The sequence below is a fragment of the Ptychodera flava genome, chromosome 7 (assembly GCF_041260155.1).
Source record: "Ptychodera flava strain L36383 chromosome 7, AS_Pfla_20210202, whole genome shotgun sequence".
In the NCBI taxonomy this organism is placed as follows: domain Eukaryota; kingdom Metazoa; phylum Hemichordata; class Enteropneusta; family Ptychoderidae; genus Ptychodera; species Ptychodera flava.
In genome coordinates this window covers 44480971-44553059 of record NC_091934.1, presented here as the reverse complement: position 1 = coordinate 44553059, position 72089 = coordinate 44480971, and the positions used below count along the sequence as shown (strand labels likewise).

The window sequence follows — 72089 nt, the reverse complement described above, 5'->3', positions numbered from 1 at the left end:
GGTACAAAATATCGCTACTATCACGTCTAAAAAGTATAAACAAGAGAACACTGTCATGCATATGAACGAGGACATACGCAAAGAATGTTGGGATTGTATTTAAGAAAGCGCCCTCTGTATCAATAACTAGATGCAAAAATTGCTGCATGCCATATTTCAGACGGAAGGCTAAAATTTCAGTTTGCAAACGGAAGTTGGTCAGTGCAGTGACAATTGCAACATAATGATGGCACAATTAGTCTTTTTTTAAACACAATAAGTAGTTATCATGGTAAAAATTGCCAATTTTTGTCCAACATTTTTACACATAACAGAAATTTTATACCTGCAGGGTCTGACATCGTGTTCGTGAACTGTTTTCATCAGTGGATAAACTTGGCACAGTTAACGTTGTCGTTCAAACGTATATAGCAAGTAACAATTAATTCTATTTTATGCTTTAGTGTTACTGATCATTAATCAATACAAATAACATTTCTACTCTTAACCCCTTGTGTGATACCAAGGGCTGAGCCGTCGGTTCTTGGTAAGGATAGACGGCAATCTCTTCTCCAGAGAGAGCTAAAAATAAACCATAGTTGGAATGCCAATCGTCGAGAAGCTTAGTCGATTTGCGACCACTTTCTTTTTAGGGTGTGTCGGGCCAGCCATCGAACATAGATCGAACATCGAACGACATGGTAAATGACTGCGGACTTAACTAGAGCTACACTCTCCACGTTACCAAAAGTTACAGAAGTCTAGAAATCCATGTCAACTGGTGAGCAACGGCGGACACATTTTGGTCGATCTAAGCCTTTAGAAAACTACCGTTTATTTGTTCGGCGCCTCTTCATGCCAATGTAGGGGAAATACGGCTAGTTTTAACGTCATCAGATAGACCTGTTCACCTCTGCAGATAATTAGTATCAGCTTTCGCATGCGTTTTTCATTGTTATTGAGGCCACTGTTTTTGAGCCAAGAATAAATCCACGTTCATTCTGACAAGTTAATGTTATAAATAACTTGTCTTTTGTTATTTCGATGACGTCATTTAAGGCATGACGTTACATGGTGTCAGGAGTGGTGACCGTTGCTGAAATGGAAGCATTTTTAGTGGTCCTGTACATGACAATCGAGCTCAAAAGTTGATCTATCGAAGAACTGGAAGAAATGGAAACAGATTTGGGACATGTATGAGACTGTGACGACATTGGATGAGAAAGACCACAAGAGTAGAGTAGCTGCATTTATCACCTGTAATGAAGTCGATGCCTTTGACACACATAACAGTCACGTTATCAAAATGAAGGTGAAAAGGGAAAATATCTACAAAATTCTAGAAATTTGGACAAACTACTGTGTTGGGAAAACCAACGTTATTTATGAGAGATATGTGTGTATTAATCGATCACAAGAGCCAGAAGAATCCATAGAGGAGTGTGCGTCAGTTCTGCGTGGCCTAGCGACAACGTGTAACTACGGCACACTAAACGATGAGCTGATACGTTATACGATTGTCTGTGGTCTACGAGAAAATAGTACAAGAAGAATATTGCTTCAGGAAGCAGATCTGACACTCACTAAATGCTTAGCTATATGCAAAGCTCCTGAAAGCACAACCTTACAAATAAAGGCAATTTCTACTGAACCTACTGAGCAAGCACAAGTAAATGCAGTAAACAGAAAGAAGAACAGAGAAAGTCAGCCCAATAATGAGCAAAATGTGGTAATGGAGTGTAAATTCTGTGGCCGTCGCAATGCCAGAAAAAAGGAAAGTGTCCAGCATATGGTAAAACCTGTGCTGCGTGTGGCAAACTGTGGTGCTACGTGCAATGTGAAATGTGCTACCAATACAACATGTACCGAAGGGGACAGTTATCAAGAATCAAGTGTTAACTTAAAGATGTACAGCATGTCAAGAATGTCGATACATGAGATTACGAATCTATCAGTGTGTAACCCCAAGGCCAGTAAGAGATACAAAGTGGATTTTGTTGTGGTTCAAGGAAAGTACACACCACTATTGGGTTCAGTCACAGCTCAAGTGATGAAATTGATAACTGTAGAATGAAACAATATGCAAATGAACAATATGTACATTCAACGTCCACTGTCAGATGTAGAGTCAGGTGAGAAACTAACCAAAGAGAAAATACTCTCAACATATGGTGATTTATTCAAAGGATTAGGTTAGATGGAAAGCAAGCTGCACTTGGAGGTAGATGAGTCAGTTGTCCCAGCCATAATGCCACCGCATTGAGTACCAATTGCATTGAAACAAAAACTCAGAGATGAGTTGGATCGACTAGAGAAACATGGTAATATAACAAAGGTGGATGAGCCTACCGAATGGGTATCAAGCCTTGTGCTTGTGAAGAAATGTACGGGAGCCATTCGTGTGTGTAGTGACCCAGAACATTTGAATAGAGAATTGAAGAGAAGTCATTATCCCCTTCCATTAATTTTACCAGAGCTCACTAAAGCTAAGGTTTCAGTAAAACAGACCTGAAGAGGGTTTCCTACAGAGAGAGTCAACCTTACTGGCGACATTTCAAAACCCAATGGGGCCAATATCGATGGTTGAGAATGCCATTTGGTATCTCATCTGCACCTGAATATTCGTGCAGAAACTTGACCAGAACTTAAAAGGCCTGCCAGGTGTATATAAGATTGCAGTTGATATTCTAATACTAGGTCAGGGTGATACCATAGAGGAAGCCCTTAGAGATCAGGACAGAAATATGATATGCCTGTTTGAGAGATCCAGACAGGGAAATATCAGACTAAATAAAGATAAGCGAGAGTTGAGACTCACTGAGATGCCATTCTACGGACATATGTTAACCGATGAAGGCCTGAAGCCAAATCCGAAGAAAGTGGAAGCAGTGCAAAAAATGGAGAAGCCAATGGATACAGCTGGAGTGCAGCGAGTGGTTGGAATGGTGAAATACCTGTCAAAGCTCCTGTGCGGTTTGTCAGTTATGTGTGAGCCACTGCAAAGATTCACTAATAAAGGTGTTGAATGGAAATGGTCTCAGGAACAAGATGAAGCGTATGAGAAAATCAAACGAGCAGTGACTGCTGCCCCAGTATTGAGATACTTCGACCCTGGACTACTGACAAAAGGGCAGGGTGATGCATCCTCCAAAGGCCTCGGATTTGTACTCATGCAGCGAGGACAGCCAGTCATTTATGCCTGTAGAGCACTTACAACTGCTGATCAGAAATACTCCCAGATAGAGAAGGAGCTTCTTGCTCAAGTTTTTGGTATGGCACTCAACCACCAGTATGTTTATGCCCGCAGAGTATGGGTTTTAGTTTAAGTTTCCATACATAAGAAGCCGTTAACCTCAGCATCACGCCGTCTACAGAGACTTCTAATGAGGTTGAACAACTACAATGTGGAGATTCGCTGTAAATATGGTAAGGAAATGTACCTGGGAGACACTCTATCAAGAGCTTCACTAGATAATGGCGACAGATCTGAAGTACAGAAAGAAGTAGAGAGTATTCACATGGTTGACTACCTGCCTATTTCAGAACCACAAATTCGTGAAATACAGGTGGAAACAGCTATCGACCCAACACCGCAGTCTCTGAAGCATACTATCCCGAAAGGATGGCCAGATCAGAAGACTGACCTACTACCAGAAGTACATGTATACTTCAACAGCAGAGATGAACTTGCAGTACAAGATGGATTCATATTCAAGGGCCTGAGATGTTTTGTACCTTTACAGTTGAGACTAGAAATACGAGAAAAGCTACATGGTGCACACCTTGGTATACAAAGTTGTTTTAGGAGAGCTAGAGAAGTCGTTTATCGGCCAGGAATGAATGCAGAGCTAGCTGACATACTTCATCTCCAAATGCGATGTCTGCAACACGTACCAAAGAAATCAGCAGAAAGAGCCACTGATATGCCATGATATTTCAAAGAGTGCCTGGGAAAAGATTGGTTCGGACATCTTCACATTTAACGCTACAGACTACCTTTGTACAGTGGATTACTACTCAAACTACTTCGAAGTTGACCTATTGTATGAGAAAACTGCAACAGAAATTATCAAGAAGACCAAGAGACATTTTTCAGTCCATGGTATTCCTGATCAGGTACACAGTTACAACAATCTCTATAGCTCAAGGGTATTCCAGGATTTTGCCAGAGCCTACGAGTTTGAACATATCACAAGCTCACCGGCGTGTCCTTAGAGTAATGGTACAGTGAAGAATGCTGTAAAAACAGCAAATATTGATGAAAAAGCTAAAGAGGCCGGAACAGACTTTTATCTAGCATTGCTTGACTGGAGAAATACTCCAAGCGAGGGTATCACAGCCTCTCCAGCACAATGATTGTTTGATTGACGCATCAAGACCCTACTACCATCGCCAGGAAGTTACTCAAACCAAAAGTGATGGATGGCATAGATGACCAATTGTACAAAAGCAAACTTGTACAAACCCAACACTACAACAGTCAGCGTGCAAAGGAAATGTCAAGTTTGATGAAAGGTGACATAGTACGCATCAAACAACTTACCCATGAAAGGGCAGGAAAAATGGATTAAAGCACAAGTACTAGCACAGGTAGATGTGAGATCATACAGTGTGAGAACCGAAGACGGACGAGTGTTAAGGAGAAATCGTAAATTTCTAAGGAAATCCGGCGAGTCATTCATACCAGACTCTCTGCAATTACTGCCACGTCCACGAGTACAATACAATACAATACAATACAATAGCTCTTTATTATCCCAAAACATGGGCAATTCTTTGTGCGACAGCGGACAAGTCAAAAGTTACACAGATAAGACATGTTTAAAATATTTAAAAAGGTCAGTGACGTTAAAACACATATATAAAAGCAGAGATGACTAGTCGTTTCTGTTTTGATTCAGTACAGAAATTGCAGTGGGAATGAACGAATGTTTTGATCTATTTGTTCTAGTTATTGGAACCCTATAACGCCGGCGAGATGGTAAAATATTGAATTCCTTGTAAAGTGGGTGGTGATTATTCCTGACTATAGAATTGGCTTTGTGTAAAACTTGTTTTTTATACAATGTACTGAGATTAGTTTGTTGCACTCCAATTATTTTACTACAGATGTTTACTATTCTACCAAGTTTGGTCTTTCACTGTACAGTGAGGTTTCCGAACACGCAAATGAGTGAAAAACTTAAGACACTTTCAATACATGATCTGTAAAAAAGCACAAGCATTCTTCTGTCAACTTTGAAGAAATTCAATTTCCTCAAGAAGAACAGACGCTGCTGGCATTTACATAAAATCATATTAATGTTATCCTCCCATCGCAGCTTATTATCCAAAATAGAACCCAGATAGTTGTATTTCTCAACAATTTCCACTTCTTTACCATTAATAATTGTTACATCAGCTAATGGTGCGTCTTTCCTGAAATCTATACACAAATCTTTGGTCTTATCAATGTTAAGTTCGAGAAAAGAACTTTTACACCACTCTACAAAGTCATCAACCACTGGCCCATGATTTCTTTCATTATTTTGGAGTAGACTGATTATGGCAGAGTCATCTGCGAACTTAATTATAAATCTATCATCATGGTGACTTCTGCAATCATCGGTATATAGAATATACAGAAGTGGTGACAGTACGCAACCTTGCGGTGAGCCAGTAGATGAGATACATCAGAAAAAGTGCCGTTCACTCGAACATGTTGTGATCTCCCAGTTAAGAAATCCAAAACCCAACCGACAATCTTAGGATGAATGTTAAAATGAGACAATAATTTACCAGTTAAGATGTGCGGCTGAATAGTATTAAATGCAGATGAAAAATCAACAAATAAAACCCGGCATGTGTTTTATTTCCTTCAATGTGATTATAAATTAAATTAAGGAGGGTCAAAGAGGCATCCTCCACTCCTCTACCTGCTCTGTAAGCAAACTGCAAAGGATCTAACATATTCTGGGTTTTATCTAAAATATACCGTTTGATGATTTTTTCAAAGGACTTCATTACTAGTGATGTAAGGGCCACGGGTCTAAAATCATTTAGAACCTTAGGCGATGCTTTCTTTGCAATAGGTACTACAGTAGCTTGTTTCCACAAGTTAGGTATTTTCTGGAGATCAAGGGACCGTTGGAAAATAAAATGAAAAATGTCACATAACTGATTGGCACATGATTTAAGGATATAACCGCTAATGTTGTCTGGGCCAGGGCTTTTCTAGTTTTTGTATTTTTCAGTGACTTGTGCACATCATCTAATGTAATTAAAACCTGCTCATTTGTAACAACTGTCTCCCTAATTCTTCTCTGTTCCCGATCAAAATCATGGACATCAAATCTTAAGTAAAACTTATTTAGTGCATCTGCAAACTCTTTATCAGATTTATTTTCCCACTTAATATTATCTCTGTTCCCCTTAGATTTTAGACCTGCCATAGTTTTTATCCCATCCCAGGCTGATTTCAAAGACCTAAGCTTAATTTTTTCTCAATTTTGTCTTTATAATTACCCTTGGCTTTCCTGATTTCTATTTTCAAATCTCTCTGAACATCCCTATACTCACTTAGATTACCCTCTTTAAACAATTTTTTCTTCTTATTTAATAACATTTAAGAGATTTAGTGACCAATGGTTTATTATTTGGGTAAATTTTACAAACTTTCTGTGGTACTACGTTACTCTCACAAAGGAGATGTAACTACTAACAACATCAGTAAGTTCATTTATGTTGTGGCAAGTATCCTTAAACATGTCCCAGTCTGTGCATTCAAAACAGCTCTGTAGAGATTGTATGCTGTCCTCAGACCATACGCGAACTTGTCGTGTCTGCAACTTCTCCCTCTTGAGCACAGATTTGTAGACTGGTACTAAGTACACTGTATTGTGGTCAGCAGAACCGAGAGGTGGCTTTCTATAAGATTTGTAAGCTCCTGGGATCGATCCGTAGCACAGATCTAGATCTTATTGTGGCGTGTTGAACAGGTAACATACTGATGAAAAGTATGTAAGGTCTTTTTGAGAGAGCATTGGTTGAAGTCGCCAAGGATGAAATTTGGCGCATCAGGTGATATTGTCTATAGTTTCTAGGTAACGTTATATATTGTATCAGCAGCCTTGTTTACATTGGCTTTTGGGTGGATATAAACTACAGTAACAAACAGTTGTTGAAATTCACGAGGTAAGTAGAAAGGACGGAGGGAGACTGTCAAGAGCTCGATGTCACAGGTACATACTTTTTCCCTGATAACAACAGTCTTGCACCAGCGCTGGTTCACATATAAACACACTCCTCCTCCTAGGACTTTACCTGTTGTTTCTTTGTTACGGTCAAGGCGGACTGGATAGTCAAACCCGTCAAGAAATAGCTCTGAATCAGGAATAGTGTCGTCCAGCCACGTTTCTGTAAAGGCAAGTATACCAGCATTTCTGTACTCATGCTGGAAACGGACGTTCGCTTGGAGTTCGTCGACCTTTCCTTTCAGAGATCGTACGTTCGAGAGAACAATGGTCGGCAGCGGCATGCGCTTTATTCCCTGTTTCTTCAACGCAGACGTACTCCTCCTCTCTTACCTCGTTTCTTTGGTTTGAAATTACTGTTTCTACCCTGAGATGCACGACTTTGGAAGAGTTGTGAGACCACATTGTCGGGGGACAAAGTCACTTGGGTCTGAACAGAGTTAGTTTGAAGACTGAAGAGAAACTCACGGCTATACCGTAGACGGCCATCTTGTTGATACTGTTGTCCACTGTGATGGTGCAGGCCAGCTGCAAAATAGCTGAAACTCTCTAATGCCAGTAAAAACAGAAGCAGGAAACGACCAGCGACATCTGCATACATTGCTATAGACGATTACAAACAGTACACACATCAAAACAGGAAAAACAACGATAAAAAACTAGGGATTTATCAGACACGAAACGCTGTCGTAGGTCGCTATATGAACAGCGCCCTAATGACAACTCTCAGTACAACTCACAAAAAACTAGTACTTCAGAGGTACTAACCCTTAACCGCTACAAGTTCTCTCATCTTCATGGAAACAGCCAGTTTGAAGCCAGATGAAGTGTTAATCCAGAGATGTACCAGTGTCTAGTTCAACAGTAAAACCAAAGTCGGTAGTGAGAGTTTAGAGCAGCATGACTAGAACACGTAGTGATCGTGTGTCCACACCATCAACATGTCTCAGAGACTATGTTGCCTAAGAACTGAGTCACCTTTGTAATATTCGCAGATAATTATTTGGAGCAATTCATGATTTGAGAAATTCAATGATTTCATTGTTCTCTATTCAGCGTGTTCTAAGATGCGCACATGCTTTTGCAAAGAAGGAAAGGTGTAACGTTATCGACAAATACTGAACTTCATCAGATAGACCTGTTCACCCCTACAGATAAGAAGTATCAGTTAGCATCATTGTTGTTGAGGCACATGTTTTTGAGCCAGGAATAAATCCACGTCCTCTCTGACAAGTTGTTGTTTTAAATAACTTGTTTTTCGTTATTTCTTTGACGTCATTTGAGGCATGACGTTACAATGTATATGGTTAGAGCAATGACAGACTAGTGGGCAGTTTGCCCAAGAATCTGTGAATTCAACCAAATTCAATCCTTAGAATAGGTAGAGATGGATTCAGGGACCAGTGAGGCACGTTTGGCATAACCTGATCAAAGAGTGGCTAGCTGTATTAAATAGAAAGACAAATTGTTCCCATCAAGACATCAAAAACAGTTGTCGCTCTGGATATCTCACCTGGAACCTCACATGGATACATGACCGATTAGTAAAGTATTTGATGTTCGAATGGGAGAAAATGGACATGTGAATGTGGTTAAGTACTCGATGGATCAAACACACTTACAAAAGCAATGACAAAAGTTTTTCCATTGAATTAGATTAATAATTGAATTAATGGAATTAATAAATACATTATGAACAATAAAAATTATCATCAAGAGAGTTGTTTTAATTTTTTAAATAGTCATTTTGATATATTTTGTGTTTTTGATATAGTGATTTCATTGGACTTTTTATTAACTTTGACACATGCATAAACATATGGAGGAGGAGAAAGGATATTAAAGAGACTCTATAAATTTCTTTTAACATCACACTTGTCCTAAGTTCAACCCCTTAGTTTGAAAAAAAATGCAACAGCGAATGTGCGGAAAATCTTTTAGTCCAGCAGATTCTCTTCGTTAAACAAGTAATTTCGTTATTTTTAAAGCCTGAAGTTGTCAAGTAGATAACGTTCCGGGTTAGTTGAATCCAATGATAACTATGTGGCCCACCACATCATCAACAAGTTGCCATTGAATCTCACGGACTGCGTAGTGTTCGATACACGAGGCAGGAAATAATCATAACATTTGCCTGACAAACCTAATGCTAAGTTATTATAGGGAGGTGCGTGTCGGTACACTCATTGAAACCGTAGCTGCGTGGAAACACGATGTTCTAACTGAATTTGATCTATCACTCTAACGATAGCAGGGGCTTAAAAGGTAAGTATCACTTGTGCAGCAGCTTCTATGTAGTCTTCAAAATTGTAACCATTACAAAATTTTTCAAGGAAAATAAATATCATTGTTCATGTACTTTTCATCTGATTCTATTAAAAACTAAAAACATTCTTAATTCGAATATTTTAGATTGCCAAAATCAAGAATTTGCTGTTTCTCTTATCTTGTATTTCAAGGTTTGTCAATTCTGGTAGCTGACGATACATATCGTGAGAACTGGTTTCAAAAGTTTTGCGGGGATACGGTGTTTTATGATCGTGAAAGTTCTCGTGAACCAACTTCAACCATTGACCATGATGCGGATTTGGGTGTCTCGGCGTTACATTGTTATTGTAGCACTGAAATCAACTTTATAACAGACATGATTGTGATATACGTCGCGACAACTGGACCTGAGTTCGGATCTTTGCAGCCTTTTACATTATATGAAGTCGAAGTGTACACCCATGATAGTGAGTATTCCAATTGTGTAATAGCTCAAATGAGGAAAAGTCAAGCGTTCTGTACTATAAAGATAGTAAACGTTATCAAATAGCTCATAGCTACAGTGTTTTGAACTGTGGGTATTGATAACTCGTTTTCGAAATATCTACTTCTGTGAAGGGTTGCATCGAAATTAAGTCAAATTAAGGAAAATATACTATACCTTCTGAAGGATATTGTTGAGCAAATCTTCTCAATACCAATCTTTGTCTTGAAAGAATCCTTACTTTTGTTTCGTTTGGCAGAAAAATATTGCTAATAACAAGCGTCGCTTAACTGGAAATAAGTGAAAGTAGCAATAATTTCTCATAACCAGAATTCAAATTTGCAGAATGCTCATATGCCACACTGAGTGCTCAATGCGCATATAATAAAGTTTTTCTTATTGTTTCCTGAAAAGTCCATTATCGTATTTCTAGTTATTCCAGATGGCAACATTTGCAATGCAGTTGAGTGCCAAAATGGCGAACGTGCGTGCCATTTGATAACTCCTTTGCTTGTATTTGTCAACTTGGTTACAGTGGAATCAGATGTGAGGTTGGTGAGTATGAATTTTCAGATTTTCTTACCGACACTAGAGCGAGGAAATAAATGATGCTTTGTAAGAATATTATAGTCCATAATTGTTTTATTTTTATTTTTTACGCAAGTCAATGTAAAGTATAGCCCTGTGTATTGAATATATAACTGTCTTTAGGATGGGCACTGCGATTTCATTGCGATGGAACCTGCTACATAGTTTTCATTTACGTAAAATATGATCGTAAACGGCATAAGTCGTTTACATATGTGGCAGTTATGTTTGCTGTTATTTACCATTCAATTAGATGTAATTCAATTCATGTTGCTAATCATTTATATCCGCTAAACTTCGCTGTTACGAAACAAGAGGATCAAAGCGGGTCCAATAATCAGTATTATTAAAGATTCAAGGTAAATAAATAATTTACTAGGTCCAATGAATGCGTGTACGGGTTAGCTTTTATTAGTTCATCTGATTACATTATAGTCGCTTTCGTTTCTAATATATCAGAGGATGATAGGTCGACAAATGTTTAATCAATCAGTGGATGAAGGCGAGTGCCGAGTAAGTTGACATCCATGTGATATTTCGAGACATGGGGTACTCGTTATTTGGAACTATGCAAAGGCGATCCACAGCACAAAGCCAGGGCCCACCGAGGACCATTTTCAGGCTACAATTCAGGACTGCTTTCGACTCATCAGAAAATGGCAGATCGAGATTGTCAGGGTTTACGAAGAATCGATCTCTACTTATTTTATTTTTTAATACTTTGTGAAAAGCTAAAATAATTGTAGAGTTGCAGACACAAGGAAAAGGTCAGGAGTCGAGATTGTTATTGGACATCGGTAAGGCAACGGAATGTTTTTCACTCAGAGGAAAATGCGAAATATTACGGCCAGTAAGCATGTGACCATCGATCGACGCCTTTATGGAAGTAGACAGTTCGAGCAATACTTGCAATACAGTCTAAATATCCTGCATTGTATGGTCTTTTCTATGCTATTCGTTTCAGCATTGTCTTGCCAATGCAGTGAGTTCTGTAAATATGCCGTTTCAGACTTTCCGGCTTAATCATAACACTCCTCATTTGACCAATGGCCAAGAAACATGTTTCTGTCTTTACTTCTTATGCGCAGGCGAATAGGTAACTACCCCTATGTGAAGATATTCAACTCTCTAATACAGCCATTGAAAAACTGGTCCACTTGATTATGATTTGGCGCCTGATCATCTATTACTTTCATTTTTTAACGGTTAGAAATACCTGCAAATACAAAATGGTAGCTGCTAGTTTCAACACATAAATCTTAAGTTTACAGTTCTAAAGGTAATGTCATATCCATTATGTACATTGACAAGAAAATATTGTAGCTAAATTGCATATTATATGAATATCGTATTTGAACAATTTCCATTTCAGTTATTGCTTACATCGTGGAAGGGGACTATTTCCATTATGAAGCTAAGGACGTTTGCTCGTACACGGATGGCACATTATCGACCCTTGAAAATGCGCGGAATGCGTGGTATTTTGGACTCGAACATTGCGATTTTCTTTATAGGTCTGAAGAAGAACGAGTAATGATGTATTCTGATACCTACGCCAAATATTTCTTATGTCCTAAGATGCTTAAAACGGGATTTATATTTATATTGCGAGATGGAATTTCACCTCATACAAAATTACCAGTTTTATGCTCTCCAAAATACAATCACGGTAATGTAAATCATTGTATGTTACGCACAATCATACACAAATCTGTCCATCCTTTCATCGACCGATCCATCCAGCTATCAATCAATCAACCATCTATCAATCCATCCGACCATCCAGCCTACCTACTTACCTTCATACAGACCTACAGACAGACCGACCGTCCAACAGACAGACAGAAAAAGAGACAGATAGACAAATACACATACATACGTACATACATACATACACACATACATATATACTACATCCATCAATCCACCCACCCACCCACCCACCCATCCATCCATCCCATCCATCCATCCATCCATCCATACATGCATACATGCATCATACAGACATACACACTCATTACATACATACATACATACATACATACATACATACATACATACATACATACTACATACATACAATACATACATACATACATGCATGCATATCTATACGTTATTAATTATATTTAGCAGTCTTTTGAAGATACATAATATATGCAATAATCCATTAATTACTTGTCTAAATGTGTGTTTTCTACGTATGTCCCCAACATTGCCTTACACTTCATAAGCGCTCAAATTTCTTCTGAAATATGACATTTAACTGGCCAATATTCATTTTCATTCAAGGTTATACATTTCCAGGTCCATTGGCTGTTTGTGACTTACAAAGTTATGGATGACCATCCTGAACCACTTATAGGCAGTGGTGGTACCAGTTGTCCCGAATGGGTAAGCGTACACTGCTAGCATGGTACAACCATCATGATTTGTCCCAAAGTTGTCTAAATAGTAGTAATGGTACAGTATATGAATCATTGTAATAAATCAAAGTTGGGAATGCTGTCGTTAATCATTTTAATGACCGAGGAGGCTCTACAATATTTTAGAAGTTGATAAACGTATACTTCATAAGCAGTTATGGATGGATTACTACTTGACAAGTGGGGATAAATTATCATTTCATAATCAAAATCATCCCTTTTGTCATACTGCTTAGTGTGTTGTCCATTAATACCTACTTGTCGGAACAGATCGAAATATGAAGCTGAATTTTTAGCCTCAGTTCTCTTCATTTCTGATTTATAGGATAAGTACACTGATGGAAGCAATGGCAGCAGTCGACTGCTTAGACTCCCTAGCTTGGTTATAGTTATCTACGCCGCACAACGATCTCTGTACGAAGATTGAACCAGACATAGCCTTCGAGTAGTACAGACTTTTGGGTGTGCAAACGACACTTCTAAATGTTCCTGTAGTCATAATAATAATAATTCTTGATTTTTTCCCTTGATATTGTTGTTGTGTCGGAACTCTCAGATATATATATATATATATATATATATATATATATATATATTATATATATATATATATATATATATATATATATATATATATATATATATATCACCCAGAATGCTTTGCGTTTGAGCATATGATGTACTGTACTTTGTTGAGTGTTGAGTGTTTCATATTAAAGCTGTTCTCTTAGTACATGTTGTTGTGTTTCCTGTACTCATCCGATACCACATTTTGGCGACGAGGATGGTTGAAGTACACCTCCCATCTCCAGCTCCATTTTTCTCAAGTCCTGGCAACCCATCAATTCAATGGAAAACATGGCATGCAAGTTTCGAAGCAAACATGGAGGCCACATGAGTAGACGAGGAGGGAGTAGTGGACAGTAGGAAAACGCACTGTCTGACTCCACTGCTTAGGTGTCGAAGGGCAACTCTGTGGGAGAATGCCCGACGTACAAGGATGCTGTGGACAAATTGAGTTGCTACTCTGAAAGAGCTTGTAGCCCGATGTAATTTTGGCACCCTCGCCGATGACATGGTCAGAGAACAGTTAATCGGAAAAAAAAACAACTCAACTCAAGTCAGGGAACGTTTACTGATGGAGCTCGACACCCTAACCCTAGAAAAAAGCAGTAACACCGGCTGAGCATATTGAAAGTGCCCTCACTGATTCACATGTCATGGGGATTAATCCTACACAAAGTAGTAAGCCGGTAAAAGTAAAGCAAGAGCCAGAAAAGAAAAGTAAACGGCATCTATAAAGAACATATCAATAGGAGTAACAGTCGCCAGAAAACCCATGAAAAACGGACTGCAAATGGCAAGTCCAGCGATAGGGCCACACAAAGCAAAAATGTAGTTTTCGGTAACTGTTGAGTCGATAACCATGCCGCACGTCATCCAACCTATCATGCTAGCGGGGAAAAAATGCTATAAATGTCACAAGGTTGGTCACTTTGTAGAACCTCTGCAACTCGCAGAGTCAGGCAAGTCGATACATCAGATAAACTGACTCAAGAAACATATGTATACAATGCTTCAGATAGTACACCTGTTGACAGTAGATTTAAGTCCTGCACCACTAAAATAAATTGAGTCAGTCTTAATTTAATGATCAATGTTGGAGTTCAAGTTTCTATAATGAACGAGATGTACCACCAACATTTCAGACATGTCCTGCTCATAGCTACAAACCAAGTAATTACCAGCTACACAGGAGATACTATTCCATTTATCAGTTTTTAAAAGCCCACACAGCAGTACGAAGAATGGAGAATAGACAACTTCCCATTCTACATAACAAGTATTTGAAGAGAAGGCAGTAACCTAATGGTTATCAACTTGTTCAATGTACTTGGTATCCACATCAGCAGTGAACTAGTGAACTCGGTAGGCTCTGAAGTGAAGGACAAGTTTCCTCAATTGTTTACACTGCTTGGTAAAATCTCCAGCTTTATAAACAGACCACGTGTGGACATGAGCATCCCATCCATGTCGCAGAAACTACATTCTCTGCCATTAATAATCCGGGCCGATGTTTTGGAAGAACTTCGCAGGCTAGAAAAAGTTGACATCATTGAAAGTGTAGACTCATATCCCTAGATTTCAAACCCAGTGGTACTCGCCGGAGAAAAAGAGAGAGATCAACCTGTGTATTGATTTACGTGAGGTCAACAAAGCCATTATTCCAGACAAGTAGCCGTTTCCCTAACCTTAGTGAAATGAAAACTGAGTTTCATGGATCAACGGTATTTAGTAAACTTGACTTGCGTCGCAGCTACTTACAAGTTCCGCTGGCTGAAAGAAGCAGATACCTCACTGCATTCATAACATATGAAGGTGTCTTCCGGTACAAGAGGATGCTGTATGGACTGCCTTTTGCACCAGGAGCCTTGCAAAAGATAATCGCATCACTGCTAAGTACGTATTGAGACAATCTACACAGAATCGACGATGTTACAACACATTGTGCTAATCAAGACAGACATGATGAGAACCTCAACGCTGTACTGAACGAGTTGGCAAGGTATAACCACACCCTCTACGAGAAGAAGTGCAAAATCTCTCTCAAAAATGAAATAGACATTGTAGACTATAGAGTATCATGGCTTGAGTGTCGCCACTTTAGTCAAACGCACAGGCTATCATGGACTTACCAGAAGCAATATCCGTCAAGGAACTTAAGTCATTCCTGGGCACAACAAACTTCTAATTGAAGTTTGTACCCAACTAAATTGTTACAGCTGAACCACTTCATAAGCGTCTCCGGAAGGAGGAGCCATAGGCCTGGACCCAAACACAGCGTGTGGCATTCAGCAGCCTGAAGCAACAGATTGCATCACCTCCTGTGCTTGTACATATAAATCCAGATGCTAAAACTTTCGTGACTTCCGATTCCTCTGGTTATGCAGTCAGTGACATGTTATCGCAATGCATTAATGGAGATGAGAAGCTGGTAGCACTCACACCATTAACACTGTCTACAGCTGAGCGCAAAAGCACTCTGCCAGTGGACGAGAAACATTAGCTTGCGTTTATGCATCAGAACATTGGCATATATTATTGTATGGCCGTAAATATACATTGCATACCGACCACAAATCGCTCAAAACACTTAGGTACTGTAGCAATAAAAGGATCTGGTCACAAACCTTTGCTTATCTACAGATGGAAAGATCGTTAACTGCAGTTTAACTTTAAGGTAGAGCACAAAACCAAGCAACAAAACTTTGTTGCAGACATGTTTAGTTGCCTGTCAGCCAAAGATAAGATGGCGGAAGAAGAGTCTGATCAATTATATAATATCCTTGAAGTATATAACTTGTGATAGCCCAGCCACATCAGACGAACTGCGCACAAGTTCACAAACGGGTCCAGTCCTGCAGTCAGTCAGGAAGTAAATCATGAATGGTTGGTCTGACAGTGTCTCAACGGATTTAAAGGTATTTTCAAAACTCCGTAATGAGCTTACCACATGTGATGACTACATTATAGCACGAGGGTCTCGAGCAGTTATTCCCAGCTCTCTCCAGGCGTGTGTACTTGACATGGCCTATGATGCACATCCAGGAATGGTCAGAATGAAGCAACGATGTAGGCAGAATGTTTCGTGGCCAGGTTTGGTTTCACAGATTGAAGACTTCGTCCATAACTGTGAAGCATGCACTATCAGTGGCAAATTATCAAAGCAATCACCATCCACCACTGCAGCCTACTCCTTGGCAAACTAGGCCACGGCAATCTATATAGATAGACATTTTTGTTGAAGTAATTGCAGCTCCTCACAGCCAACGTTTCTTAGTAGTATTACATGATCACAACTCTGAAACCGAATCCATCACTACTGATAACGGTCCTCAGTTCACCTCACATGAATTCGAGAACTACTTGTCATCACGTGGGACCAAACACAACCTAAAGGCACTCTACAATCCACAATGCAATGGAGGAATCGAACGCCTGAATGAAGCATTGAAGAATGATCTGAAGGTAAACCTCGCAGAAAGAAAAACACTTCACAATGTGTTTTTGCACCATACTTCAGAACTATCAAGCAACACCACATGTTATCACTCAGAAATCTCCTCCAGAGCAAATGATCAATAGTCAGCTGCACTTAGTACTTGATCAGCTGAAGCCACCATTAGCGACAAAGATGCAAGAAATAGATGATCGGAAAGATCCCACAATGTCAGCAGAAGAGAAAAGCATATACTGATATGAAACATCATGCTAAATCATCACCACTTAAAGTTATGTTCTTACCTGAAACAGATATTGATTTGAACTTGTTCGGACATTGAAGTTCTGACAATTAGTTCATAAATTGTTGTTGATTTTTTGTGTTTCTTCGCGTTATCTGCATGCACACAAAAACATGTATTACTCTGGAAGAGGGGATATGTTGTGTCAGAACTCTCAGTTATATGTATTCTTTATTTTGCATGGCCTTATCTCCCAGAAGACTTCGTGATTGAACACATGTTGCTCTGTACTTTGGGGAGTGTTTGACCCCTGTAGCTGTTCTCTTAGTACATGCTGTTGTGTTTCCTTTGATTCCTTTGACTCATGCGATACCACAATTGATAAGCAATGCCGTGAAATATCATCGTAATATCAGAAAAAATATGTTATATCGTGATATTTGCACCTGTACGAGGAATGACTTGCTATTATTTATGACGTAAACAAAATAATGATGTCTCATTCGACTTTTTATCTTTTTATTTATAATTAGCTAAACTGACCCTAGTCGCTTAGCATATCTCGGCAACAGTCGCAAGCTTAATAAGCTAGCTAGGCTTGACCCATCGCGTTAAAAGCAATGATAAACGCAGCAACCTTCAGTCTCGCAAGAGTTAATTTTTATTCCTTCCATTTATTCTGTTTTGACATTTTCATGCCCACAGACTAGGAGAAAGTCTAGTCAGACACCGGCGTACTCACACGAATATTAGGAGCCACCCCAAGTTTAGTTCTTCTCTAATACTTTGATCGATTAACACGTTAACATTCAAAATGAAAGAGAAACTAGGAAAATGCAGAGCAATATTCTTGTATCAGTCATTTTACTAGCACACCAAGCAGAGGATCCGAAGAGGGACCTCAAATTGAAACAATACAGCCCACCAGAAAGCTAATTGAAAATTGTCAGTTTTCTGGTCGGGTCCTATACTTCATAGCAATAGTTGAATAGGTACTAAAGTAAGCGAATCCGCTTTAGAATACCTCGATTGCAGGATAAAATGTCTATCCCTGAAGTCTCGTTTGTGAAAAATTATAGTTTCCAGAATACTGGATAGACAGTATGACAATAATAAATGATTAATAAAAGTATCATGATTCCTTAACTAACCAAATAATTTTGTAGCCTTTCTGAATTACATTAAGGATTTTACTTTGGGATCAATACGACAAATGTTTCGTGCTAGCAAGGTACGCATACCCATTCTGGACACCTGGTACCTACACTTATCAGTGGTGAATAATAACCTGATTAGAAATCACAATTTTCTATTTCTTCTTTCAAAAGCAACGTTGATTTTGTTGAATAATATATATATATATATTCCCCTCCCCCCCACACACACATATATATTATATATATATATATATATATATATATATATATATATATATATATATATATATATATATATAATATATATATATATATATATATATATTATATAAATCCATTGTAGGTCCTGAGAAAATGATCGCTTCAATGTTCACCCCCTTGAAATAGCAGACAGCTACGTAGGTGCAAGATACGCTGCAAAGCCGGCTGAGGACTTGACGTTTTATGTAGGTCAGCATCGAATCACTCCTTGGACATTTTTCTCATATATGCCTCCAAACTGTGTACTCCTGGCCTATGGCAATGCATCTTGCGATGTGACATTTCCATTTTGGTTTTCAATGGGTTCTGAAGAGAAATCAATATATATAGTTCTACTTCCAAAGACCTACACAATAACCGCTATAGCACACAAACCGTTTTACAATACAATGGAACGTTTTCTCCACGGACTGGCGACATTTTGGTAGCCTTCAGAACAAGCGGTGAAGGACCTTTTCAGGCGATGAGAAATGGCAATGGAGCGCAGGTAAATTTAAACCTTGCTTTTTCTCATTCTAGCCATGTCTGACAATCGGTGACATTTCGCGGCCAAAAGATATATCTAGTAAAAAATCGGTATGTCGACATTTCGGTATTTCGGCAATGACCGGACGTCCTAGTTGATTTGCACACTTGCATTTTCGGCCAATCTCTGTTAATTACTTACCTATCGATGTCCCGTATGAAAATCGAGACATCGGACATCAAACAAAATCCATTAATTTGCAAACAAAGTCCATTAATATAACTTTTTGAATTTCTCCAGCATGTGCGGTAAACGTTGCGGCCATTCAATAGTTTGAACATGAAACCTAAAAATGTAATTTTGAAGTAAATCTTTGAAACGTGATTTTCCCGTTACATATTTAGGTGTGTTTGACTCTAGCTTTGCTATTGACCGAATGATCGCATTGTAATCAGAATGTCCTGTGACAGCAACGATTACTGCAGAACTATGAGTTTCCAAAACATGATTGCAGGCCATTATTTGAAGAAGATAAAAATTAATAATGGTATCATCATTTTCATCTCCAAAAAACTTTGTGGATGAATTGCACACATGTTAGCCACACCATATTCCGATGACGACAGACATAACGCCAAAAGTAAAGTATTGTCACTGATATTGGCTACTTCCACTGGTGCAAGTCTCGCTTCGCACCTCTCTTCGCATCTCTTATACCATGTCATCTGCCTTGGTAGACTCGATGCCTTTCCCTCTGAACCATGCTGCTTTCACGACCAAGGACGATTGCAAAATTGTCAATATACGCTTAGAGTTTGTTGTGGTGTTCGGATTATGTTGGCGTCTGACGTAATGCATCCACGGTATTACTTGGGCAAAAATAAAAAAATAGTAGTCCTCATTTTATGGCAGATAAAATTTAATCCTTGGAGAAAGCTAATTTACACCACAACTTCCACTGTCGTTGCCACATTTCCCTTTTTACATTAATTTTTATATGTCGACACTTGAAAACAGCTGCAAGTAAAACCATCCACAAAGAAACTGTAAATGACGACCAAACGAACGCATATGTCAACACCAGCGAGGCCCTGTAGTAATATAAGATTTCATTCTTTGGCATTCTTACTTCTTGTCACAACATAAAGAAATCACCTTGCAACGAATATAGTCAAAAACACCCTCGGCCAATACCTTCTAAATCGAATGGGACATTCTACAGTAGAGGAATCTATTAGGCTAAAAACCGAAATACCAAATACACATTATCACTTCATTAAATAACATGTCTGCACCAAATGATAAACGTATCCACCAAGTTGGAACGGAATGAATGAAATAATCGAATGGTCGCATTATGTACGGCAAAGAAATGATGCATGTTGCAAGTGTGTAAAAGTGTGTCATTTTGACGTACCTGAAAGAAAGGAAAATTGCATTTTAGCAATAAACCTGTAATTCGATATGTCTATCCGAAATACATGTATTGTTTGGTCGCAAAAAGTCAAGGATTCTGCATTCTTGGATGTAACTATTTCATATCTAAACTTTTCAAAACTCAAACCTCTATCCGCAGATTAGATCGATCCTGTTCTATGTAAAATAATCGCAATCATACCAATCCATAATCCAATGAGAGTAGGTCGGAATTCGCAAGACAATAGCTGTAAACATAGACAAAAAACAGCACAGAACAGACAGCAAATAGACGGTACACAAACAAATTCACATTCATGAAAGAAAGATATATGGACCTCTGGCCAGAAGACCAAGAAGTGATGTCAGGTGTTTCGAAAATGAGACCTCGAAATATGGTCTAAAACTTTTAGTAATTTATATTTATACAGACCGATATCTCTTTTTACATATGACTGGAATCTAGGAATTCCTGATGATTGCTTAGTGCATGAAACAGCCTGTAAAGTGACGAAATTCCTAGAATACATACATACATACATACATACATACATACATACATACATACATACATACATACATACTTACATACATACATACATACATACATACATACTTACATACATACATACATACATACATACATTTATACATACACACACACACATTGTTGTTGTGTGTGTGTTTTGTGTGTGTGTGAATGTATGACCACAAGTCAGTGATCTAAGTTTGGCCACATGTACAAAAGTTCAGGTGGATGAGATTGGGGTCAATTTGCAGATGAATGTTGTATTCTGCTATCTAAAATATTTAGAACATATGATAGTTTGTTGAGATTGAAGGTTCAGGTTTAGATATTACTTTTTCATACGCACCTGAACTTCCATTTATGAACCAATTAAGTCCATGTTCTTATTGTTTTTTTGTAGGTTTTCGTCAGCAGAAACGGTGTATTTACACCAACATTTCATACAATATATCCACCAACATTGGCTCGAACCGTTGCCGTCATAGGTACAAATACGCGACATGTGCTAGCCGGCGGAAAAATAGAATTTTGTTATCTTAGAGATGACGTGCATCAGGATCAGGACACTCAAGGTATCGCACCTAGTGTAATTAGCGGCCAAAGGCCACTAGGGCTTGGGCCCCTATTATTTTCAACGGAATTGAACTTTCTTCTTCTACTTCTTCTTCATGTTGTTACTAAAATAACCTGACCTAAGTTGATGGTAAGTATTGGTACCTTCTACTACCATTTTTATGCAGGAAAGCTTGTTTAACAAGAGATGACAGCCTTGTTTTAAGTTTATCGTGGGGAATTGTGGTCTATAGTGTGGAAAGTCAAATATTCGGATTGACCTGTTCCTTTTTTCTTGACTCTTAAATTAAGCAACAATTTCTTTGAATTTTTAGTATCCACATTTGATTCAACCTACTCGTTTAACACACTTTGTCACAATATCGAAAAAGACCATTTTATGGTTGTTAAAATTATAGTCAATAATTGTGACAGATGTTTAGTAGTGCATTTCCTTGAGCCAGCAATAAAGCGTTGTTCGTAAGGGTTCTTGTGCAGTTGAGGTATCAAATACAACATAGGCAGTGTTTTGTCCTTCTCTTTCAAAGGAATGCCAAATTCATTGAGCACAGATGAATGGTTTGAAAAAAAATTTGTCATCAGAAAGGGAGGAAAGAGTACAGGTTGTATTACTATTATCTGAATGAAGATTTAATTCATCTATTACACATGGATATAATAATTCCTACAGACAAAGAGAATGTTGTTTGAAGCTTTGTCTGCAGGAACTACAACATGTCGTTGTGTAAAGCATCAAGGCATGCTTTGACAGACGGGTCATCTAAAACTGAGAAAGTATTTACACCTTTGTTTGAGAACGGAGATGTGAAATACGTGATTTTAATTTATCTCCGACTTTGCTCAGCCAGTAAGAGAGGCATTCCACATCAACTTCGTCAAGTATTCAAACAGCTGCCAATCACGAGGGGACGTGGAAAGGTGAAAACGATCAAACATTTGATTTGTATATTGGATCGATAACCATGTAAATAATGAATAAACGTTTCTTAACAATGGGAAAAATACTTGACCAACGGTTACTCTTCATGAGTCTCAGATGATTTAGACACAGACTGCTTCATGGTTTAAAGCAGATTGCATGTCCCTGTTTATTTGTGGATCTGTGTACCTGTAGGCCTATGATATGTGTCGACCTGCAGGTCAATATTTAACGGTGGTTCTTTTTTGGAAGTATATTGTGGCCCTGGTACTTACTGCCAGTGGTGTTCATGTTTTCGTAAGGCCGATGGGGGGGGGGGGTACAGAAATCGCCCTGTACTAATACGCAATCGGGAATTGTTTGTCTCTCGGCAACTACAACCCCATTAGCTGGAATTAGGCTATCTTTGCGCTTCAAGTAGCTGGGATCAACCAAGAAATGGCCTTTACTTTTTGACTCTCCATGAATTGGCATCACACATGAGGGGATTGGCCGGCACAAACCATGTAGGTAGACTAATCCGCTGAGAGCGGAAAAATTCTGCATTGCCAAATTAACGGCTTATGACTCCCAGGAGAGTAAATAAACTACCGATCAAGTAGAACAAAAGATCACGATGTTTATGAATATGACATCACCCGTGATATTTGTAGAGCAATCACCGATTGACAGTCAGTTCACACCTCAAGTAAGGTATATTTTCATATGGAAATGATTTCGAACCTACAGCATTTGTGCCAGGGAATCTTGGCATGCACGTATGGTTACACCCTTTACATGGTGACGGGAGTGTGATGGCAAGGTTGTCCGAACGTTGTTCAGAGTTATTTACAGCCTGCAGCTCATGATTTTTCAAGATAAAAAACCCGATATACATGCCCCGAACCTTTGAAACGAGGATTACAGTAATCTTTCCCGTGAATGTCTTTGCAATGTTCCTGCGGTGAGAGTGAACTGATTAATAGTTCTTAAAAGTCAACACAAATGGTTCAGTGACCGAGATAAAATAGACCAAGATGAAAAATCATTGCGAGGAAGATAATAAGAAATCCACATTTCAATATTTGCCGTCGTATTTCTCGACAGAAATAACTCAAATCTCATAAACTACCTTGCTATCGACAGTACGTTATTTACCGACGTACTTCCTTGAAAGTTATAGCGGAGGCCTCGGTTCATCGACCGTGGCATTTACGGCAACACGTTGGTAGTACTTTTGTCTTATACCGCCCCCGTATTCTGTACTGTCCTGAAATTTCAGCGCCAGAAACTTCTGACCCTGATCCTATATGAAAGCGATCTTAAACACTTATGATCATTCCACTGTTTCTGTTCGCGTTTGTTGCTTTGCCCCTTGGCCTGGTAAGATTTTCCATACGGTACACAGTTTGAAATATTTCGAAGTAAATTTAGTATATTCCCATCTTGTAAAAATTCTTATACAGTTTCATCATTTTATGAGTATTTTATTGGTGTTGTTGTTGTTTAATTAGATTCGTCCAATTTCAAGTAGTTAAAGTTTTAAAAAATTTACACGTTGTGGTAGTTCAGCTTGACCTTTTAGTTCATTTTTATTGTCAGTTACAATATTTTCATTTTGATATTTCTGTCTACACCAATTTCCCTGAATTTTTTAGCTGTAGTTTAGTTTTAGTTTGGTTTTTTTTTCGCAAATTTTGTGAGCAATTTATTTCATTCAGTTTGTTAGATCAGTTTCGCTATGCATTCGCCAATAAGAGAAAATTCTGTTAGACCTTCACAAACAGCAGAGGCAATTCGTGAACGGAATCGTCACCGACCACGAGATAATAGTAACGTGGTTAAATTAATTATGCGTCACCAATGGCAGTGGCGAAGCCGATCTCAAGACGGCATTTGCCAATATACGTGTACTTCGGGGAGGAAGGCTGCACAAATTTTCAAATTATGACGAATTGAATTTAGTAGATGTGAAACAAAACAACTAACAAAACAAGTATGTATGAATCACAAATGGTATGATAAGTTAAATCTTTCGCAGGGTAAAGTTTCCAGGGTGAAGGGTTGAGTTGACGCCGATAGAGTAGACATAGGGGCACACTTGACTGAGACACGGCCCCTCCAGAAAATTTTGTGTAGGGACCGTGACTGAGATCAGGTCGGTTTATGGTCGTTCAGTCTAGAAACCTGCAAAGTACTGAAGGATCACCTTTCGGCATGTGGATGTTTTAACTCAAATTAATTCGTTCAAAGTAATTTCAGTAAGCATATACGCCTGATTCTTTGCGTTGATTTGTCAACGTCATACATATGGACGGTTTTTGATTAAACATGGTCAAAATATTCAGTATATGTAAAAGCGTACAAAGTTTATTTAGTTACTGTTTACGCAGCAATCATCAATACGACTAGGATTTGCCACCACGTAACGAATGCAACCCCGCATCAATAGTCCATATGAAAATTTTGTGCTGAACAAAAGGAAGTCAAAGTTACGGTAGGAAAGGTCTATCCATTTTCCGTCAAAGTTGTTGGTCTGTGAAATCTTCACTGTGCACAAACTTCATCAATGGCTGCTATGGATCTGCACGTCCCGTGCATTTGACTGTTCTTTTTTTACGAGCTATGTTCAAAGTGCGTCAAGCTACGACTATTTTCAAGTACGAGTTACAGTCATTGGTGAAGTACATTTATCGTGCTCAAAACCGCCACCTGTTTGCCCCGCTTGTTTTTTTTGCCCGTAATGTTAACAAACTCTATTTGCGTACCAACATAGCTGCCACGATTAAGATTTCCTGGATAAATATATACACTTGTAGTTTATTCCTCCTCTGACACAATGGTACACACTGTTTTATATCTGCCACTCCTAGGCACCGGGTACGATTTCCCTACGTCTAAGGTTTTGTTCCTGATACATACGAGTCGTAATGAGAGAAAAATTATTTTGACAATTTTTGGATGCCCTTGAATGACCTTAGACTTATTTAAATGTATCAAGCCGACATTGAAACATCGTTGAACCATTCACACATGGGGTGAAACTCAAATAGCATATTTTTTAGGGGGGAAATCTATGAGAGTAAAGCTTTTTTCAAATTTTAACCTGACCAGGATGATCTTTGACCATGATTGGCCTTGTGTAGAAGAGAGTTATTGAAGAAAGAAAACTATATAGAAACCTACCCATACAGTCGTTACATTGGGCCTAAAACGATGCTCTTATGATATTACCTTATGTATCGCTTGTCACAGTTTTCAAATTTCAGGGACGTATTCATTTTACTTATATTTGCCAACATTGAGTTGACATGGCTATTTTATTCTTTATGTTCAGGTGATTCCTACCTTGGATTCTATAGGATACCAAACTTATCATTTGTTTCCCGATTGAATCATAACCTAAAAGACATCATGCGTTACAGGCCATTGACACTTGAAGAGTGTCGGCGTTATTGTCTGACAGATGAGAGGATATACTGCACGCATTTTTTTTATGGTGGTGGTTTATGTGTATACGGAAAAAGAAAAATATGGACTTTAGGTGAAGATGTCCTATCAAAGTCAGCAGAGTCTGATTATTACATTCGACTGACAGAAGGTACATTCAGCATTTTCAAAGTATCCTTCAGATTTTAAAGGTTTACATTGATTGTGTGCATGATCTCTTACATCATCTCTTTCTTTGTATTCGAATATAATTTTGTCACTATTAAGTAATAAGTATAATGCGAACTGAAGCAATTTCACACTTAGGAGTACTCAACGAACATAAGTGTGTACATTTTATTCGGGATTAGATCTTGTGATTAATCTACAGTATTTAAAAAATTCTGGTCAAGAGATGCAGAATGAGGCTAAGGTAATTGCCATCATCTCTGTATCTCTCTTGCACCTAAGCAAATTATGAACGACATTTGGAAAAAGTTTGTTTAAAATATAACAAGTGAATTACAATGTTTTCATCAAATGTAGCATCTTTCGTTAATTGTTATCAGCTAACGTTTTCAAATCACATTCCACGATCATGCAAATGTAAACATTGACAGTGTTGGTTTTCTTGTTTATCGATAGATGTTGTGAATTGCCAAGACATTACAAGGATCTGTCCCCATTATCAACTATGTACCTTAGAAACTGGCATTTTATCTTCTATGAACTACCCCATACCGTTTCAAAAAGGATTGCAGTGTTCGTGGGTAATCCAGGCACCTGTTGGTTCTACGTTAAGCTTGAATTTCAAGATTTTGATGTGTTCAATATTGATCGAACTGTCAAGCGGATTACCTTAAGGTTGTCAGTGGATCCTCAAGTAGCGGAAGACTAATGGACGCTTCTGCAACAAAATTCCCCCACCGAGTGATATCAAGAGTGATTTCAACGAAATGTTTGTAATATTCATCGCCTCTGTCGTTCAGGCCAAGTCTCGAGGATTTCTTGCGGGGTACAAATTTGTACCTATTCGCCTTAACAACAGAGCTGACAATACCACAGGTAGGAGTATATGAATCTCAGAGGTTACCCATTTAGTATAATGCTGCTATATCACAAATACACTAAGAACATACCTTCTGGTCCGCCATTCTGACAAGATAGATAAAATGTTGTTCCTTATCATGCTTTGGCCAAACTTTTCATATGAAATTATGTTTCAAACAAATAGAATAAGTTCACTGATTTGCTATTGTCAACCTTGTAAAATAAGTGCTACCACTTTCCTCTGGCAATTTCTTTCTAAGTTTTAGCTAGGCCGTTTGAATGATAATATGGCAACATATGTTTGGGCATCTACGTGATGCATGACACTAAGTAAGCAACATTATGCTCTGCATTTGAAATCGACTCTGTATGGAACTGAACTACGATATTTGCGTGTATCATTAATGATAACAAAACATGCATAATGTAAGTTTCGGACATTATAACTTTATCATTGAAATACAGGGATAGCCGGTGAATCATGCTTGACTGAATGCGTATTAATTGAAAACAATATTTCTCAATTGTCAAACTTTGCAGATTCAAAATGCGACACAGGTTGGCTGAGTCATGCAAGACATTGTTACAAATTGTTCACAGAAGACAAGTTTATCACTTGGAGAAATGCCAGTCTTCAGTGTCAGGCTAATGCAGCATCATTGACCAGCATTACATCCAAATCTGAGGCTGATATGATTCTTGGGCTTACGTTCCAGCACACATTGCAATGGATTTATATAGGTACAAACTATCGCATCTAAAATGATCTCTTTACTGCCATCACGGTAATTGTTGGTACACCGAAGTCCCTGTATACATAGGGAAACCGCTGGGAATATCCCTATATCGCCAAGTAATTAGCCAACAGTATCGCTAGTGCATCAGATCACCTTGCAGTTTGTTTATCGAAAACACTGCGGGTGCACATGCGGTGTCCCCTGGACAAAACACTTTAGCCATTCATTTTCCGTTAACGATGGTGCAATAAAGGATTAAATTTTTATGAGTAAAGTTACATTGCTTTTGCCACGTGCAGTCTTTGTTGAATTGCTACGGTAAATTCCATTGACTAGGGAACATGTTGGAGCAACCAAATTCGACAGGCTTTCCCTTAAAATGAAGAAAAAGTGCAGGAGAGAAAACGGTAGGTACTGTTATGGAGGTGTACGTGTAATTGCTATCGTTTGGCTTAGTTTCGTTGTACAGGCGTTGTCATCATGTAAAATGCCGTAACTACCACTGTCTCACAAAAACTGTTATTTGCGCCTGGAATTGAGGAGGAATCCGTTTTTAACTTTATTTTCATAAAGTGATCAGCTTTAACGTCGAGGTTTACATTGTGCATATCTTTCCTATATGATATACACGAAACTTTTCACGTTTTACACCCATCGCGCGATGTCATCTTACGAGCATGTACTTCGACAATTTCCCATTTAACCGACGGTTTCCTTGAGTGAAATTCAAATTCTCTAAATTTATAATCTCATTTCGAAGAAACCGATTTGCCGACCGATTCAAAGTAGATGCGAATTCTTAGAGTGGCAGTGAGAACAGATAGTTATGTAAATAATGGTACCGATGTGTATTTTATCGGCCGTGCACCGATGTAGTTTCTAAAAAGTTACTACATGTAAAACTTCCAGGCTTCGACGTTCTGTTATCCGACATGTCGTAGAGAAATTCTCTGAGAACTAATACAGACAAAGTTTGGGTTTCCGACGTTTCAGTGTATGAGCTGATTATCAAGTTGAAATTACTGTAAGTGTGGAGAGTCGTTGCTGCTGGCCCGGAGCGTGGCGGGAATCTGTTTCACGTACAAAAATTCTTCAACTGTCAGCCATAAGCTCTACAACTGTCATCGAGGGCTTTCGTGTTTTTGAAGAATATAGTTAACCGTAAATAAAGCCAGACCTTTTTTCTTGGATATATTTCTGACAACCTCGGCTCTGAGGCAGAGTCGGTGTCGTACAACTCTCGGCCTTGACATGACAATACTTAACTGTTCAGTCACATTTATTTGGGTGCATCATACGGATAATATCATTATTCATTGGGGTATCCGATTGAAGTGGGCCCATAGTAGAGTTTTCTCAAGAAATGTAAAACGAAAAAGGACAGTCATATCATCAATTTGAAAGAATGCTGAAATGCCGCAGCTTTTTATCGCAAATCGATGGCAAAGTTTGTATTTTGACCTCAACGTATCCAATCGAGAAAGTAAACTTGGTTTGACCCGAAGTTTGAAAATGTGTTGTCTAGTCTCCCGCGGAGGCAGTGACGTTTCGTACTTCGAATGCTGAGAGCTACATCAATCGCCACGATCAGCGGACACGAAATTACTAGTTTCAAATCGCCATCACCGAAAAAACTCCAGCGAAATGAGACAAAACGGTAAGAAAGAAGGCATGTCATCAATGGTGTTGATAACCTACCTTTCGCTTCTAATCTACCCAGTGCAAAACGGGTACATTTTCAAACCACTCGTGACTCAGAACCCAATGGCCCGATTTCAGCTCGCTCGATACCAACTCGTCCGAATTCAATTTGTTGGGCAAGGCAACGATTACTTTTTCCTGCAAACGTTGAACAGACCTGCACTGTGCACTGAAAGGAATAGTTGGCGATATCTTTTCGAAACTGTGAAAAAATAGCTAAAGAAGGAGCCATCTCTCAGTCAGTATACGGCCGAGGCAAACCTGAGCGTTTAAACCGTCTATGGGGACAGAGCATTTTCAAACGAAAACGGCGATATCAAGGAAAGGCGATGACTTATTTAAAGTTGAAGAAAAATGCTTAAAATTTGGTTGTGTTAGTCAATCAATCGAAATATTTTTGTTCCAATTGATAAAATCACACACAGTCTCGATTCTACCATCCATTTATTAATATTTATAGACTAAATCGACAACGGAGGGCGCATAGAATTATAACACGAGGAACGCGGTACAAACGTGTAATCTCCGACAACGGGCGAGTTGGTTTCAGGCGAGTTGATTCTGAACAGCTGGAGAAAGTGCGAGTTAATTTTCATTCGTGCAAAACGGTCACCAAAACTTCAGGAAAATAGGAAATCAATGAAATGTACCGCACACGTGGTGATATACATAGGCAAAAGCAATTTAACTTTATTCATAGAAAGTCAATGCTTTCCTTCAGTAATTTATCGATCATGCAAAATGAACGGCCTCTGCTTTATGAGACACCAAGCAGTGTTTTGATAAAAAAAAACCTGAAAGATGATCTGCCAAACTTCATGCACATAGCGATAGTGCTGCCAGCTAATCTGTTTGCGATATAGGGATTTTCCCAGCAGTTTCCTATGTATATATTAGGGCTTCGGTGCACCAACAATTACCGCGATCGCAATAAAACTGTTCGGTAAGTGGAAATATATATATATATATATATATATATATATAATATATATATATATATATATATATATATATATATATATATATATATATATGGGAAAAGCACTTGCTGTATATAATTCAGACTGTATGTATCAATGATGAATTGTCAGAACCAAGTGATCTTGATTATGGAATTCCTCAAGACAGTGGACTTGGCCCAATACTTTTCACTCTGTATCAGCAGCCCGTTAGAAGAAATAATAATTGAACATGTGCTAAATCTAATTTATTTATCTATTTTTTATTTATTTATTCGGAAACCAACAGGTAAATTCCCAATTACAGGCTGCGCAAAACATAAAAATACATAAAAATAATACAGACAAACACAAAATTTACGCAAAGGACAATTACAAAGAACATACAAATCATGAATAACAATAATTCCTTACACTTGTTTTAAAAAGATTAAATCTGTTAAAAATGTCAATACTCGAAGGCAAGTTTGCACTACCGTTATAAGTGCTTAAAGCACGTGGCAAAAAGAAGTGTTTACGAACATTGATTCTGGAAAGGGTACCCGAAATGGTAGGTTTACCGTCCCGTAGACTACGTTGAACGTTCAGTGGAATTCGAGTTAAATGAGAACAAGTTACCACAGAATGAACACATTTTTCCAGGAAGCTAAGATCAGAAACCTTCCTACGATTGTATAGAGGAGGCAAATTGAAAAATTTTGCATAATTCTGCGTATCCTGATGAACAGTAACGCATATTCAGTTTAAAAACACAAGTACTTGATGAATTTTTTCGAACACCTTCAACCGTATCAACAAGATTCTGCTGCCACGGAGTCCAGATAACAGAACAGTATTCAAGGCCGCTGCGTACCAGGGATATATACAGAGTCTTTAAAGATCTAATATCTTTGAAATCTTAACAATAACGTTTTAAAAAGCCAAGGTTACGCATTGCTTTCTTAACTGCATTATTGAAATGCTCAGAGAAGTCCATGGAGCTACTAAGGATGACGTCCAAGCCCTTTTGATGTACATCGTGCAATCGGTACTGTATCAATAGAAAAATCAAAAGAAAACATCTTGGTTTAATTCGAAAATCTTATCTAATGTTAGTTGCCGATGATACTCAGGTGTATCTGAAATGTGAGCGTGCCATTGACTCGTCATTCATGGTTGAACATTGCATTGATGACATTCACCAATGGTGATTCACCGTCTTTCAAATCTCAATAAAATTGTTTATCTTCAATATCTTAGGGTTAGGGCCATTCATGTTGCCACGTCTTAATCCGTCCGTGATCTTGGTGTTTATTTAAATACTTTTGCAGATATGAGTACTCACCTTTTTGAAATTATGTCAGTCTGAGTCATTTGCTCCCCATAGAATTGGTCGATTAGACATTTAGTAGATTTCACAAACGCTGAAAGACTTATCTAATATCGAGGCTCGATTACTACAATAGCTTGTTGTTCGTTATCGATGATACGCACCTCTATAAACTCCAGTTACTTCAAAATTCTGCTGCACACCTCGTTACACGTACAAAACTGCAAGAACATATCCAAGCTGTAAGGCGGGAGCTTTACTAGCTGCCTATAATAGATAGGTCCATCGATGGGTAGATATATTGGACTTTACGTCCTCCTACCTGCATGTCGCGCTGCTCTTATATCCTTTATTGTATGTATGTATGCTTGCTTACTGTCCTGCTCATGGTATGCTGTCCACTTGTCCGACACTTCACACTGACACGGCTCATATGAGACTCACATGTACAGTTGATTATTTCAAGGTAGAACGTGCCTCGGGAACAAATATACGGACTCTCAGTGTGCAACATGTCTTTTCTTTTCTGTCGGGGCTCATTTCAAAGCTCTTTGAGAAAGATAAACGGTGACCGTCCTAGTTTTTTGAAAATCTAAAATTTTATTTTTACCCTATAGAGTTAACACAGGCATGGCGTCCATTTCGAATGTCAAATAATCACAAAATGTAGAGTAATTTGTATCGCTAGTTCCAAACTTTGCACTGTGACCCCTGATTTTCTTGTTGATTTGGTAAAAGAATGGTTAAAAGTTTCATTAGGAAAGTTTGACCAAAAGTTTAAGTCTTAAGGTAGAACGCGCTTCGGGGACAGATATTCCAACTCTCTAAATTTTACAATTATTTTCTGATATACCTATTGTGAGGTTCATTTTAAAGCTCTTCGTGTATGAAATCGTTTCCACGGCATATTTTTGAATAAGGATTTTTTGTCCATAGAATTAACACAGTGATGTCGGCCATTTTGAATATATCATATCCGTCAATTTTGGATTATTTGTTTTTCTGGCACCAAAATTTGCAAAGTGATCCGTAACTTTTATTTTTGATTTTGAGAGAGAAATGGTGAAATATTCATTAAGGAAAGTTTGAACAAAAGCTTAAGTCTTTCACTTTGAGGCACGTTCTACCTAAATGTTATGTTTTTCTCATTTAAGTTTGTGAATAACAAGAGAGACATTAATAAGTCACTTACTACATTGCTGTTTGTTTGCCTAACGACCTTTGCACTGCCATACAGGGCTCAATGACATCCTCTACGAAGGTTCTTTTAGGTGGACCGACACTTCTCCAGTACAATATACCGATTGGAGTCAAGATAGGTTTGTATTCTGTATTAGAGTCAATTTTAACCATGCCATGCATTAGTGCAATGAAAAAATGCCTGCACTGTTTTGTCGTGTTTGTGTGTGCACTTTGTTGAGTATGAACGCCGTACACACCGCGCTAGAAATTTCAAAAAAACAATGAGATTTTAACATTCTTTAAGCTAACATATTGATATACTGTTGGTAATAATCACTGTTGCATTTTTGTGTCTGTTAACCTTCATATCTGTAGAGACTCTCCAAATGTGAAGCAGCAGAAATGAAAACAGAAGAAAAATAAAAAAAAACTAAAGAAGATAAAAATAAAAAACAACACTTATTGTGAAAACCTCTCATTTTACAATGGTGTACTTTACCATAAGGAAACGAGAACCATCAGTAACATTCAATCAAACATTTGTTTGTCTATTCTCAGAAAGTTTTGTATGTAAGGCAACGAGGGATATATCTGTTGATGTATGATGAATGATAGTGAAATAAGCACATGTATATGGACAAATCCCTTTTTTCTTCTTTGTGCGAAATATTTTTTCTAAGACCGCTCATCCGACATCGTTGAAAGATTGTACATTAAAATTATATTTAGCTCCGACTAAAAAGGAACACATTTTAAGATCTCTTTTTAAAACTTTTACATTTTAAAGAGACGCTATATGTTTAGATTCCACACATCATGTCTGTTCGTTTTTAGTTTCACGGTACTTTCAGCATATATTGTAATTTCCACTTCGGCTATTTGCTTGACGCATTTATTTCGTCTTATAATCTGCAAATGAGTATTCTGCTTTTTTGATAAGCAGGGTCTTTCTGAAAGAAGCTTTTCCTGTTTTGTATACGGATGTCGGAAAGTGGTCAAGAGCTATGCGGTCATTTAACAACAGTGATATAATCGATTATGATAAGGAGACCTGTGTTCTTGATTATTTAATGTATTATGTCAGTGTAAACAGTACAACATTTACCGTTAATTATGCCAGTTTAAAAATATGATCTGATCTGACTATGAAGGTTAAACTGTTCAAAATAGGGATTTCAATTTAAAACTAAAGAGTGTAAGTTCCTTTTTTGTCGACTTTTTCCAACGACTAGTTTTCAACCCAACGGCGGAGTTTACGAGAACTGTGTCGCAATGTTTTTAGCTAATGTCCATTCGACCGATCACTGGCACGATGTATTATGTGATGCAGAATTGACCAACACATTAATCTGCAAAAAGTTGGAGAACGACATGTCGAAAACAAGTAGGTGGAGTGTCATTTGTGTTTTGTAAGCTCTCACGAGACAAAGTGTCTGACGATGTCTAAATGACACGAATGATGATACGATTCAAGGAACTGGCAATATTTGGTAATGACTGATCATGATTTGTCATATACCCTCGCACAGAATTGTAAAAAATGATTCGAAAACCTTTATTTTGCTATTTGCATAAATATAGAAATGTGTTTTTCAAAGAGCTTGACAAAAATTACAAGAACTTAAATGAAATAACTTCGGGACAACATTTTAAGATTCAATATGTTAATACCGTATTTACCTACCTGTTTGTAACGGAAGTAATGACATATTTCTATCGCTGAACAGATCATTCTGATGACAAAGGGATTGAGTTTATTGGCGAGCAAGGAATAAAAGGTTACGTATACAGTATCTTGAAGTAACTGCTAAAATATTGCATGCCGTAAGCAACATACAAAGGATTTGTGCGCTTTAAATTCTTCGTGATTTTCCATTTAGTTTGTTTTATACATATAGTTCATTTTACATGCATTCATGCATACATTCATGTACGCATGCATGCATGCATGCATGCATGCATGCATACATACATGCATGCAGGCATCCACACACACAAACACACACACTCACACAAACACACGCATATAGATAGATAGATAGATAGATAGAAAGATAGATAGATAGATAGATAGATAGATAGATAGATAGATACATACATAGATAGATAGATAGAAAGATAGATAGATAGATAGATAGATAGATAGATAGATAGATAGATAGATAGATAAATAGATACACAGATAGACAGGCAGACAGGCAGGCAGACAGACAGACAGACAGACATACATACATACATACATACATACATACATACATACATACATACATACATACATACATACATACATACATACATACATACATACATACATGCTGAACAATAAGGTATTTGTAGAATTACCTATATTATAGGATCATCACATACTGATTATTTCTAACCAGCAACTATTGTTTCTCATTACCTAGGGCACAAATGTCCGCAAAACCTCTACCAATGTGAAAGCGGAGAATGCGTCCACCGACTCTATGTCTGCGACGGTAAAAATGACTGTTATGACAAAAGTGATGAGATACATTGCGGTAATTACATTAAATATACATGACGTCGCCCTCTTACATTTATATACATGATGTAGTCAGATGAAACCCATGTTGACGCAACAATCCGTTAGAGTAAAAGTGAAATACACATACAAATAATATCTCTGAAAAGGATAATTTCGACAACAGAAAATTCGACCTGGAATTAGTAAATGGTAACATAATACTCATACCATTAAAGGCGTTGAAAAAATGTATTTAATTTATTGTCAAATTTATTCACCGTTTTAAAATGATAAAAAGATTATGCAATAAAGTGGCGTTATTTGAAAAAATGTTGCATACAATTTTTAAAAAACTATAGCTGCTTTTTACAGGACTGTGTAATTTGGACGAGGACATGGTCAAGGGTTAATCTTCCCAATCAGGCCTAACAACTCGCTGATATTATTGGCTGCAATTTATTTACTTTGACTTGACATTAATTTGACCTATTTTCCTAAAGTTCTTAATTATAGCTTAAAGCTGTGATTAAATTAGATGTCCAAATTATTTATTTAAAAATGAAGTTGCCATATGCTTTAATTTGTTCTCTATTTACTGTAGTTGACCATCGACATTACGTCAATGCATTCCAAGACATTATAGGATCTTTATTTAGTAAAATAATATGCGTGCATACGTTTTTCCGCTGGTCAATGCCTTTGAAGTTGTCAAGGTATATGCATACCAAAACAGAGAATTAAAGAGAAACTTAAAAAACACTGTCATTGCCTTGTCATCGACAGACTACAGTTCATGCGATGGCTTTACATGTGAAAGCGGAGAATGCATTACATTTTCACAGTTCTGTAATTTTCAACAAGATTGCCTGGACTCTTCGGACGAAACAGATTGCAGTAAGTAAAAAAATAGTGTATCATTGTCAATTGTCGACTTACGTAATGCTCTCTTAATTTCAATTATTGCAATTTGTAATTTTTTGCCAATTCTATTTCAGATTTCTCGCGAAACGTAAGCGAAACAACACATTACCAGTGCAAAAATGGACAGTATATCGAGAAATCCTTGTATTGTGATATGGGGAAGGACTGTTTCGACGAAAGTGATGAGAGCGCATGCTCCGAGGACGGTATGTATTTCACACTTGAAATAATAATGTAGTGGCTGAAATGATGATATGACAGTAATTTTACAAGAATTACCATTAGGGAAAGACTGCATTGACTTGCATGGTACCTGATACCCGGGTCCTTGCCCTTGTCCAAGGTGTTAATGTTCCATTGTTCGTTTGTCTTATCCAGCTGGTGCAATTGAAGGAAAGGCAGGTCTGTGAAATTAATCCTCTGATAGCTTAGTAGGGAAGTGGCGTATTCCTAATTCAATGGAGCTTTCCCGTAATGCTTATCGTTAAAATGCTTATCTCGTCTTTCACCTTTACTTCCAGGTACATGCAACAGCATAACGTGTTTAGATGGAAGGTGTTTACCGAATAATTTGCGTTGTAATGGTTTTACAGAATGTGTGTACTGTGAAAGAGACACCGCGCCTGACGAAATAAGCTGTGGTATGCATTGTATATAATTTGGACTTTTATTTGTTTCTTGGAGTAAATTGATTCGGCTGCAATATCTTTTAAACCGGTTAATCTCATCGCTTTCATTCAATTTCAGATGTCCAAGAGCATTGCAGAAGTGACCAACTACGTTGCGAAGTGGGTGTTTGCGTCGCACTCAGCACCAAATGTGTTAATGATTTCGATAGTCAGGGTCTTATGGCTGGCTGTCAAGATGCGTCTCACCTCAGAAATTGTGGTAAAGGGTCATCCACTGAGTTTAACTTTCAAATACCAGTAGAATAATTAAACTATAGATAAATTGCGTTTACTTCCATTGCATCGCAAAGTTATTGTTTTGCGTCTGTCAGATTTCGTAGAGAACAGCTTTTTGAATCAAGCTCAATAAGCTTTCCGTGCACTGAAGGTAGGGTTTTAGACTACATAGTAAAAGTGGAATAGATTCAGCATTGATGTGGCTATATCTGTCAACATCATCTGCTGAATGTACGTTTTGCAAATCTTGTAAAACTGCACAAGTGAATCATTTCTGTCTTCTATCTGTAGCCAAACTAAAAAAAAAATATTTCAAAAAAGAATTCCACCACTACAAAAAGTATAACTGACAAAGTCATTCAAATAATGTTAAGCTGATGTTGTCCAAAACTTTGTAAAAGAGTTATGTGTTACTCCCGGTTTTATAATTTGTATTTATTTACATGTATGACTGATTCTCTTGAGGTTCATACTCTTGCGTTTCTCCGATTGTTCAATGTAGTAAAAAAAAATTACCTCCCTTTATAGAAAACTGTACATGCACGTTGTATTCATTCAAGTGTCCTGGTGATTATTGTGTGCCGCTTCACAGAGTGTGCAATGGCATTGCAGACTGTCCTCACGGGAATGACGAGCTAGGTTGCGGTAAGTTTCGAAACTGCTGACGCAAATCTCACTGACATTCACTTTTAAGAAAGAACAGGTCATTTTCACCGTGCAGTGTCAGGGTAGGGTTGAACTCACTTTTTAAACCTTCTTTTCCACTTGATAGATCTATTTCACTGTCCGTATGGTTCCTATAAATGTAGAGATGGTAAAGTATGCGTACATCTTCAGTACATGTGTGATGGCATTAGTCAGTGTCCAGGCGATGACGATGAAATTTACTGTGGTAAGAGACAAGTTATACGAATAATACCATTTATTACCTTGTGACGGTAACCGATCACAAGAAAGAGCGCATCAACGCAAACTTGTGGTCTCGGGCATGGTGCCCCATTCAATCTGTAAATTCTCGCAAACTACCATAAAGCACATTGATTAAAATTACATAAAATAATAGATAAAATAGCAATAACCGAATAGATGATGTCTCGAGTTCAAGAAAGTCGTTAAAGTGACCACAGGGCTAAGAACTCTGATATAATGTAACAAGTACAATGTTTAAAAAAATCTATGTTAATTGGAATACAATGCACTACACAGAGGAAGCTAATTAGAGGTAACAGTAAGGGTTAGTGGGAGTTCATTAAAAAACGAGAATGCAGCACCTCGTCTGGGTGTGGTACGAGCCTGTAAGCCGTCTGTGAAAGTAATTAACCAGATAGAGGGCGCTCCAGGGGTGATGCCGCCCTTTAGGGCCACGCTAAATAATGAAATCGTTTGTAGAATATTTATTTGGTTTGCCACTACTGTTTTTTGTCATGCGATTGGATTACTTATGATTTCTTCCAATTCCAACAGAATTGCAAGAATCCTACTATAGTAATGACTTACCGTGAGAAACAAATAATGATTGATTAATTTTGAATTCACAGATTTTACTTGTCCCAATGGATGTGACTGTACAGGATATGATGTCATCTGTATGAACACGTCCGTTCATCACCTCTCTAGACTCCATTCAAAAACGCGCAGTATGTAAGCATTGGTCTCTATAATACTGTAACACGAACAGTTAGGTAGAATATTGCATCCTGTAACGAGTCACCTCTTCCAAAGTGTCTATTGTGATACATTGATTCACTGTAACGTGCTACTTGGCGCTTGTACATGCAAATGGTAAGTTATAGGGTATCATTTCCAAAACTGGTGACCGTTTACATTTTGACAACTCTTGAATGGATAGAGGTTGCAAAGCGCACATTCTGGAATGCGTAAGGAAGATTGCGATGTCGTCTGCGACGAAGAAAAGAGTGATAATAGCTAGGGACATCCTTCCATTTGTCGACAAGGAAACGTTACAAAACACATCTTGACTTGTCATATTCGGATACCAGCATACGTCTGCTTTTCCTTGGGCCTGAGAGTTACCTAAATGGCCTCGTGGAACAGACTGTTATGGTGCCACTTTCAGGCCCTCGGGCAACAAACGTATGCTGTTAGCCTCATGGTCAGTCAGTATTTGTATAATACACTGAATTGCTTCGAAGCATTGGCATTGGACGAACTGGACATATTGTCTAAATCGAGGTGTTGCCAACACTGCCAGGTGCAATTAACAGCTAAGCGGTAATATGAGTTGATCATAGAATAATCAACTCTGCAAAAGTTGAAACATTGTCTAGCATTGGAGGTCAGACGCAGTCAAAACAACACCACCATCTGTCCAAGTCATATCACTTCTTGCTTTCAGGTGTAGTTGTTTTGACTATGTCTGACCTCCTGGAAGACAATGTTTCAACTTTGTCAGAGTTGATTTCTCTGTGATCGACTTGAATTACTGCTTAGCTGATAATTACACCTTGCAGTGGTGACAACACCTCAATTTAGACAATATGTCTAGTTCACGTAATGCCAATGTTTCAAAGCAATTCACTGTAATAACCAACACTACGACTTATTATAAAATTGATATGAACCTTGAATTATAATAAATGTACTTTTGTGCGAACGTGTTTCAGATATAGAAGCTGCTGTAAGAGAGTAAAGACTACCGTATTATTTACACATTCCTCGCAAACTTTATATAAGATGTAGCAATGCAAGAAACCAAATGATCAATTTCTTGTTGTTTGCCTCTAGAAATGTTAGTGGAATAAATGAAGCTATCTCTGCTCTACCACTGCCTGAGCTATTTTATCTTGGCGTTCTGTAAGTACAGAAGCAGCGCAATATTTTAATCATGAGCACAAGTAATGAAAATAAGAGACAGAATATGAGCAACAACAACAACTACTACTACTACTACTTCCACCTTTTTCTATAATTATTAGTCTTTTGAAATAATTTTTGGCTGTTCGTTAGTGCACAACAACGATATTAACAAATTATGACATCGGATGTTTGAAAAGGCTCTTTCAAAATTCCTCTGTTTGAATCAAATGAAACACTTGACTATTTGCTCTAGAGGAACGATTAAAGCCAAGCATTGTCCGACTATACAAAAATTTAAAAATCGTAATATTAAGGAGACTGCATAGAAGGGAACAGTGTTTGTTTTAATATATATATTGATAATTCATACAAGGATGACAAAATAAACTTTTCACACACTAGTATCTGCGTCACTTGCTGCTTCACTTAGGACTTAATGTATATTTTCATCAAAAATTATATTTCCCTTTTTTCCTTCTACTGTTTTGACCATCACGTACCTGTCTACAGTGATTTAAGCTGGACGAAGACCGTAGAACTGGTTGATGGCACATTCCGATGGCAAAACAATCTCTTGAAATTGTAAATATTTGCAAGAATGAAAATCTTTGGATGATTGTATTTTCATCGTGCTTTAGTAACAAACTTTTTACAAATTATCGTTATCATTATGTAATTGTGGTTGATATGTGTAGTTCGTGCAACCAAACTATGTCAAGCACAGTGCTGTATGTACCCTAGATATACTGTTTACTTTCTCTGAGCTCTTACTCAATATGCTTGTGAACTAATTACCATCATCATATTAATATTGTGAATTATGTGCATATAAAATTGGCCTTCGAGACTCCCTCTGTATTCAATGTTTTGAAGACAGCATACTTTGCTAGAGATCGAAACTACCGTACATTTCCCGTCCTAAACCTGTTGAATATTTTAGAAAGCTACATTTTAACAATAATATGGTTCATTTCGATGATACTTGTATTATAGAATGCCTGTTTACAGCATAAATGAGAACGCAATGCTACCAATCCAAGTTGTAGTCAAAAGGAGACCTCAGTTTCAGTTCGAATTTCAGTACCAGCAAATGTACTGGAACCGTCCTATATATGTACTTTATCAAGCTGTTAAGTTGCAACTGAAATGAAGTTTAAAAATTCATGAAAATATATTTATCGGGTTGTCTATTTTCTTCCTATTTTTTTAGAACCTGCATTACAAATATCATTGAATCAGGAGATCTTGTTTTTCCCCTCACCTCTTAGGGTCTATTACAAATCTAATAAGTCGGTTAAGCATCGTACATTTAGCTTTTGTTTTTCTCTTTACACAAATCCTGAGTGTTGTAAGCGCATGATAGCTGTTTTTGTAAGCTTGCCGCCAATGCAAGGCAAGTAATAACTACTTAAATAATGTTGAAAGATGCATCCTTTGAATTACATATTTTCAAGTTGTAATACGTAGGGAATTCAAAGCATGTAAGTAGGTATCCAAGATTCGTTGACGGTGAGTTTGAATCCGAATGGCACATATGTGAATTCACTGCTTGGGATTAATATTTATCTCTGATAAAAATATGTCTCGTTTCAATCACAGGTATTTATCTAACAATTTACTGAAGAGACTCACTGATAAGACGTTTAATGGACTAACACGCTTGAGGTTTTTGTAAGTAAATTTTGTCCGTTTGACTTTCGAAGTATTGCTATTGGTGTCGATGTTTGTGGCAGTGCTATTAGTAATTTTTCATCGGGAAATTTATAACAGCCTTAGAGCAGGATTATATTTATTGACATTTTAGGAAAGATATGGAAGTCTTTAAGAACGACAGCTGACCAGAAATATCTTGCAATGGATCTTCCATACGGTGATTTCGACTAATGGTTTATTGCCTGTTCGTACAAATAAATTATGATTAATAAACTAGTTGAGGACATTACTTTTCTATTTCGTCTACTGTTACGCTTTAAAAGTAAGACCCGTTCACAAAAAGATATAATTATAGAAACCCAAGAGTATAATTGCAATCATGTCATGTACATTGTTTTAAAAAAAAACAGATATGAATTGAATATGCTCACGTGTTTTACAACAGGTTCATTAATAGTAGTACCCTTCACAGAACAATAAGATATATGTTATCACTATATGTAGCAGGTTTTTTCAACTTCGCACAGTACTCTCAGAGTTTAATCACTAATTACAAAACTTTATTTAATATGCAAATGAGCTGTTAATTAACTTGACACTGCTCAATGCTTCATGGGACAACCAGATAGCCATCAGATCAACATTTTGTAGTACGTTTTATTTAGTTAGTGCTGTAATTTTAGAGTAATGTCACTAATTACAAAGTTCATTAAATATGCAAATAAAGCCTAAATTAACTTGACACTCTTCTATGATTCATAGCACAATTAAATATTTATCAAATCAATTTCTGTAGCACGTTTCACAAGAGTTATGTACCTAATTACAAAGTTTATTAAATATGCAAATGAACCCTTAATTAACTTTACACTACTAAATGCTTTACAAAACAGTTAGATATCCGTCAGATCAGTATATGCAGCAGTTTTCATGACGTTTGCTACAGCTATTTCGGAGTTATATAACTAATAATAAAATTTCATGAAATATGCAAATGAGCTAATTAATAACTTGACACTGCTCAATGCTTCTTAGTACAATTGGATATTTATCAGATCAACATCTGTAGCAAGTTTCATCAAATTTAACGTTGTAATTTTAGAGTAATATCACTAATTACAAAGTTCATTAAATATGCCAATGAACCCTTAATTAATTTCACACTACTAAATGCTTTACACTACAGTTAGATATCAGTCAGATCAGTATCTGCAGCAGATTTCATCACATTTGGTGACGTTATATCGGAGTTATATCACTAATTACAAAACTTCATTAAATATGCAAATGAGCTATTTTTTAACTTGACACTGCCAAATGCTTCTAAATATAATCAGATATATATCAGATCAATTTTTGTTGCAAGTATCATGAAGTTTGGTGGAGGAATTTCAAAGTTATCTCACTAATAACAAAAGTTCATTAAATATGCAAATGAGAAGATAATTGACATGACACTCACAGTATAATCATAATGTTCTGAGACTGTCATCTGTGAAAAATTTCATGAAATTTAGTGCAGTATTTTTTGATATATGTCTACACTGTCATTACCGTCTCCATAGGGAAACCATTGTACGGAAAAAAACAATATTGCATAACTTCATTAATATGCAAGCCACACTAACCAAAATCTAATCAGTTCTTGCAAGTAGCATATGATACCTGTGTACCAAATCTAACGAATCCGTTCAGGCGTTTTTGAGTAAACAGACAGACAGACAGACAGACACACACACACACACACTAACATACACACACGCATATGGACAGACAGACAGACATCGCTATGACATTAGCCCACGTGTTTACACACGTGAGCTAAAATGATTAACTGTTCGTGACTTTTAAAAGAGGTCTTCTGTTCCGCCGCCTACATACGGGATAATAAATCAAAATTCGTCATTTTATACGTAATTCACGGCATTTCTTAGACGAAAATAGTACGTTTACATCGGAAAAGTTCTGCCATGCCTGAATATTCACAAACTCGTGTGACACTGGCATTGCAAAATTCAAAAAAAATATCAGAGTTTTCTTCATACACTGCGAAGTACTGAAGCACTATTGCATTTTGTGATCTTCATAAAATTGATATTTAATTGATGCACGGTGGCTCAAAAATATTCTTATTATTTACCTTCACATCATGACAATATTTAGCTCATATTGCGAAAATTTAAATGATGTATATTTGATGTCAATTATATAAGATAATATATGCATTAATTTTTAACTCACATTCATAAATTGCCAAGGGGATAATAAAGCATGACAAATTTGTTGTCAATGTTGAACAATATTTAACTTTATAAATACATAAACATGCACGTATTTTATGGGAATCCGTGACATCTAAAGGTAGAACGCACCTCGGGTACAGACATCGGACTCTCAAACCTTTACAACTATTGTAGTACGACTTTGGGAGTTTATTTTAAAGGTCTTAATGTATGACAATTTTCATCGGCTTACTTTTTCCTAAGTCGAAAATTTTTACTTGTCTTCAAAAAGTTAACACAGGGATGGCGGCCAATTTAAATATCAAATATCTGTAAATCTAGAGTCATCTATTTCTCTAGAGCCACAATTTGCACGGTAACTCCCGATTGAATTCTTGATTTTGAAAGAATGGTTGAAAGATTTCTTGAGAACAGTTTGAGCAGAAGTTTAAGTCTTTCACTTTCGAGGCGCATATTACCTCAATCTAAGATAATGATGAATTTGTTTTGCGTTTTTTGCCATTTCTATACTTCATTGAACAGGGTTTTTATGAAAATAGTCATCATGTATTAAGATGTTTCGAATGAAATTGTTTGAACTACAAAGTAAACAATCATTTCGTGAACATATGATGAAATGGCCGTAATCATATATACCTTCAAGTTCCCTAATGGCGTTACATGATCACTATAAAATAGGTTTTGTACCTAAACTGGTAATGATAATAACGATAACAATAATAACAACAACAACAACAACAACAATAAGAAGAAGAAGAAGAAGAAGAAGAAGAAGAAGAAGAAGAAGAAGATCAACACATCGTAATAGGAATTAGAATGAAACCAGAATTTCACTATAGGAATATTTTGTTCTTCAAATTTTGATTTATTAATATTTCAAACTTTAGTTTCAAACTGATTATGCAAAGCTTCAAGTCTACGTACAATTGATGTACAGAATTGATCATGCAAGGAATTTTACAGCCTCATAAAGAGATCATGTATGTAGCAATGAAGTGAACATGAAAAATCAAAAGTAAAATGGATGTACTAAGAATTAGCTTTGTTTAATATAAGATAATGGGAGTCATGAAGCATGGAATGAAGTACCAAAAGAATGTTTTCACCCTTGTCCAATCTTTTCATGCCTCCAGGGACTTGAGAAATAACAAACTTAAATACTTGGACGTCAATATATTTAAGATGCTGAATCGACTAAAAATATTGTAAGTATCAATATCATTTCAAGAAAGATTTTGATTTTACTAGTCCAAAATTTCTTTAAAGTTGCATTTACCTTAAACACATCCTTTTGTAGATATCTAATTTAAGTGTCACATAAGAATCAATCTATTACATGAAACTCAAACTTTTTCCTTTAGAAATCCTAAGATAAATACGTTTTTACGTATTAAAAACACATTTATATTTTGCATTTAGCCTCAAAAAAACTTTAAAAACACTTGGAACTAATTTGGGATAATTGGATGGTGAAGTAATGCCGATGTGATCTACAAATATAATCTTATTTTGTTTTCTTTTTAAATTACACACTTGTTTTTATGAGTAATTTGTATTATTGCAACATTCAACTATCTGGCACCTGACACTTTGAGAAATTTAAAAGTATGAAAATCCAATTATCCAAATTAATCCCAATCGGGTTTAAATGTAAAGTAGACACGGAACAGTAGAGGTATCCAGATAATATTATTAACTTGTTTTTGCAGCTTAATCATTCTTCTTTTACCTTTTGGTGTGATATATTTGTCGGTTATGCAGATTTCAACCATACTTATTTGATAACACATGTCTGTAAATCAATGTTCACAATACATATATTTTTTGTTCCAGATATAGCGATCAATTTTCATTGTGCTGCATGGCAAGGGTATCAACAGGAAATCTTCAAGAATGTTTACCAGACCACAGTAATACGTTCTCGTGCAAAGAATTGCTATACAGTTGGCATATTCGCATAATCGCTTGGGTTGTTGGCTTAGTGGCCTTTACGTCAAATCTACTTATCATTTTAACTACAATACGACTTGTGAAAATGACTTCATTGAAAGCAGATGCGCTCTTCATCTTTTTTCTGACAATAATCGACTTCTTCATAGGGATTTATTTGATAATTGTGGCGACTGTTGATCTGTACTATTTAAATGATTATATACGGCATGATGTGATCTGGCGCCATAGTTCTCTATGCACATTCATTGGTATCTTGGCCATGTTCTCGAAGCAAATGTCATTATCCGTAATGGTTGCCATGACAATCATTCGATGCATAACTGTTGCATTTCCAATGAAATTCGTCCATGTTACTAAGAAGCACACATCCATCATCGTAGTTGCTATTGCATTTTGTAATTTGCTCTTTGCTTCTCTGCCAGCTTTTAAACTATTTTCTTTCAAAGATTCTTTTTACGGTGTAAACACAGTCTGCCTTCCTCTAATTCTCCGTCATGATAGACCTCCGGGTTGGGAGTACGTAGTGTTCTTGTGTACGCTTAATCTAGCTTTTGTGGCACTCATTGCAGTATGTTATTCCCTGATAATCATTAGTTCTGGTGGAAAACTTGATGTGGCAAGCAAACACTTTGAAAGGCGCCGTGGCAACTACAAACTATACGTGAAAGTATTTCTTATTGTATCCACCAACATGTTGTCGTGGCTTCCAATCATTGCCTCCAGTTTTGCAAGCCTTGCTGGAATAAAAATACCTATCGAATTATATTCCTGGATGGCAATCATTGTGTTTCCTCTTACGTCCGCTACCAACCCTTGGCTGTACCATTTCGATAATATTAGGCAGAGACTCTCATTGCTCGACAGAAATGGTAACGGTGAAGTGGACGTTATAGGTAATCACACGTTATCACTTGTACAGCCTTCATTTGTCACTGATACGTATGTACCCTGCTCTTTATTGTAGCATTAAGTGGTCCTGATCATAACGTACACTCTTGCCGAGATAATAAAATAAGTAATTAAAATATATAATGCTCGTGATATAGTACCTGAAGTTGATAACGATAATGTTGGCAATGCTGCAATATAGAAATATTATTGATAGAATGGATAAGAGTCTAGTGCCCAAGGTCCTAAGATGTAAGAGTTTGAATACTAGCCTTTTGTCTATGCTGTGTCAGTTCATATCCACTCGTGATTGACAAGGAACTTCGAGAAATATTTTGTAACAAATATTTTCGTTTCACATATCGTATTTGTTTCTACATCAAAGTGTCAGCATTACGTTGATCGATACTGATGAATATGACCAAATAGGCAATAAAGCATAAGAAGAACGCCAGATGTTTAACTGTATGGTGATAATAACCTCGACTGATTACTTCTTTTTCTTCTTCGTCGTCGTCATCATCGTCGTCGTCCTCTTTTTCGTCGGTCACATTTGCATATATTCTTTTGTTTATTAAGTACTTTTGATCGCAACAGGTACTTTATTTCAATTTGAACAAGAATCCTTTCTGAGAGATTCAAGAATCATTTGGTCCAAAGCCGATATCCACAAACAGAATGGTGTTTTGGTGGCTGAACATTTTAATGCTTGGGATAATTTAGGACAACCAGAGAAAGAGTTGGTTACAGAAGATATCACGGAAGCTGTGAAGATAATTCACGATTTTGAGTGTTGTCATGACAATATAAATCTTTCTCAAGTCGTCTTGGCACAAAATGGGGTTTGTATATGCATATTCTAACCTAGTCCATAGTCCGTGGATAATAAGCCCAGATTCATCTGTAACATTCCAACAGAACAGAAAGACATGTGATGCAATTTCAATATTATCATTCTTGTTGGGTAAAATAGCGAAAAGGTTAGGCAGTTGGTGTATTTGTAGTAAGTTTCCTTACTGGTAGTAAGTGTTCTTGTAGAACGTACACTTACTTTTAGTAGATGTACTAAATTATAGTAGATGTACTTTTGTACATGTACTGGGTGCATTTACTTATAGTAGATGTATTTGTAGCATGTGTGCATACTAGTGGTTGTCATATTCGTAGTAGTTGTATTTAATTTTAGTAGTTGCACTCGTAGCAGGCGTACATGCAGAAGATATACTCGATTTTAGTAGGTGTACTCACTTTTAGGCGGTGTACTTGTAGTATTTGTCCAACGTTGTAGTAGATTTTATTGTTGTTGGTGTACTTGTAGTAGGTATGCTTGTAGTAGGTATACTTGCTGTGTTGTTTTAGGTGCACTTGCTTGTATTAGGTGTCATTGTAGTGGGTGTACTTACTAGTGGTAGGTACATTTATAGTTGTACTTGTAGTAATTGTACTTATTTTTGTAGGTGTACTTGTAGTTAGTATTCTTGCAGTATATGTACCTACTTGGGTTAAGAATTCTTACTTGTAGTGAGTGTACTTAATGGAAACGGTGCGGAATGCTAATCCATTCTTGTAGCTCTTTTACACAAAATGACTTAAGACCACCGATACTATATTCGCTTGTTTAATAACAAAACATTTATTGCTGATATCAACGTGTTTCTTTCTTTCTTATTCCAGAAATATCTTCAAGGTGCCTTTTTATTGTCAGATGGTGTAATGCGACAATATCATGATTCTGCAAATGAAGAAGAAGAGGCAAGCTTGACCATGGCCAAGGATCCGCAGGAGATTCCGTCTCATGATGGAGAAGGCACTAGCAATATGGATAAAAAATGTAGACAAGTGCAAGAATTAGGAACACCAGAGGATAGCGTTCCAGTGGCAACCAGTGTAAGCTGTAAAAAAGAAAGACGTCACTCAAAAAATATCGGACAGTTTTTTGTTCAGGACGCCTCATCGTTACAATGCCTCGTCGATAAGGTGATTGCAAAGGGGCCAGAATCACCAGAAAGTGTATCGGCATCGAATTAATGGATGAGAAATGTTGTCAAATATACAAACCATTGGTACTCTACAACACAGGTGGAAAGAAAGAAATTTATGCACTTCAAGTTATATTTCTAATTTAACTTAAAGTTGTCCCTTTCATGTTTTTGAAAAGTGTTAGTTTTAGCGTGAACTTGCCTACTGATTGCAATATTCATATATTACATTTTATATTTCTCTGAATGTGATGAATTTGTACCTTTTTTTCCGATTAAGACTAAGACAGACTTGCGCGTTAATATGTATTGTCGCTGTAGGATGGAAATGCTGAGTTTATACTTAATTTCGTTGATAAAACATTATGAAATAATCACAATAATTTATTCCACTTTAATTGTATTTCTTGTCATAGTTCGTATAAATATGCTGTTTTAGCTGTTATTCTTTCTCAAGAAAACAATCAACTTATCAACTGGATTTATCATACCAGCTTTATGTTGTCAACGATACAACACTGAGTATTGTTTACTCAATACTTTGAAGTTGTGAAATTATTTAATCTATCTCACTGTCAATACAGTCGTGATATAGTAATGTTCAGCCAGCAAAGTTTCCAGTGAAGCATTTGTCAGTAAATTAGGTATTATTTGAACAGCTTTGTTTTGCTATAAAGATCTCAGTGATTACATTGAGAGGCCATTATTTCAAAGGAGTAGCATTGTATTGTCATTGAAGAAATAAACGCAGATGCATCCATTTCTTTGAAAAATCTGCTAATTGAGCGTCATCATTTGTACATAAGTCATTTTGCTCATCATCACTCTAATTTATAAGAAATTTAACAGTCAATCCTGATATAGTCACTGACATGCACAACTGTCAAGCTCAATTTTAGACTAAAATTTTAGGAAAACAACACAATTTTTATGACCAAGACCAAGTGTGTTAACCAGGATCCGATACTACCTGCTTCACCGCGTAATCGATTACAGTAATCTGGTAAGCCTTTCAACAAAGAAAATGTCTAATGTATTCGATCAATTTTTTTAAGATGTTAATAACCTTCGTTAGGGCTTTTATAAAGACTGTTCTTTAACATTCTTAACTCCACATAAGAAGAAGGAAACTGTGAGGTGAAATAAGTATTGAAACTTTAAGGGTTTTTCCTTTTAAATTATGGAATAGAAACACTTTCCTATGGCATTTGGTCTGTATGACCTTGTCACGGTCTTTCCAATACATTTAAATGTCGAAAGGTATCACATGTTTGCTTCATTTAAAGATTTATCTTTCACAAACACTCACTTAGAAAACATCACATTTTCGTTCCAGACATTGCAATTACTACAATGTGAAAGGTTTTGAAACTGCAGCACTGAACGCAAGAAATACGAAAATAAATGCTACACATTTCAAAGTTTATACACCTTCAAAATAGGTTTGTGTTTGGGATATTTTGCTTTGTAAGTTCTTTTAGCGGTATTTTCGTAAATCTATCTGAATCGTAATATTTGTCGCACGAACCCTTGCTTAAAATGACTTAGTCTGCTACGCATATAATTTTTCATTTCTCCATATTTTATTTGTTCTTAAATACAAAAAATACGACTAGCTTTTAATACACAGTAAAATATTCGGGTAGAAATTTGAGCTCTTCTTTTACCAAATAATAGAGACATTTTGCCATTTTGGACCATGCAATAAACAGAAGTACAGAAGGGATATGATGGAGAGAGGGTCGATTGAAGTGACATTGGTTTCTAAGCATTATGAAAACATATAACAACACTTGAACTGAATATATATTATTTGCACATAGAACATTTACAGGAAATGAGGATAAGCAATCTTAGAGAGAATGTAAAAGATACTATTTTTTTTATTTGGCAAGTTCTTTATTTTCGTAGGAGGCTGATTTACTAAGAATAATCACGGATGGAAAAAAAATTAAATACTATCAATTGACCCACCGGTTACTCCTTGCAGAAAATACTTATGCCATGATTGTCTATAATCATAAACTGACGTGTGGCTTGTTAGAACTTTATTTAATCGGCCTCCAACTTGAAGAATGTTAAATGATGATGAATTAAACTGCTGCAAAATAAAGTACAGAGGGAACCTTCACCGGATATAAGTTAGCAACTATATTAAATATTGCTATCTGAATGTTCTTTTACATATAATTGTGCAACTCGTCAAAAAATGAAACGCACGCAGACAAAACTTTTTCTTGCCTTATCCCTTTCTTGGGCTGGACGTAGAAGCAGCCATGGGCCCAAATGCATGTAAAAACCTGTAAAGCAATTATCGCCCAAATATTTATATTTGCTTGAAGCTAGCTCGGAAACGGATGTGTGCTCACCGTAAACTGTGAAGATTTTACAGCAGCAAAGAGACGTTTATTGGTGTGCAGTCCTAGAAGATGCTATAAACACAATCTTGAGAAATGTCTCAACGTAAACAGTTTGTGTGGCTGTGCTGATATGATTGCCCGATTCCTATATGCCAAGAACTAACTAGTCACATGTTAAACATACGTGAAAAACATCGACCAAACAACGCACACAAAAGTGACTGTAGCTCTAATAAGGTGTCATGTGAACAGCACACACAAACACATGGAAACAGCAAAATGGCAGTTTTCACTATAACTTTGACTAAAGCTCTTAGATGAAGAGCGACTCCTTGTCGTGTCGTGTTTTCTAACTTCGCTTTCGTTCTGACGTTTTGGCGCTGGTTTGGCCGCGAGGATTTATGCTACAGTACTAACCCAAATGTATAATTTCCGATAATGCTATCGTTGGTCATGTAACCACTGCTGATATTGTTCACACACAGTCCCTCCAACAACAGAGTTGAGGTAATTGAATATATGTAAAAATTCGGTGAATTGTTGTATCTTGCCGTAATACATTTTATTCATTTACTTCGATTCATGTATTGTGCATAAATAGTAAACCGAAAACTTATACAATTTTGATAAAGGGAACATGATTACGTTATATATCAGACGCCTGCCAAAGTAGCGGGTCTCTTTATTAAAATACACTTGTTACTTCTGAAAAATGTACTTTGTTCAAAATACCTATGTATCTTTTATTTGAAGGTCATTTTAATTTGCCTCTATCATATACTTAGAATTGGTTTAATTAGCCGTTGCACCTAGTACAAACAGTGCAAACAGAAGACACAAAAACTTATAAACGTCACGCTATAAACAGTACAGACTACTAGGTTTAATGAAAGAGTTACCTAGTGTTTGTGGCCCATGTTTCATCTTCATCTTATTTGGTGTGGAAGTTGATCAAGAAATTAAAGTTGAGGATTGACTCTGGGGATGGTGATTTCCTCTATAAGGGGACTCTGACGTCACCATCGTGTTATCAGAGGTTTCCTTGGTTACCGATGTTTTAGCAGAAAATCTTTCATCAGTTGGCCCGGCTCCGTTTGTATGAGATTGAAAACTAGAAAGAGAAAGGAAAAGGTGTCAAGGGTTTTCGTCTTCAAACCTTTCCCAAACTATCTCGATCACAGAAATGGTGCAGTCCAAACAGATAAGTTATAATATTGACATGAACAGTCTGTCACAGAACCGCTTGTTTCCTACACAATTGCATCAAAGGTAAGTTTGCTTGAATATGACATGATGTGTAGTGAAAACGTCGAACACTAATAAAAAATTGATCAACTCGCCAGGTCAACAGGAAACTTTTCTAAGCTTGATAGACTATTTCTGAAGTTAATAAAGAGAACATTGTGGACTTTTCCCTCATGATCACTCTTTTAGTCAAACTCACTGAAAAGTGCATATTTTGTAAACAAACCAATTCGGTTATTTTTTGCCCAAAGGAAGGAAAGGCAAGATATGTCTTCGATAACCATTTTTCGCTTTCAGACTATCGGATACAGGTTCAGCTCAATCGTTGAAATCGTCATAGTTTCATTGCAGTGTCACAAGCCAGCAGTTGTGTATATTGGGTCAAATTCGCCAATTTAAAGGATTTAAGAGACGGTCTACTGATCAGGGCGACAACAGTCGAAAGAAAGCCATTTGTGGTTACGTAAGCATCAGTTTATTGGCGTGTTGACAATACAATCTGTGAAACACTTTCTAGGACGGCGGTTTGACCAGTACATTTTTGCGGGCTCGTACTTTTTTGTCCAAAAAATGAAGTACGTTCAATTTTGCCATCATTGCATCATAAACCTTGTACATTTTCAATCAATTGAAGAAAACCACCGTAACACGAAAATATAGTGTTATCCCCTTCAATTTCAATTGAGTTATTCTAAAAAAGTTATTTTTTCAGACTGCCTATCGATATGTGGGCACAGCTAAAATGCTAGTTTAGAATGTCATGAGATATTAATGCAAGGCAATAAATTGTTGAGTGACACATGTCGAATGTCAAGTATCTGTAAACATAGTACACTCGATATATTTGCAGGATCCGCCTGTCTATAAGGTAAAATAGTCAGAAACAGGGGTGATTTTGCGTGCTGGCAATGGCTGGAAATTCTCACATATCAACTATAGACGCTCTGAACACGTCGGTGATTGCCATTGTATACTATTCCCGACAGTGACGTAAGGCTACATCCTTTGTAACCAGACCAGTACCACACTGGCAGGCTCGCTCTTGGATCAAAGTGCCGTCGAGCGTTTTTGTCGTATTTTAAAATGCCAAGTAAGGCAACCAGCATATATTAAAATTAAATTGCCAAGAATGAAACCTGCGAATGTGGAAATTTTCTTAGATTATTGTACTAATTATGAAAAGCACACATCTTAATACCCGGCTAGAAATGGACGGGGATCAGAATTATGGTCAAGTTTGGGTGGGCGTTTTGGGGCATGGCTCTGAATGATGAGTCTGTTGGTAACAGTTGCGATCGTTCGCATTATCTGCGTAATCTGTTTGCTCTCAAATCATGCTCAGGCTCGGACTAATATAGATACGTACAGCCTTCGTTTCCCGGTTCCTTTCAGATATGCCATGGCAATACTCGAAAGAAAAAACGAAAGAAAGAAAAACTATCAACTTCATCGAACAGGAGTTTGCTTGAGTTAATTTACTGTTTTCAGGCCATGTCAACGTTTATTATGTGAATGATTCCGGCTACTGACCGCCATGTACATACGGAATATTGGTACCGTACATAGTGGAAGTAATTATCAAAAAAGTAATATACATAGAAAAATTACAAATAATACGAAATTGACAATTTCGTATAGTGAATTGCCGATGAAAGTTGACTAAACTGTATTCATCTGAACATGGAAGTAAGTACACGTCAGGAAAATGATGGGAAATATGTAAATGGCGACGTCATGACCGATCGCTAATAAAATCAGAAAAAGGAAGGAAGTTCACAACACGTAAGGGTCGAGACTTCCTTGAATCTCGTGTATCACGATATTTTGTATTATCTGTAATCCTCAACTCGTCACGGATCGAACAATAGATTAAGTGGTTGAAATTTTAGAAAGAAACCTCATTTTGACTTGATATTTTGTAAGGGGTGATTTCAACCTGGTGAACTCTCAGCATGACAGCAGAAATTTCACTCGACTTCGTCTCGTGAAATTTCTGCCTTCATGCCTCGAAGAAGAATATTTGTTGGCACGATCGTGATATTGCCCCTCGGCTACGCCTTAAGACAATATCACGACCTACCTCCGAATACAATTGTAGACATAACTATAAGTGCAACATTCAGACATGTTTATTTCATTTTATTCAAATCGTTTTATGAATATTGACAATACAATTGTTGTAAACCAAACCAGATTTGCATTGCTGGACAATTAACTGTCGTTAACGTCTGTATTTTGAGTTTTAATTAGTGTTGGTGTGGTTGCTTGTGGTTGCCGCTGGACCATTTAAGATGTCACTCACCCTTTTCTTTTGTTCCTTGTTCGAACGTTTGTAATTACGAACTCCTTGAAGTTAATCGGTGATGAGCAAAATCAGTCTTCAACCCCTTCCCACAACATATCGCAATTACTGACACTTATTCCTGACATATATGAAAGTTAGCCTTTCTGTTTTGATATGAAATATTTAGTAGGAAGATATGTTTTTTGAAATTGCTGATAAAGAATCTTGCACCTTTAAAATTGACAAATTTTATATCGATTTCGATGATCATCGGTAAAATAGTACAAATCTTTCTGATCGAATTGTTACATTTGACAATTGGCCCTCCATATTGAGAGATTATAAAGTCCATGTACTTATGATATGTTTTAAAATAAAGAGGATTCTCTCCGTCCACTAAACGATGCCATGTGCATTTCATAATCAACTTGTCATCAACTCAGTTTTGGCAGAGGTTAATGTTGTGGTTGGTAAAGTGATTAATCCCAGCCGCTCTAAATCTTGTACCACAAGTTGCAGGGTGTTGTGACCTACAGGCTGATCCTTCGTAATTGCACAGGGGTTGCAGTGGTTGCAGGGGGTATTTTTCCTATAAGGTTGGGACACAGTGAAACGTTTTTTATATAATATTATTATATAGCCGGATATGACATCTCACTGGATTATCAGTATTTATATGTTTCACTTTCTTGCAAGGCACGTTCATGTGTTTCAAAACGCCTATAGATTGCTCTTTGACCATCTTCTACGTCACGAGGTGTCACTATAAGGTACATGCAAAGTAATCGGAGGTTGGTCAAAGCGAAGCGCACCGTGTTCCTATCCACTTTTGAGGGCAAAATTTTTCCCATTCAAGAATGCCTTTGTGCGAACAAGAACTTCGGGGGAATCGTCACCCAGTTGTTTCACTTTCCATAGTAAATCGATTTGCTCAGTAGATATTGCCCCCTACGCCTGTTTCTTGTTTGTTTCAATACCAATGCTAGAGTCTCGTCAACCCTGCATCAAGAACCTGACGGACACCGACGAATTCTTCGTCGGCAAGAAAGTTTATCCGGTTTGTCTTTTGAAACAAACAATCAGAGTAAAGTTTTTGCTGGGTACAGATGCCCGTCGACTTTCCTCACTTCCAGAACGAACTTGCTCATCCAACAATGCAAATCGTCTGTTGCCATCGTTTCTATACCATGAGTTATAATAAGTTCGTTCAGATATGCTGCTTGCGAGGCTTCAAGTAACTCTTCACCAGAGATATCAGAAAAATCTTGATGCACTTCCTGTGCTACTATGACACGTTAATAAAAAAATGATAATTGTGCCTCGTGGCAGTGCATTTATACCAGTCCACGTGCCACTCTACTCGTGTAAAACATCCACAGCCAATAAAATTGGAAGAAACATTACGCATTAGCTCATTACTAAGCAACAATTGGTTGAGTTCGGTAATATATACATCCCAGGTGCAAAACGTTGAATAATCAATACTTCTGCAAGTAGGATCATACCATTTGAAAGTTAGGCCGATATTAACCACTTCGGGTCTTCACAAAAGATTTTCGAACTCTGTATTGTCGTTTAAGGGATGATTAGATGTAGATGTTTAGACATTCGACCGTACATTTGGAAGGGGAAAGTTGTAAATCTCTTCGACTGGCTATAATTTAATTGATCATGGAGGCTACAGCAATGTTTTGATGGTTGTTTTCGATGTCATTCTCAGTGGAAACTACGGACGCTGCCTACAGTTTTGTTTGAAGTAGTTTACGCGCTTTTCGCAAGAATACATCGTACTACCAGTACTGACTAGTCCTCGTGCCAATATGACATCAAACTGGTCCAATAATCACTTGCATTCAAGGTAATACATTACCAGGTCCATGGGACATTTGAGATTTACAAATTTAAGTAGGACCATCCTGAACCACTGATAGTTAGTGGTGGTACCGGGTGTCCGGAATGGGTAAGCGTACCCTGCTAGCATGCTACACCCGTCAGGATTGGTCCCAAATTGTCTAAACATTGTATGACGTATTACAGTATATGAATCACTGTATTAAGTCAAAGCCGGAAATGCTGTCACTAATCATTTGAGTGACCGAGGTGTCATATTTTGCCACAATGTCATCTTAGAACTTTTTGAAAGTCCTCACGAGTCTTTTGGATGTATATCCCTGTCTCACCAGTATTGATACCAATAATTGTGTCTCGTTTCAAAATCAGCGAAGGAATCACAAGCCCTACAATATCTGAGAAGTTGAGACACATACACACCATAAGCAGGTGCAGATGGAATATTACTTGATAAGTGAGGATAATTTACGATTTCAAAATGGAAATCATCCCTTTTGTCATATAGCTTAGTGTGTAGCCCATTAGTACCAACTTGCAGGAACAGATCAAGATATGAAGCTGAGTTCTCATCAGGGTAGATATGATGAAAGTAAATTGATATGTCTGGATTGTCTAAACTAATTAGATCATCAATATATCTGTTCGTGTTGTTAAAACGCCTTGCAAGTTTTTAGACCCTGCTTTGTAGAGAGATTGTAGGAACTCTGCTTTATATGAATAGAAAATAAGTCAGCAAGAAGTGGTGAACAATTTGTACCCATTGGTACGCCGATAGATTGTTGAAAGGTCATACCACCAAACTTAACAAATATGTTGTCGATTAAGAGATTAAGCATGTTAATAATTACTTCATCTTCATCACCTATGTTTGATGATAACGTATCGGTAGCTTCTACTGCCATTTTTATGCAGGAAAGCTTGTTAAACAAGAAATGACAGCCTTGTTTTAAGTTTATCGTGGGGCATTGAGGTGTATAGTGTGGAAAAGTAAAATGTTCGGATTGACCTGTACTTGATTTTCTTGACTCTTAAATCAAGCAACAATTCCTTTGATTTTTTTAGTATCCACGTTTGATTCAACCCACTCGTTTCATACATTTTGTCACACTATCGAAAAAGACCATTTTTGATGGTTGTTAAAATTATAGTCAATAATTGTGCCAGATATGTAGTTGTGCATTTGCTTGATCCTGCAATAAAGCGTTTTTTGTAAGGGTTCTTGTACAGTTTAGGTATCCAATACATCATAGGCAGTGTTTTGTCCTTCTCTTTCAAAGGATGCCGAATTCATTGAGCACAGATGAATGGTTTGAAAAAAATGTCTTCATCAGAAATGTAGGAAAGAGTATAGGTTGTATTACTCTTATCTGAATGAAGATTTAATTCATCTATTATACACTGGATATAATAGTTCCTAGTGTCTTGAAATGGTTCACTTTCATGACGTCACTGCACCATAGATGCCAGCAAAACGGTTGATGACAACACAAGGTTTTCATCCTTTGCCCGCTGATAAAACTATAAGCATACTTGGAGAAAAGGACAATTGTATTCTCCTTTCTTTTCTCATTTGCATACTTCACTCTATATTTGCATATCTGACTTTACATTTCAATGTCACTCTAAATTTGCATACAGAGATGAAACCACAGTGAAAGTTTTGTCAGACTAGATATATGTATCAACAACTATTATTGTAAACAGTGCTCTTTGCCAGTATATGGCAGTTACATTGAAATGAATTCGTATTATTGGAGAATTGGTTGGACAGTTGTTCTTCTTCGCGACATATTTTGGTAGCAGAGCATGATTTGAAGAAAGGCAGTACACCAGCTACTACGTCTCCTGGAAGAAGATGAGGAGGAAGAATTACCAAGCCGAAGACAGGTGAGAGATCTGTGCCGAAAGTTGGACTTGGCTCAAGAAAATGCTATGGACATTGTGGCAAAATTATCGGACTTGTATTCGCGACGAAAAGCCAAGCAGAATATACAAAAGGTCAGTCAAGAAATGGACAAACTAGAAAATGAGTATACAGAAGCACAGAATCAGGCACAAGATTATATACATGCGAGAAAAGATGAAACGTCAAGTGCAGGGTCAGGAGTGCCTACTAATATTAGACTCCGTCAACAGAAAGAAAGAGAAGCACGCCACGAGGTTAAAAAGATCCTAGAAGAAGTGAATAAAAAGGAAAAAGAGATAATAACTATGAAAAAGGACTTGGAAGAGGAAAATGAACGTCGACAATATGAATGGGATAAACAGATGCAACATGAACATGAGCGTCTTCAAGCAGCTGAACGGAATTTACAGAAATGATTTCAAGAACTTGGGAATGAAGTTGATATGGAACTTGGACTGAGACAACAAGCATCGCCACAATCACAGATTGATCCTTGCAGTGCACCTGATGTCCATGCAATTACCACGCCAGACACTATACCACAAGAGGGGACAGTTGAAGACACAAGGTCGGGGCAAGATATATTAACCACTTCGAATGCCAATACAAATCAAGTATCAAACTCTGTCGCCATTGACCAAGATTTGTGGAAACAGTTGAAAAGAGTCTCCATTCCAACATTCTCGGGTGACAAGAGACGTTACGAAAATTGGAAAGCAGCCTTTAATGCATGCATAGACCAGTCCCCTGCAACTCCAGAATATAAACTTCTTCAGCTGCGTCAATACTTGTCCAGAGAAGCTCTCAAAGTAATTGAAAATTTAGGTCATTCAGCAATTGCCTATGAAGCAGCTAAAGAGAGACTTGAACGGAAATATGGTGGAAAGCGTCGTCAAATAGCGCTGTACTTAGAGGAACTTGACAATTTCAAACCTATCAGAACTGGATATAGCAGAGATATTGAACGTTTTGCGGACTTGCTGGATATTGCTGTAGTCAACCTCAAGGAATCTGGACGAAATGACGAACTGGGAAATGGCTCCCTGTATACAAAGCTACAAAAGAAAATGACTGAATCGATGCTGACACAGTATCATCGCTGGATCTTTGAGAAAAACAAGGTGGAATCAGTTGAAACACTCAGAGATTGGATCATACAGGAAGCAGAATTCCAAACTATTGCAAGTGAAACTGTTCAAGGACTTACAAGCACAAATACGAAAATAGATAGAAGGGCCAGGTCAACCAATCCACGAACATATTTTGGACGTTCTGAAAACCGGAAACCTGTTCTGAGTGGTAGCTATCGTTCCTGCAAAGTATGTGATGGTAAGCATGGAGTATGGAGTTGTGATCAGTTCAAGAAAATGGGCGTATCCCAAAGATGGGATGCTGCAAAACAATTCAAGTTATGTTATTGCTGTCTTGGAGATGATCACCGAGGTCAACATTGCACCAGAACGAGGATATGTGGAACTTATGGTTGCCAAGACACTCCTAACAGGCTGCTACACAGAAGGTGGAATCCAGGTAATCAAAAGTCAATAAACAAGGGCATTGCTTCACAATCACAGCCCAAAGTGCATGACAATAACAGTGACATTGCTGATAGTGTCAGAGATCTATCTGCATGTTCCACTGAGGGGGAGCAACGAGGTGATGCAGTGAAATCGCACACAGCCACGACAATGATTTCAGATTCGTCCGATTTAGAACACATCACCTTGCGGACTGTACCAGTAGTATTGAAACATGGAAATCGTAAACTCAAGGTGAATGCTTTGCTTGATGATGCTAGCACAGGAACATACATTAATGCTGATGTTGCTGACGAGTTGGGATTACAAGGAGACCCTCGCAATATATCTGTCAATGTTCTCAATGGACAAATGAAAACATTCAAGTCAACTACTGTAGAAGTGGGACTTGAGAGTATTGATGGACGAGTGAATACCAAGATAAGTGCACTGACGACAAATAGAGTAACAGGTGACATGCAGGTCATAGATTGGAACAAGACGGCGGGAAAATGGACACATCTTAAAGGTAGACTTTCCTCGCCTTGGACGCAGACCTATAGTCGATGTTCTTATTGGCCTTGATTATGCAGATTTGCATTATTCGTATAGAGATGTGAGAGGACAAACTGGAGAACCTATTGCCAGATTAACTCCATTGGGCTGGACCTGCATCGGAAATCCAAATGGTAATCAAGGACGTACTATTCAGACAAACTTTGTACGCACATATTTCACCCATGGTGAATCAACTTTGAAGGACATAAATGTGACACTTCGAAAGTTCTTGGAAGTTGAGAATCTCCCAAGTCTGACAGAAACTCGGACTATGTCCATCGATGATCAAGCTGCACTCAGAATGGCTGAGAGGTCATTAAAGTTGGAGAATGGTCGCTACCAAGTTGGTATTCCATGGAAAGAAAATGCACCTGAACTGCTCGACAATTATGACATGGCACTGCATCGGTTGCGGAACACAGAACAGAGACTGAAAAAGAATCAACAGATTGCAGCAGCCTATTCGGAAAATCTACGTCAATATGTTGACAAGGGATACATCCGCAAAATCGATCCGACTGAAGAGAAACCCAAGAAAATTTGGTATTTGCCACATATTCCTGTTTTACGACCTGACAAGGCCACAACAAAGACCAGAATCGTATTTGATGCATCTGCAAGACATTATGGTATCTCCTTAAATGATGTTATATATCAAGGACCCAAATTACAGCATGATCTGTTTGAAGTATTACTTCGTTTCCGAAGAAATCCAGTAGCCTTGGTTTCGGACATAGCAGAAATGTATTTAAGGATAGAAATCCCACCAGACGATCGACCCTGTCATCGATTTCTGTGGAGGGATCTAGAGGAAGATAAAGCTCCAGATGAATATGAATTCACAAGAGTTGTATTTGGAGTCAATTGTTCTCAATTTTTGGCGCAATTCGTAACGCAGACACACGCCAAAGCCCACACAGGCGAACTACCTATGGCAGCAGAGACAGTATTAAAATCAACTTACATGGATGATAGTATGGACTCTGTTAAAACTGTCAGTGATGGTATGGAGAACTATCTGAACTGTGGTCTATGGCAGGGATGCATGCCCGAAAATGGCTGTCGAACTCGATGTTTTGGCGAAGATACCGACCAAGGACAGAGCATGCGAAGTTGACCTAGACAAAGATGGTTTACCTTCTATGAAGACACTAGGAGTGTGGTGGTTAGCTGGGGAAGATGTCTTCACATTTAAAGTGAACCCTCCAGCGGAAAACTACACAATCACAAAACGTAGTTTCCTAAGCAGAATTTCCACTCTCTTCGACCCAATTGGATTCTTATCGCCATTTACGATCCGAGCTAAAGTACTCCTACAAGAGATCTGGGCTGCCGGACTAGAATGGGATGATGACCTTGACATTGACTTAATGATCAAAGCCCAGAGATGGTTTGCTGAATTAATTGACTTGGGGAAGATCAGAGTTCCGAGATGCCTACAATTGCCACAAGAAGTTGTGTCAGTAAATCTACACACATTTGTTGATGCCTCCCAAGATGCATATGGTGCAGTAACTTATGCGAGATCTACATATGCAACTAATCTGGTTTCCTGTCGTATGGTAGCAGCAAAATCTCGAGTAGCACCACTCACAAGTACAAGTATTTCTCGCCTGGAATTAATGGGTGCCATTGTGGGACTACGATTGAAAGAGACCATTTCAGAAGTGCTTGGAATAATGCTGAATCAAGTAGTATTCTGGTCAGACAGTATGAATGTTCTGTGGTGGATAAGGAACCAAAGCCGGAAGTTCAAGCCCTTTGTAGCAAACAGAGTTGGTGAAATCCAAACCTCTACTAATCCAGAACAGTGGAGATATGTACCCACAAAAGAAAACCCTGCAGATTTAGTTACTATAGGGGTGACTGCTGTCGATTAGGCTGATGAAGATCTCTGGTGGAAAGGTCCGGAATTTCTTGGAAAACCAACATCTGATTGGCCAGAAAACCCTATAACAAAGGGCAACGAGTTTATAGATATTGAAATGAAGAGAGACAGTAGTAATCGACAATTGACTTTCAATTCAAAGAAAGACCCAACAATCAGCCATTGTTCCATGCCAAGAGAACCTGAGCAACAATTGTAAATTGCCAAAAGAAGAGAGAACAAAGGGAGAATTACTTCCAGAAGAAATAGAAGAAGCAGAGATTATGATAATCAAGACCATGCAGGCTGAATCATTTCCCGAGGAGTATTCAGCACTTGTTGGTAAAAAGGAATTGCCAAAGAAGAGCAAGTTGCTAAGATTACGACCAAGACTTGATGAAGATGGTTTAATGAGATGTGATGGGCGGCTAAGATATGCAGATTACCTACCATATGATGTCCGCTATCCAGTCATTCTACCACGGAGGAACTGGGTCACCAAACTAATAGTCAAACACTATCATGAGTATGGAAAACATGTAGCTGGGACAAATCACACTCTATCTGCTTTGTCAACAAGATTTTGGATCATAGCAGGACGAGAGGAAATCCGCCAGTGGGAGAAAGAGTGTGCCGAATGCAGACGACAAAAAGCGAAATCTGCAAGTCAGGTGATGGCTCCACTGCCTAACATTCGACTGAAGATGCCACTGCGTGCATTTGCAGATGTAGCAGTTGATTATGCAGGCCCATTCATCACCATCCAAGGCAGAGGTAAACAAAGAACAAAGCGCTACTTGTGTCTGTTCACTTGCATGGCCACCAGAGCTGTTCATCTGGAAGTTGCATATGGGCTTGACACAGACTCATTCTTGAATGCTTTTTACAGAATGGTCAACCGTCGAGGTCTTCCAAAGCAAGTTCTTTCCGACAATGGTAGCAATTTCGTAGCAGCTGACAAGGAACTCAGAGAATTGGTCAAACAACTGGACAAGGATCAACTCAAGGGGTCAACTGCAAATCAAGGAATAAAGTGGCATTTTAACCCTCCCTTAGCTGCTCACTTTGGTGGAGTTCATGAATCTATGATCAAGGCAGCTAAAAGAGCGATCTACGCCATACTGAAAAATGCTGATATAACGGACGAGGAACTTTTAACGGCTGTGACAGGAGCAGAAGCACTTATCAATTCACGGCCTATCACCTACCAGTCTGCAAATCCAGATGATGTAACTCCTCTGACACCAAACCATTTTCTTCATGGACAAATTGGTGGAGAATTTGCCCCAGCGTCTGTCGACACCACTGACTATAGTCCCAGAAAAAGGTGGAGGAGAGTTCAAGAATTAATGCGACACTTTTGGAAACGTTGGCTGCGAGAATGGCTACTCACTTTAAATATCCGGAAAAAATGGTTCACACCACAGAGAGACCTACAAGTAGATGACATTGTCCTGGTGATTTCTCCAGATACACAGCGTGGACATTGGCCCTTGGGAAGAGTCACCGAAGTACACCCTGGTCGTGACGGACATGTGCGTGTGGTTACAGTGAAAGTTGGAAAGAGTAAATTTCTGCGCCCTGTAACAAAAGTGTGCCCTCTCGAATTTTGAATTTAAAGACACTAAAATAGACATTTGAAAGACTTTCAAATTTGGACGTTTCAGAATGAAATTTCTACTTTGCAGTATACGCGATTCAGTGTCAATTGTCTTTACTATTGGATATTTTACTCGAAATGTAATTTCCTTAAAGTAAAAAAAGTACAGTATCTATTAGAGAATCAATATGTTATACATACTGATTGAGGGGGAGAATGGAGAAAAGGACAATTGTATTCTCCTTTCTCTTCTCATTTGCATACTTCACTCTATATTTGCATATCTGACTTTACATTTCAATGTCACTCTCAATTTGCATACAGAGATGAAACCACAGTGAAAGTTTTGTCAGACTAGATATATGTATCAACAACTATTATTGTAAACAGTGCTCTTCGCCAGTATATGGCAGTTGCATTGAAATAAATTCGTATGATTGGAGAATTGGTTGGACAGTTGTTCTTCTTCGCAACAATACTTATGGTTTGTTTACATCATAATTGTCCTCGTATGCATAGCAAATGTTTGACCAGTTTACACCTCTGCACGTCACCAAATGATTGACAATTGTTTGAATCATGGAACGATCGTCTCCTGATGGCCATTCCCTTTGTTCAGAAAGCGATTTTTCCCCTAAGCTTCGTAGTTAAAAAAAAAAACTTTGTGAAACTTTGCGGATGTCTGTATGGCCTAGGTGTTTATGAAACAGTTTATGTTAATGGTATGCTAATAATTTTTGTTTGAGAATCGTTTAGGCCGATTTTCATGGGGCGGTCTACCGAGCTGTTGCCAGTTGTTACTCAAGCGTCATTATGACTTTTCAGTGAGTATGGGAGCCTTTGATACCCCGCACACCGGTTTAAAGAGGATTTGAGTCAATTTTCTTTTGCAGTAGTGCTAGGCAACTCATCTTTGCTGTACTGGCAGCTTTGAAGGTCACACAGGCTTTCAGGTGTTGCTGAGTTTTTTTGTCGTCTTTTACGCAATCACTTTGAACATATAATGTATGTTTTTTTCCTATTATTTTATTAATCAAGTACATAGTGTATTTTGTTCATTTTTACGGAATTGCTGAGTAGTGCCATCCAGCACGGACTGCTACCGTGGCAGCCCAGTCTGTTGAAAATACCTTTTCATGAGGTCAATGCGAATAATATTAAATACGAGAGACACGTCATCACACAAATATTTTCTATTTGAAAATTTAATATCATTGCCGAAAAGTTCAAAAGAATCGCCATTAAAAGGTAAAACAAATTAACAGAGATACACAATAAAATGTTATTAAGCTGCCAGAATTGGAAAAATGTATTTCATAATGATAAGTACAGCAAACTAATGTCATTGCTTAAGGACAAATCAAATTGCTGGTACCAGAAACCACCTCCAAAAGAGAGGTTCTGTGGCAAACAGGAAGCTGATGAAGACTTGACGCCTTTAAAAGTTAAAGATGTCATTCTTCATCATTCTACTGATATTTATAATGAAAGTAAAACTTTTCAATTTGTTAGTATCACGGAATGATTCAGTCGACCGTTACAGTTGCCACATCTGGTTGATGTACATTCTTGTTTTGGGACACATACAAGTATTGTAAAATCATCATCAATGAAAAGTACAAACTCATCAGGTGTTTTGGATGGATCATATCACCAGGGCTTTCCTCTTCCAACGGAGACCGGATCTAATTTTCTGTACCTTAGATAGCTTTTGTCCTGTGCTTGGGGCAAACTACGAATTTTCAAATGCATTCTGTGGGTAAAAGTCGTCTTCTTACCACAGCGAGAGTTTTATATAGTGATATTACAAATACTTTTTACCACAAATGTAATCGCTTTCGCAAAAGGTTCTGGCTTTAAATTTTAATTTTGTTTCTGATATCTTCTGTGTAGAAATGCGCCATATTGGAGATATGACTCTCTTAGGTAGCACAACCGTATTTAATGTACCGAGATTTAGGAGAGCGATTAGTCTACTCTACTGTCTAGTAATTTAACTTTAAACACCTAGGCAAAGACAATAATACCTTATAAAGACAACTGTGCTTAGAATTTGAAAGAACGAAATAGCTAAAACCAAGACATTTCAAGAAACAAGTAACACAGGTTTGTGTTATTTTTTGTTTCGCTCATCTCGTTTTTTGCTGATTAGATTAACGTCAAAGTATGATTAAAAAGAATAATGTAAAATGACGGTGTTACAGTATATATTTGCTTGACTTGTTGGTAGGTGTACCTGCGCTGCGACATATTTTACTCTTTTCCTCTTATAATAGAATTTTGACTGTGATGACTTAGCAAAACTAAATGAGCGAAACCCAAAATACATGGGAGGGTGTTGAGTCCAGAAAAGGGGAGAAAACGTCACAACAGAGCCGATTTAAACTAAAGTTGCCGGAATGCCGCATCAGTTGGATGTGAGCCTCCCCGTGGGGTGTGTACATAATTAATGAGCCATCCCTGGCAGTCGGTTTTGGAACTGCCCATGCCAGTAGCGGCTCTCAACTGATCTCCCGTCTGTGTCTTTTGTTATTAATGAATAATTTGTAAGGGTCTCAAGAGACATTTGACGATGGTTTTTTCTGAGGTTCTCACCCAAAAGAAAATCAATTTGCAAATGTATCCGAAAGTTTCTTTCATGACATTGACTTTGTTTGTGTACCGTCTATTTTCTGTCTGTTCTGTGCTGTTTTGTGTCTATGTTTAGAACTATTGTATTACGAATTCTGACCTAGTGTTATTGGATAATGGATTGGTATGATCGCGATTATTTCGAATACTATCGATATACTTAAGGTTTGCTTGCACACTATATTCACTTTCGCCGCAAATAAAATTCATGGTATCCGGTACTTCACTATGATGTTGATATTACCGTCATTTTTAATTATTATTATTAAAGTTTATTTCAGACAATGTGTCCATATCAACATTACACAAACAAAATGAACATTAAAGTGAAATGATAAAAAACAAAGAAAAAAAAAACGCAGAAGAAACAGAGAGAATGATAAACACTTGCGAAAGAAAGACTTAAAATGTGTACAACTGCTTCCTCCAGAGACGGAAAATCTTACTGTGGCAATTCCAGTCTGAATTACATATAACAGAAATCAATGCGTTTGAAGATCTATCAATTCTGCATTTACAGTTGTAAATACTTTGTCGGATAACTTCCCCGAGAGACATAATATTGTTTGGCAAAAAGATATTTGAAGCACTGCTACCAGGAGATACACCTAGAAGCCTCTTGTTCAAAACCTTTGATTTGTAGTTAAACCACAAATGGCAGCAATAAATATTTCTACAGTAAGCAGAAAACAACACTTTCTTAACATCAAGAGAACAGTGTTTACAGTGTCTCAATAGCATATTGGCTCTAACACAGAAATTACGTCTTTGTCGTTCAATATCAACATCATCAGTCTTATCACTGGTAATAACATGCCCCAAGTGAGTGTGCTGAGTAACAAATTTTACCCTGCTACCGTTGAGCATTACACAAGGTGTACGAGAGACGGTAATCTTTCTTCCATTAAAAACCATACATTCCGTTTTTTGGGAATTATAAATTATGTCATTTTCTTTACTGTAATCTTCACATACATAAAGCTATAGGATGAACAATTTCTTGCAAGGTTGCTTATCAACGAAGATTGTGATATTCTGCATTACGGTAAACTTTAACCAGCAAAACTTGTAAATGTATGACATGGTAATATAAAATTTCAAACATAATTTAGGCTTCAAATTGAGTATGTTTTGGGTAATTGCATCTTAAAGTGCAATTTTGCAACCATGTCTCGGTAACATTTTAATCTTTGTGTTTACTTTTCTCAAGCATAAAAATTCGATAAAGTTGTCATCATTTACAAGAACACATTCGTAACTGTCAACGTCGAACATTTTGAGAAGAGATAGAACCATGCAGAAACATTTTCTTTAAAGTTTACTCAATGAAACGTTCAAACTTTTTCTTATCGAATCAAGAATGAAAATCAGGTCACCCTGCGAGTGTTGAATTAGAGAAACACATTAGCTAACGATTGCTGATATTTGAAAAAACTGAGACGGTGAAATATTGTTTATACTCCAAGAGCTTTAAAAGGGGGCAAATTGGAAAAGCATTGTAAAATGTTGAGAGTCTTAACAGCCATTTCCCGAGATGCATTCTGCCTTAATGTAACAATATTGGTCAAGAAGACTAGTTTAATTACTTCTACGCAAAGTGAGTCGCCACTATGAAAGTATACATGAATTTACGTTGTCTTTTCATTAAATCAACGATTATGAAGAAATTGATACTCTTTTTAAAAAGGAAAGTATTATTGTGTGAAATTGTTCGTATCGCTCATACCGAGCTGCGACCTGTGAAAGCATGGTTTTCTTTTTAACCTCGTTTTCAAACAGATGGCTTTCTCTCCATCCTTCGTTCAATGTCAAGACAACTGGCGCCAGAAACCTTCTGGCAGCCAATTTCGTTATTTTGCTGTCTTTTAGGTATTTCCTATCGGGAGGCAAAAGGCGTGTATCGAAGGAATGACAGTGGAGAAATGGGCATTTATGCTGTATGTATTAGAAGGGAAACGGGCTCTTAGTGATTTTCTGATGGGCATATATTGCGTTTAAAGGCAGCTGTGAACAGCTTTTATTTTGCACTGTAAACTTTAATGTTGCTTCTCTTGATAATTGTACAAAACGCACTCTGCTATTGAATAGAATATCTTGTAAATCTTTGTTTTTGCATAGATCATCACGAAACACTTTCCAGTGTATTCAGTTTATTAAGAAATCGGTTAATATAACGACAGTCTTGCGTACAGTTTTTCTACGGTTTAATTTAGAGCAACTAAAGGATCGAGATGACAAACACAATAATAATGATCATTATATGCGCCGAGAAAACAAATTGAAATGAAATACTTCAATAGGCTTACATCATTGTTTACAGATTAACGAGTTAAATCTATCAAATAATAAAGTGAAACGCTACTACTCAACAGAGCGAAAGAGGAAAAGCCTATGATTAAGATACGTCTATTTTTTTTATTTCTATTCAATGTCACACGATGCATTTGAAAACACCCAACCCTTACATAAAGAAGATGTCATCACAAGATGAGGATACAGATCCGACAAAACTAGTACAAATACAGGTTCTAGCGTAAAGAACTGGGGCATTGTTATGCAATTGTCTTTCCCTGTTTCAAATTCTGCAGGGTTTTTAATTGTAGCCTTATTCCCATTTCTCATAGAACTTTATTCATTATTTTAATCTGAGTTTGCAGATGTCCTGAGATTCTGTTTACAAAATCTCGCAAAACACAAAAAGACTACGAAATGCAAATATTAAGTTTAAGATAAAACTTGAACGTTAAATCAAAAACTAATTTCATTTGTTGATACGACACTAAGTAAGGCAAATGGTCATACATGTAGTACTGATCTAGTCGAGAACATTTGAGATAACCTGCCGAACTTCCATATTAGATTTACCTGTTATGAACTAAGGCATTGCAATGTCGACAAAAGTCGTTCCCTGGAGAAATGTTGCGCACTCAGATAAAACATTGTCTCTTCAAAATTTCAGCATATGCAAAGCAGGCTCTTGCAAAGTGAATTATTAGGGATATGTAGGCGAGCTGTCGACAAAGTAATCTTTTTATCAATGATAGGAAGATCAATGACGTTTCAATCAAAATTATCAGTTTTGCCATACAGCCAAAATCAAAGGTGGCCAGATTTTTGGACTTAAAAGACGAAATATCTACTTAAGTCGAAAGCCGATACGCAATTAGAAGTGTCCTTATTTCCTTTTTCAGTTTATGTGTCTTTTGAAGGTAATTTTCTGAATCAAGTTTGTTCATAGAACCGCTAATATCGATATGCTTGAATGACAAATTGAAAGCTCCATCTCTTCATAATTTTACGATCAGCTACATTCTGAAATGATGCCACTGCGTTTGAATATCAAAATATGTCTGAAATAGCGTAAACACAGTTTATTCTACAGGGATTCCATCGATGTGAAGGCGTATAAACTAGGAAAAAAAAACAATGCATGCAAATTGGACCGATGTTATCAAAGGACCGATATGCGTTGTCAAGACTCTGGAATCTACGCTGCGTCTCCATGAACACAAGATGCCATAGATTAGACAAAGTGCGGAATTATATCGCTGGCATGGCAGAAAATGTAATTTTTTTTTCGCTTGTCTGAGCGTCAGTATAGAAACGGTTATTTTCCATTGCCAAAGTGATGGCAATGAAAACATTGTATTTTCCATGGGCATCTGTATTACCTAGTGCCCTAAACTTCGCTAAGCTATGTGCAAATCTAAACATTCCTAGCTTTGCAAAAAATATATTTCATGACATTAGATTAATTATTGTTATTCGTAATAAAATTCCTTCTCCAAAGTGCAATATTACTGTCATTTATGAAGACGTTGACATACATTAATCATATAATCCGTGCAGAATATCGCCTGATTTGGAATCCATACTCTCACATTCAGGCAAAAATGGGCACTTTCCAGGTATGTTTTAAAGGAAGTTGGAGAGCACGAAGAAGTTTCCATTTTTGTTCAGGAATTGGAAAAATGAAGCATCCTGATCTTTTTTCATTGGCTAATACATGTTTATCCTGCTGACTTGGTTAATTTGTCTGTTTAAAACCAAACTTGTCCCCGTTTCCGCATACAGATGGTCACATTGCCTGTCTTAAACATGTCGCCAAGTTGTCTTTACCCTCAAGGACAGGGAATCGATGTGTTCAATGTGCTATGAACAAGGGTGGCACAATGCCAAAGTTTACATATGGTCATCTGATCAATTAAGCTCATAGCTTCCCAAATTTATATATGTATTATATATATATATATTTTTCTTTTCAATATAAAACTTGTATCTTATTATTATTATTATTATTATTATTATTATGACTTCCATTGATGTACGTTCAGCGCAGCTTTCTTCCATCAAAAGTCACGACTATGAAAAAGATTTCCAATATAAATTAACTCTCTCTCTCTCTCTCTCTCTCTCTCTCTCTCTCTCTCTCTCTCTCTCTTATGAAAAAGATTTCCAATATAAATCAACTGTCTGTCTGTCTGTCTGTCTGTCTCTCTGTCTGTCTGTCTCTCTGTCTCTCTCTCTCTCTCTCTCTCTCTCTCTCTCTCTCTCTCTCTGGTATAATATTTCTGTTGATTACTGGATTTGTACACTGGATATTTGGTCTTTCTAACCCAAAATATTCCTTTGCTATAACACATTCTGTTGATTACTGGATTTTTGGTGGAATCTTTGAAAAACTGGTAATTTTTACTCCTGAATGGTTGCCATGGAAACATCTCACATTAAAAATGAGTGTGATTTTTTTTGGTGTGCTCACCAGAAATACCCTTATTATAATTTTTTACATCAATCAATAGTTCTTTAATAGGAATTAGGGAAAAAGTAACATTTTCAATCCCAAAATAGTTACCATGGCAACTCGAAACATTAAAATAAGTCTGGTTTTTGTGTTCTCTGACCCAAACTCCCCCGCTAAATAAGTTTTATATTAATCAAAGTAATTTTTCATGGGATATTACAAAAACTGAAATTTTCAATCCCTAAAATGGTTACCATGGAAACATGGGCCAGTGACATCGATATCATATTTGGTCTTCTCGAACCAGAATACCCTTATGATGAAATTTTCATGGAAATTGAACCTATTATTATTCGCGTTATTATTTCTATATAATACTTATATTAATTATTATTATTATTATTATCATTATTACAAGTTTAGGGGCTATAAGTATTATATAGAAATCTAATAACAGTTCATTGAAGCTGTGGGAATTCTGAAAAAGAGGTGTTGTTTATTTTAATTTTGTCAATAGGGGTGACTTAATTGTCGTACGTATATTCTCTCCGCCCAGTTAGGTGTTTCTTTTGACACCACTACCCTTATGAATATTCATATACTTGCAAAAACTGACAGTCGCTGTGTCTGGCTGCACTTGCTCACAGCTGCTGTGTTGCACAGCGTAGCCTTCGAATGCAGGCCCATCGTGGCAGTCGTGGGCGTGCACAAAACAAGGCACGGCGCCTATGGAGAGCCTATGCCAGTGTAATTGGCCTTGTAAACGTATCTTCAGCGTGGCATTTGTAGTT

The 72089-nt window shown here is 37.4% G+C and overlaps 3 protein-coding genes across 3 annotated transcripts; all 3 read left to right on the top strand.

Annotated features, from left to right (window-relative positions):
• Nucleotides 1–58824: 58824 nt before the first annotated feature.
• On the top strand, nucleotides 58825–61573 carry LOC139136523 (uncharacterized). Its single transcript, XM_070704249.1, has 2 exons — nucleotides 58825–60370; nucleotides 60492–61573. The coding sequence occupies exons 1-2, from the start codon at nucleotides 58825–58827 to the stop codon at nucleotides 61571–61573; spliced, it is 2628 nt and encodes an 875-aa protein (XP_070560350.1).
• A 25-nt stretch (nucleotides 61574–61598) lies between these two features.
• LOC139136522 (uncharacterized) lies at nucleotides 61599–62336 on the top strand. Its single transcript, XM_070704248.1, has one exon. The coding sequence runs from the start codon at nucleotides 61599–61601 to the stop codon at nucleotides 62334–62336; it is 738 nt and encodes a 245-aa protein (XP_070560349.1).
• A 271-nt stretch (nucleotides 62337–62607) lies between these two features.
• Nucleotides 62608–63936, top strand: LOC139136521 (uncharacterized). Its single transcript, XM_070704247.1, has one exon. The coding sequence runs from the start codon at nucleotides 62608–62610 to the stop codon at nucleotides 63934–63936; it is 1329 nt and encodes a 442-aa protein (XP_070560348.1).
• The last annotated feature ends 8153 nt before the right edge of the window (nucleotides 63937–72089 follow it).

What these genes read in the sequence shown, in the direction of transcription:
- LOC139136523 (XM_070704249.1), top strand. Translation starts at nt 58,825, where the DNA reads ATGGAACTTGGACTGAGACAACAAGCATCGCCACAATCACAGATTGAT. An exon ending in GACGACAAATAGAGTAACAG is followed by an intron (nt 60,371 to 60,491) that starts GTGACATGCAGG and finishes TTGATTATGCAG; the next exon opens with ATTTGCATTATTCGTATAGA.
- LOC139136522 (XM_070704248.1), top strand. Translation starts at nt 61,599, where the DNA reads ATGAAGACACTAGGAGTGTGGTGGTTAGCTGGGGAAGATGTCTTCACA.
- LOC139136521 (XM_070704247.1), top strand. Translation starts at nt 62,608, where the DNA reads ATGATAATCAAGACCATGCAGGCTGAATCATTTCCCGAGGAGTATTCA.